General features: G+C 40.4%; 1 protein-coding gene across 1 annotated transcript; it reads left to right on the plus strand.

The window, feature by feature from the left end:
• Nucleotides 1-8,959: 8,959 nt before the first annotated feature.
• On the plus strand, nt 8,960-50,464 carry ADAMTS5 (ADAM metallopeptidase with thrombospondin type 1 motif 5). The gene is made up of 8 exons (XM_025995694.2): nt 8,960-10,169; nt 21,102-21,234; nt 32,338-32,505; nt 41,143-41,426; nt 42,580-42,763; nt 43,104-43,279; nt 45,322-45,497; nt 49,527-50,464. The coding sequence occupies exons 1-8, from the start codon at nt 9,084-9,086 to the stop codon at nt 50,092-50,094; spliced, it is 2,775 nt and encodes a 924-aa protein (XP_025851479.1). The 5' UTR covers nt 8,960-9,083; the 3' UTR covers nt 50,095-50,464.
• Nucleotides 50,465-72,089: the final 21,625 nt, after the last annotated feature.

Consider the following 72,089-nt stretch of genomic DNA (forward strand, 5'->3'; position numbering starts at 1 on the left):
TGGAAAGAAGGAAGGGGGGATCCCTGGGTGGCTCAGCAGTTTGGCACCTGTCTTTGGCCCAGGGCGTGATCCTGGAGTCCCCGGATCGAGTCCCGCATCAGGCTTCCTGCATGGAGCTTGCTTCTCTCTCTGCCTGTGTCTCTACCTTTCTCTCTCTCTCTGGGTCTCTCATAAATAAATAAATAAATAAATAAATAAATAATCTTAAAAAGAAAAGAAAGAAGGAAGGGAGGAAGCCAAGAATAATTCTGAGATCTGAGCTACCTTCAGCATGCCAAAAGTTTACTTGTGCAGGAGGGACCCAACCATGAGACTTGTCAGTGATCAAAGGCAAAACAAACTTTATAATTGAATGGGGAGAGGGAAAGACAGAACCAAAAACTCCCTGTAGTCTCAAGACATTGTTGTGCATTTCTTGGAGGGTAAACTGGCTAGAAGCTAACAGAGCGGCTAGAGAGATCCTCTCCTATTTAATCTGCTAGCAATTTTTTTAAGTTATTTGTAAATTTTCTGAAAGTTCTATAGGATGTACCTGTGGAATATATGTGAGAGGCTTCCTCTGTGCCATATCTGACAGTTTCCTTCTGTGAATACCTCCACCTTATTTAGTTTTAATCTGCACTATTTTCCTCCTTCAACTTTTCTCAAAGAAAGCCACTTTACATGCTAAAATGAAATAATGACAATACGATTAATACTTTGGCAGAAATAAGTGACAATCTAAAATGCAGAAAACCATGCTAGAAATTATTTAATTACTTGTAAATATGTGTTTAGTGCTCCACATCCAACTACTGGTAATTAATTCTAAAGTTGTGAGGCAAAAGAACGCTTTCAGGTACCCTTCAACAGAGTCACCTAAAACACCTGGCCTTAACTGTCATGGGCCATGGAAGAGCTGATAACTTTTGTGGACAAATCTGTTGAATGATGTGGGAAACAAAGGAGAAAGAAAAATTGAATTTCCTTACCATTCACAGCCCATTGACAAATCCTTGAAACAGGCAGAGTGACCTTCCTCTAGGGACTCAACTGCCTCCATGTTGATACTTTGCTAAGGGCAAAAGGCAATCTTAGCCAACCCCTAGGAACCTGTAAGTCTATTTTAATATATAAAAATTCCTTTGGAAACCTCCTTTATCTTTACCCACCCGAGATATATGTTGGCAATCATCCCTCAAGCATATGACCCACCAATATACATCTGGAAGGCTTCATAACTAAGGTTTTATTAGACAGTAATAATGACCTTTCCCCCAACAATAGCTAGGCCCCTCCAAGTCCTAGAAACATTGCTTCCAAAATTTCTCAGAGACTTACCCTATCCTTAACCCCCTCCCAACTTGAAAGTATATAATGGGCCATGAGCCCAGTGAAACTCTTGCTGCCCATGGGTCCTGTCCCCGTGCTTTAATAAAACCACCTTTTGGCACCAAAAAATTCTCAAGAATTCTTTCTTGGCTGTCGGCTTTGAATCCAAGTATCTTTCCTACATCAGTGATGACTCCTTCTATGGGATGACTTTGAATACAGATAGAAGTCTTTTTTTTTTTTAAGATTTTATTTATGAGAGAGAGAGAGAGAGAGAGAGAGAGGCAGAGACACAGGCAGAGAGAGAAGCAGGCTTCATACAGGGAGCCCAACGCGGAACCTGATCCCAGGTCTCCAGAATCAGGCCCCGGACCAAAGATGGCGCTAAACCACTGAGCCACCTGGGCTGCCCATAGATATGAGTCTTATGAGTGACAACTTGATCCTTTCCTACCCAGATCTGTTCTCCAAAAATTTGATGTCCCAGTTGCCTGAAGGAAAAGGGGAATCTTGGTTTTACCATATACCTGGACTGGAAAGGGTGTTGAGGAATCGAGAGAGGATCCTGAAATGAAAAAAAAAAAAAAAAAAAAAAAAGAAGCAAAAGCAAGAGTCTGGCTTTTGGGAAGAATGCAGGAAAATGTGGTCAAAGATTAGTTCCCTGAACTATAAATCAATCAAACTCTACTTCTCTGTCTCTTCCTGCTGGCTTCCTGATTCTTTTAAAGATCAGATGTAGCAATCATGTTGGGACTCTGGTTTGTTCCAGCTACTAGTAAAAGGAAGTTTCCCACAGTCTCAAGTCTGGCTGGCTGCAAAGAGAAAAGGAGGAGGATTTTTTTTTTTTTTTTTTTTTTTTTTTTTTGAAAAGGAGGAGGATTGATGGTGATGGACATGGAAGAAGAGTCCTCCCTGGAACTTAGGATCACATCTCCATTCAGGCAGTAAGTAATGGTGGCACTCTTGCTTAGTGCTTCCAAAATGATTCTGGGGACAGGAAGAGGGGTATAGGAGGAGCAGCACCTCCAAAGTAAAAGAAGGTAAGTAAAAACTTCAATGCCTTTATCTGAACTCCTATCTTCATGGAGGATCATCTGCTCTTCCATCTGTTAGTGCCTTACTAGGAAAGGTATGTGTTAGAGATATTAATATTAGTCCAGAGACAGTCATGACAAAATGATACTGGGTATCTTTCTTAAACCACCAAGGCAACTAGCAGTGACCCCAGCATCATAGGTGGGAGGTGAGCTTATGATTACTCAGTTCCTGTTTCTATTTCCTGCCTGCCCCAAGGAAGGGGGTGGGGGAAGTTAGGCAGTAACCAATTGGTATTTATTTATCAACTTTGTTTAGCCTAAGGTCAGTGTCTTACTTTACTGACCAGAATAAGGCAAATGCATTTAACATGGAGAGACTGAATGGTGTCCAGGAAGACTGATATTCCAGAGCTTGAGGAAGGTGTTGTTACCATGAAACCTTAACTTAAGAAAGCAAACAATTAACTGTTGCTATGAAACAACAGGTCCTACCTACTGCAATTACTACTCATTAAGGAATTTGAAATCTTTGCTTAACTTTGCCATCATGAAGAAAAAATAAAAACCTCAAGTGTTTCAAATTACTTTAGGCTGGAAATTCCTGATTTTCCATGTGTTTCCAGTAAGGTTTGATTTTGAGATGATTTCCGGAAAATAAAGAGAAAAAAAAAAAAGAACTTGGGTAACTCATAAAAGCCAAGTAATATGCGCATAATTGTGTGAGAAAAGCTAAAACAACATTTCACAGCTGGTCAGCATAAAAACTGACTTGTCGGTTTTACTTTACAGATAGCACCTGTATGTCTTAAATAATACACATATACATTATTCATTTGAAGACTTTTATACAGTATAAAATTTCTGTGTATAAGAAAAATAAAAATCTATCTTTCCAAAAATTTCTTTTTCATAAAACTGCCTCTGCAGTGTATGCTATCCATCACAAGAGAGAGTGTTCTATAATACAATATCCTTGGCAGATAGCAGACGCAATAGTTTTATCAGGAATTGCAGTAAATTTCGCAAAAGAAACAGAAAACAAAACAAAACGAAAAACTCTATTATGCCTGTCTCCAGAAAGTTTTCTTTGCAAAGGGCAAAGAGAAGTTGGTATAATCTCCTCTCTTATTCCTGCTCTGCTCAGGACTTCCCATGCACAGGTTAGTGCAGCCTAGAGGGGAAACTGAGTTAGGGGTGAGTGTGCGTGCATGCACACACATGCTGATGTGTGTTGTATGACCAATGTGTGTGAGATTGCACATGTGTATTAGCGTGTCCAGATGCCTGATAAGCCACTGTGGGATAGAAGGGGATTTGGAGAAGGAAGTAAAAGGCTGGAACAGGAGAAGAGGTCTAATCAGGTAGTTTCTCCTCTAAAAATTGAGGATTCATATCAAAGCTAGCATAGTAAATACACTCCTTTCCATATTCCCAAAGTGCGCTCTTTGGCTTTGTTTTGTGGTAAGAACATTTAACATGGAGTGTACCCTCAATACATTTTTAAGTGTACAATCGAGTATTGTTAACTGCATATAGAAGCTCTCTAGAACTTATTTGTCTGGGAGAACTAAAACTCTGTACTCTTTGAATAGCAACTCCCCATTTCCCCCTCTCCCCGGGCCCTGGCAACCATCACTCTACTCTCCGCTTCTAGGAGTTTGACTATTTTATAGACGACAACATGGATGAACCTGGAGAACATTCGACTAGGAGAAATAAACCCATCACCAAAGGACAAGAGCTGCATAATTGTACCGTATGAGGTGACTAAAATAACCTCTAGTTGTTTGTTTGAGATTTTATTTCTTTATTGGAGAGAGGGCTCTAGTGAGCACAGGTGGGGAAAGGTAAAAGGTAGAGCGAAGGGAAGAAGCAGACCCCCTACTGATCAGGGAGTTCCAGAGAGGGGCTCAATCCCAGGACCCTGGGGTCATGATCCAAGCCAAAGGCATACACTTAACCACCTGAACGACCCAGGTGCCCCTATCCTCATTTTGAAGCAAATATTCTGAGAACTAGAACTTGCAAAGCTGAGTGGCACCTGAGGAAAGGACTGGCCCAGAGTCTTTAAGGCATTCAGAAAGGGCCTTATGCAGCCTCGGGGACAGGAGGGGGGGGGGAGGGAGGAGGTTTCTGCTCCCCGCATCTGCCATCAGGCCACAGGGGAAATGGTACTAAGGAAGCTCAAAATTCAGCAATGCCAGGGGTAGGGATCTTGATGCAGGAAAGGAAAATTAGTGCACAGAGTTGAGAGGCTGTGATTCCCCTCCATGGGAGGTAAGGAGCAGGTGTTTGGCTAGAGGGGAATATTTTATTATCAGTTATTTCCTCACCCTTACCAGTAAAATCATGGATGGGGGAGGGGGAGGAAATGACACTTTAGCGAATGGAAATTTGAGAAAATACTACTTAAGGGGATACACAAATCCTATAGAGTGAAGCCGTCCTGGAAATACATAGCTCAGAGCACCTGGAGGAGTTCCTTGCTTTTTTCTCCTTCCTATTTGAATTTTCCAGCTTGGACTCCAAGTTATCTTCTGGTATGATTGATTCCATCTCTGAACTGTGAGCTTCTCTGAACATTAATCATGAGTTATCCAGGTTTATACACCTCCAGAGAACTTCACGCAGCACTTGGCAGCCAGCCCTCAACGGATATTTGTTAAACTGGATAGATTTTAAGAGGTATTATAGATTGAACACCAATCATTGGGGGAGTAAAGTCTTTAGGATTTAGGAGAGTTGGCCACTAGTGGACTTTTTATCCACGGGTAATCACTTTGGTCTCTATTCCCATCTTCTCATTAGTAGATGGAGGAAGTTGCCTTACATGATCTCCAAGGTAACTTCCCACTGTCACAGTCTGGCATAGGAAGTCTCGCTTCCTTTTGGAAAATGTAAAATTGTATATCAGGTGTGATCACATCCTCCATAAATGCAGTAAAAAGTTCTCATGAAAAATGCACAAATAAAGGTGATTTTTTTTTTTTTTAGAATAGTGAAAGGCTGAAGTAGCAATGAGTCCACCTAACAGGATTGCTAATATATTTTAGCTTTCTACTGTAAAAAGAAAATAAAACCTTGGACTACTCTCATCCAGTGCAAATTACTTCCTTGGACTGACAAGACATTCATTGTTCTGGAACATAGCACTTCATCTTAATCCACTAGGGTAATATTTGAAAAGTATTACCAAATGAACTTCCTAAAGTAGCCAAGTTACTTTCACAGAAAAACAAAAATTATACCCAAGAAGAAATTTTCTCAATATGTAAGAATTTACTCGTTATATTTATATGCTGTATTAGCACTTTTCTTTGCGAATATGTGTTCTAATAAATATTTAGTACTTGATACTCATGTTTGGAACTTTATCTGCTTCTGTCCTGGTCTCCAACATATTTCTAAACATTTGAATAATCTGAGTACAAATGTCACTATGTAATTACATTTAAAGGCATAAAACTCAGGGGTGTGATTTACTGAGAAATACAGTTTTTTTGAAAGAGAAAAACTTTCACAAAGAAGAAAATTCAGCTGGAATTCCCATAAATGCTAAATAAGACCGCTCCTGTCTGTGAATGGAGGTAAAGATAGTTAATAAGTGTAAGCAACTGACATCCAAAATGCTTATCTCTCGAAATGATCCATTGAGATTAACGATGATGACATGGTTAAAATTACTAAATCAAAGTTGTTTTAGAGATGATGTTTAGTGCCAAAAGTTGGACTACTTTTCAGTGAAGTTGGTGTGAAGAAGAAAAAGAAGAAAAAGAAGAAGAAGAAGAAGAAGAAGAAGAAGAAGAAGAAGAAGAAGGAGGAGGAGGAGGAGGAGGAGAAAGGAAGAGGAAGAAGAAGAAAGAAGAAAAAGAAGAAAAAGAAGAAGAAGAAGAAGAAGAAGAAGAAGGAGGAGGAGGAGGAGGAGGAGGAGGAGGAGGAGGAGAAAGGAAGAGGAAGAAGAAGAAGAAAGAAGAAGAAGAAGAAGAAAGAAGAAGAAGAAGAAGTTGTTTGCTCTCCATAGACATCAGGACCTCAAGGCTTGAAGGCTGTTGGAGGGACAGAGAAGACTGCTGGAATCTGGGTTCCCCTTTACATCCTGATCCTGAATATGTCTGGTTCCTCACAACATCCAGCTGGTAGGATTGGCTTTGGGCAATTGACCACAGAGAGACTGAAGGGTTGTGGGGAAAAAAGGCGGGGGGGTGGTGGGGTGGGGTGATGATGGCCTTAAGCAATAGCAATTTCCTACCAAGTCTGGACATAGGTTGGTTGGCCAGCGATCCCCAACAATTATTTCATTTATACACACACGGGGGGGGGGGGGGGGGGACTAATCCTCAGGATATGCTTCACTCTGCCTCCCAGATGCCTGACTCCAGAGGGTCCTCTAGGCACTGGCCAAGGCGCATCACTGTGGCAGGCCTGAGACTCCCACCTGCCCTTCACCACCACTCCCACTCCCAGAACCTCCAGTCACCCCCAGGACTCTCTGGTCTTCTCCCTGAAAAAGTGATCAGATCTGGGGGAACCACCTGCAGCCTGGGTTCCACAGAAGCACCCCTGCTCTCCTCCTCATCTCTGTAAATTAAAGGTAAGAAAGACAAGACTGTGCTAATCATACTGAATATTCACTAATTAGGGGGAAGAATGAAGGAGGGTGGCAGGTGCTGCTGCTCTTCAGTAGTAGACCTTCTAACCATTAGCAGATCGCTGCCTAGGACGTCCTGGGATTTTCCTTCCTTCCTTTCTGTTAGAGTTGATAATTAGAGGAAACAAAGAAGGACAAATCTAGTCTCAGTGACAATGCCACTCACCTACTAATAAGCACCGACCTGCACCCCGCTCTGCCCCAGTCTTTTCTTTTTTTTCTCCTAATAAGGATTTCTGAGAATATTGATGGTAGGTCAGGGCCTGGAGCGACGAGCGGTTTTAGGACAGATCAATACACATCTGGGTATCTAATTCTCATTTAAGCAGGAGGAAGAAGAGAAAGTGTGGGCACAAATTTTTTTTTTTTAATTTTATGACCAAAAAAAAAAAAAAAAAAAAAGCTCAATTTTCTGCCACAGTTATTAACTCTTCCTCGCCCTGCCTTCTTAAAGCAAAGCGGAGGGAGTTCCAATGACCCAGGAGGAAAGGGCGCCTCGCGGGCCCCGGTGAACGGCGCGCGGGGCAGGGGGAGCCCAGGGCTCGCGCACAAAGGCGCGGAGGGCCCGGGGCGGGGGCGGCCCTGCGGGGGGCACCGCGAGCTCTCCCCGCCCGGCCCGGCCCCCCTGCTGGTGGCTGGGGGAAGTCGGTCCCCGGAGCCCGAACCCAAAGAGCGTCCCGACGCGAAGGCCAGGGCATGAGCACCCCGGCACCCCGGCACCCCGGCACCCCGGCGGCGAGAGGAGCGCGGGGCGAGGGGGGCGCACGGGAAGCCCGAAGCCTGGGCCGGTGCGCAGGGTGCCAAGGTCCGCGCGCCCCGGGAGCGCACGGGCGCGCCGGGACCGGAGAACTTGGGGCAGGAACTTCCTACCGAGGGACAGGAAAGCGGGAGAGAAGGAGGCAAGGAGAGGCTCGAAATGTCTCAGCAACTTTAAAAAAAAAAAGAAAAAAAAAAAAAAACACCAAAACACCCCCTTTCGGGAGATGAGGTAAGCCGGGGTTAGCCAACCCCGATTGGTTGTGAAATAATCAGACAACCCCGGAGCCACTGTGGCTTTAAATGAGGCCAAGGAAATCTGTTTTTCTTACCCCAATACTCCTCCACACCCCCCCCCCTCCAGTCGCCCTTGCTCCCTCCCCTCGTCCCTCCTTCCACCTCGCCGGGTCCTTCCCGGTCTCCCTTTCCTCGATCACCCCCCTCGCCCGCCCTCCCCCGTCTGATTAGGCGCGGACCGGGAAGGGTGGGAGGGGTGGGGGAAGCTCTCCCTTTAAGAGGCAGCTTGCAGTGACGAATTGTCGAGATTGCCATTGCAGGATGGCACGCCGCTATAAATTCATTGTTCCACCTCCTCGCATCTTCACTGCGCTCGCGCTGCTCTCGGCGCTCGCGGCGGCCGACTGGGGATGAGGCGGGCAGGAAGACGCTGCACCCGAAGGGACCCGGACGCGCCGCTCCACTGGCTCCCCGCAGGCCGCCTCTTGCGTTTCTTCCTTTAATTTTTATGGCTTTCCCCCCTCTCTTTCCTTTCCTCCCGCTGGTGCTCGCAGAGTCCAGGACACCCACAAAATAAGAAAGGGAGCGGGCTCCGGAGCTTGGACCCCCGCTGCCGGCGGGTGCAGAGCCGCAGGGGGCCGGGAGGCAGCGCGCACCAGTTGCCCGCCGGGTGCGCGGCTCCAGCCTTACTTTTTCCTTCGTGCGGCGCTAGTGGCTGCATTTGGGGTTGGACTGGTTGTTGTTCTTGTCCCCCCACCCCCGACCCGCACCACCACCACCACCACCTTCCCTATACTTGCGGAACCCCCAGAGCCCGGCTTTCCTTGCCTTAATTTTTTTTTTTTTTCCGCCTTTTCTCGGAGCACCAATCCCAACATTTTGCAAAGCAACAAAGAAAAGTTCGCACGCTGGCACTGAGGCCCGGGACAGGCTCCCCGTCCTTCCGACACTTGACTCGACCTTGCAAGCCAGTGCGTGTGTGCGTGTGTGTGTGTGTGTGCGCGCCCCCACCTCCCGCCCCGGTGACTTCCACAGCGAGTAACAGACACCCACCAGGTCCCCGTGGCGCGGCCCCTCCCCGCGGGCAGCGCACTATGCTGCTCGGGTGGGCGTCCCTGCTGCTGGGCGCGCTCCGCCTGCCCCCGGTCGCGGCCGGCCCCGCCGCGGCACCTGCCCAGGATAAAGCCGGGCAGCCTTGGGCTGCAGCAGCGGCCGCCCAGCCCCGCCGGCGGCAGGGGGAGGAGGCGCAGGAGCCGGCCGAGCCTCCGGGCCACCCGCACCCCCTGGCGCCGCAGCGCAGGAGCAGCGGGCTGGTGCAGAACGTCGACCAGATCTACGCGGGCGGCGGCAAGGTGGGCTACCTCGTCTACGCGGGCGGCCGGAGGTTCCTCCTGGACCTGGAGCGGGATGGCTCGGTGGGCGCCGCTGGCTTCGCGCCCCGGCGCCACCGCGACCGCTGCTCCTACCGCGGCACGGTGGACGGCAGCCCCCGCTCCCTGGCCGCCTTCGACCTCTGCGGCGGGCTCGACGGCTTCTTCGCCGTGAGGCACGCGCGCTACACCCTAAAGCCGCTGCTGCGCGGGCCGTGGGCCGAGGCCGGGGCCGAGGCCGAGCGAGTGTACGGGGACGGGTCCCCGCGCATCCTGCACGTCTACACCCGCGAGGGCTTCAGCTTCGAGGCCCTGCCGCCGCGCGCCAGCTGCGAGACTCCCGCGTCCCCGCCGGGGCCTCCCGAGCGCCCCCCCGCGCGCAGCAGCCCAGACCCGCGCTGGGCGCTGGCCCCGCGGCTCCCGGACGCGCCCGCGGCCTCCCGGGATGGGGACCCGGGACCCCAGACGTGGTGGCGGCGGCGGCGCCGCTCCATCTCCCGGGCCCGCCAGGTGGAGCTTCTCCTGGTGGCGGACGCGTCCATGGCGCGGATGTACGGCCGCGGCCTGCAGCATTACCTGCTGACCCTGGCCTCCATCGCCAACAGGCTGTACAGCCACGCCAGCATCGAGAACCACATCCGCCTGGCCGTGGTGAAGGTGGTGGTGCTGGGTGACAAGGACAAGAGCCTGGAGGTGAGCAAGAACGCGGCCACCACTCTCAAGAACTTTTGCAAGTGGCAGCATCAGCACAACCAGCTGGGGGATGACCACGAGGAGCACTACGACGCGGCCATCCTGTTTACGAGAGAGGTAGGTGCAGCCTGCGGGGCGGCCCGAGCGCGCGCTGGTGGAAGGAGGCAGGTAGGTGGAGGTTCGGGCCCCCTGAAGGCCTTGCTGCTCCCACACACCTGCTGTCACCGGGGAAATAACTGCTCCTCGCAGGGAAACCCAGCCAGCCCTCAGCGCAGCTCCTGTAGTCAGTTCCTGCCCCCAAATGACTAGACAGACCTTCCTTGAGTTTCTATCCATCAGGCAGGATGCCTCTACTCTGAGACCTGGTGTCCTGGATGCATAAATAGGATAAGAAGGGGGCTAGACTGCTTGGGGGAAATGTGCATAGCTAAGTGGGAAGAGGGGGAAAGCAAGAGTGTCTTGGGAATGGGGAAACTTTCTTCTTGACATTTGAGACCAATGTCACTTTTTATCCACGCCCTTCCTTTGTGAAGGATCCATACCTTCTTACTTGAGCCAATTCTGTGACAGGAGTCGAGGAAGGACTTTCCAAAGGGAAAAAATCCAAAGATTTTTCCCATCTGGCTCCTTAATGGAGTTCTTACATGTTCACCTTGTGGAATCAGTCTCGGTTTCCAGAGGCGGCCGGAGTTCAGGAGGGCAGGGAGGATACAGAAACCTAACCCTGTCAGGTGCCTTAGCAACTCCTTTGCCTAGTCTTCCAGTCACCCAAGCAGCGCCTGTCCCTCCGGAACTGCCAGCGAAGGGTCACAACCAGATTGCGTGTTTGGGTTTCAGAGGAGTATGTTTCTGAAGCCCCAGTGTGGAAAGATCTGGGCAAAGAGTCAAGACATGAGGAAGGAATGTTTGCCCAGGATTTCCCTCTTTTAAGAAAGACGGTTACAGGGAGGGAAAGAAGCTGATCTTCACAGGCCCAGAGGTTCTGGGAAGAACACAGTGTCTGTCTGCCCAGTCATTCCCTCACCACGTTGAGCGTACATGCAGACCCAGAGTCTGCGCTGGTTTGTTAGTCTGGCTTGTTCAGAGCTCTGAACCCCACCTCGTGACTCGCCTCTGATTGGCAGCTTTAAGTCATGCCTCTCAGATGCCTGGTAAGAACTCCCTTCTAAACCTCATTCTTTAAATGTTTGGGATCCATCCAGGGTAGCTGAAGGATTTGAGATTTTGAAATATCATGCAAGAGCATGGTACGAATCGGAGCGACCAGAGCTAGGATAGCAAATGCACTGATGGCTTGCAGAAAGCTTCAGAATCCTGCAGCCCTACTACCTAATTCCCTGTTTTTACTAAGGCACCCCTGGTGTAAAGGAAGAGTGTTGATAAATTTGGAATGGAGAAACACTTGTGGTCCGTGGGGTAGACATAAATGAAAACCACATGTAAACAAAGGTGCCAGAGGGCAACCGTTTAGGAAGAACCTGGCAGCACATGATGCTATGCACAATGGAAAAATCTTTCTTCTCATTAAGTGATCTAAAAACCATCCTTTAATTTCTGCGCGCTACATTAATCTTTGAAACGGAAGGACATTCATTTTGTAGCCTTCCATATGAAGTGAAGTTCTCCTGTAAAACTAGCCCTGTCTTATTTGGTTTCCAAGTCTTTTTTTTTTTTTTTTTTTTTTTTTTTGGTAAGCAGTTTTCCACGTCTGGATTTCTTGCTTTGCTGCATCACAAGAAGCTGCCAAGAAGAAGGCTTCAGAGAGTTTGTGGAAGGAAGTTCTCTAAAGACAGAGGAAAAAAATACTTTTGTAGGCACACTACTCCAAAGAGTAGGTCATTTTAATAGTTCACTTTCATTTTTGAATGCAAATGCACATTTTTGAATACAAATGCACATTCTATAACTTTTAAGACCAATAAAAATTAATAGAAGACCCCATTCCTCCCTACCTCCTGCCCCATCATTTTCCTAACTGCTTCCCAGAAAAAAAAGGAAAAGCTAGTCAGTGGTTCTGAATGATCTACTGCTTTTTCTGGGTTTTTGTTTTATCTGGGTAGCTAACAATTCCTATTTTCCAAGCTCTGAAACATATCAGTACGTTTTAAGTAGATAAAAGCAAGGAAGAAAGAAATTAATGGTCTATCTTAATGTTAATAAGTATTATAATAACATACATTTTCCAAACTAGTCTGCACATGGAAAATATTTTACACGGGCCCTCCCTGGCCTCCCTGCCAAGCAGAAGCATACTTTTGGTAAAGCAAATCTCATTTAGCTTGCGGTTGGTCCTCTGGTATATACATCTAACTTGAGGGGAACCAAATATTTGAAAAAAGCATGTGTATTGTGAATACATATACTCAATGTAGAAGAATGTTGTTGATTAGGGGGCTGAGAAAAATATTACAAAACCCTTAGTGGCATCCATTAAGAGTACTTCAAAATGTCAAGTTAAGCTCCATCTAATACTTCAGAATGTGGAAAATAAGAGGACTAGAGCAGAAATCATCTGAGCTCTTCTACCATAGAAATCAGATATCTTAAGACCTAAGAAAAACGTTCATGGCTTTTTTTTTTTTTTTTTTTTTTCAATGAGAAATACCCTGAGTTGGCACCAGGGCCCTACTTTTACAACTCTGTTTTGAATGTAAGAAGTAACGTTGCTTAGCAGCCAGACGCCAAGCCATCAAATCCATGTTTTGATGGGCTCTGAGCACTGTTCAAATTTTGTGTCCAGATGTCTTCTCTTAAATTGCTTGTTTTTCGGGCATGAAGCAAATGTGTGAGGATATGTTTTCCACCCCTGTTTACTAGCCTAGGCCACCTTGAACGTTGCGTCTGGGAGTGCTAGTAATTCTTTTATCAAACTGACACACTTTACAGTACCCCGGTACTCTAATTAGAGAAACTTAGCACCAGTCAATTTTCTGGCCTAGGAGCCGTTTTCATTCTGGAATAGCACTCATGCTGGAATTCACACCACTTCTGCCATCAAACAGTAGAAATCTGATCTCCCCAGGATTTAATTTTGCTTTCCAGAATCCTTTCCTTGTCCCTGGCTTCCTCTTTTATTTTAAAATAGGTTCTTTAAAGACAAACTCTTAAACCCCCTTTGGAGACCACGGAGCCTTTTTTTAGAAACCATATCCTTACCTGCCGGATGACAAAATCGGAGGTTGTTTAACCTCCCCTCATCCCAAACTTCACATGGATCAAAAGTACTGGATTAAAAATGAACCAGCTACAGACTCTGTAACATACAAGGCCCATTCACCTACATTAACTATGATTGTGCCAGTTAATTGGCAACCGTCTCTCAGCTAACACCTCTCTTTTATGTTTTGCCTTGCAGTGCTGGGGAAGGACCCCACAGAGAGCATTCCTCCTCTACCAGCCAGTCCCTTGTTAGGTTGTGACAATAGGGAGCCCTGAGGGGAAACCAGAAGCTAGGAGGAGTACTGTCTCTTATTTGCTTGCTGACTGGATTGACTAATCCCATTGCATATTTGAGTTCAAATCCCTTTTAAAGTCCGAAGTGAACTCTTAGCCAGGATTCCTAGCCTATAGATTAATCCCAGTCAATAAAAATCTAAATAACTCAGAAATGGGAAGACTGGGAACAGATTAAACAGCTCTAGTTGACATTTTAAAAACAATGTAAATTGCAAATTGCTAAGAGAATAGACCTTAAAAGGTTCTCATCACAAGAAAAGAAATTGTAACTATGCATAGTGATGGATATTAACTAGACTTATTGTGGTGATCATTTCACAACATAGACATATATCAAATCGTGTTGTACACCTAAAACTAATATAACAAGTCAATTATATCTCAATGGATAAATAAATAAAGTGAAGGATATTCTGAAAAAATCTAATGTCTATTAGAGACAACACAGCACAACACTCAGGACTATGTCACTCTCTCTCTCATTCTGAACACCTTCTATGTGGGAGGCACTCATTTGTGCAGCTGAAGGCAGCAAGATGGAATATACCTTCTCCCTGCCCACCTGGGTTTATCACCAGGAGAAAGAAAGCAGATGCAGACATAAATACCTCTACCGTTAGGAAAACTTGAGTAAATGTTGTGACCGAGTTAGAAACAAAGTCTCTGAAAAGAGAGGGGAAGAGTAATCAATTCTGCCTATGGAACTTTATATAGGTTTCACTACAGATCTACAATTGAATCAGCACTCAAAGCATGGATAGATTTATTTGGATTCCGGCAGGTCTTACTGAGCATTTCTTATGTACAAGCCATAATCATAAACCATTTTACAATTAATCCTTTCGATAATATGCAACCATACTATCATTGTAATTGGACAAAGACATTCATGAAAAGAGGTAGTTTCCTAAGAGTAATAACTGACAAATGGCAGAGACAGATAGTCCTGTCTAGTACTCTCTTAACAAAATACTGTAACTAATTTATTCAATCACTATGTTTCTAATAAGCAGAGAGGGATTCAGAAATTTGAGATGTGACCCCTTTCCTAAGAATCTGTTCCAGGAAACAGGTAAGGAAATGGATAATTATTGTATAGCAGGATGATTTTTATGATACATGTGATCATTGGATATCATGCAAGGATATTAGAAGGTTGCCTAAACCATCTGAGCTCAATTTGAAAGAAAGTCTAGAAGTTAGCCACGTCCATGAGGAGGAGATAGGCATTGCAGGCATGCCCAGCTATCCTGTGCAGTGGCCCAGGAGCACCATGTGAAATGTAGGTGGTTAGAAGTGATATTATTGACAATATGAGGGCAGAAAGGTAACAGAGTATAGTCTAGAGAAGATGTTAACAACTAGCTTAGAGAAGAAACTGTCTGTCATGTGAGAGAAAGAGAGAGAGAGATCTCAAGTTCTTTTCTTCTAAGGAGGCTAATCCTATTGGATCAGGACCCCACCCTTATGATCTCATTTAACCTTAATTACCTTCTTAAGGGCCCTGCCTCTAAATATAGTCACATTGGGAATTAAGCCTTCAGCATATGAATTTGAGTTTTGGGAGGAAGACACAGGTTAGGCCAAAGCACCTCACTTAAGAGTTTAAACTATAAATCCAGCAGGAATCTATGGAAAGAAAACAGTAGTGACCAGAAGCGTATTCTGGAATGAGCCTTCCAACATGAGTAATTGAACTCAACCCGGGGGGATAGCCTTTGCAGGCTATTTCAGTAACCTGGAGGAGACTTGAGATGTTCAAAATTTAAACACTGGAACTAGAAATTGAGGAGCAGGGATGAAATCAAGAAATTTTAAAATGAAGTGGATGTGAATTAATTAAGCCTTTCCAGCAGAAGGAATTTTTGGGCTAAGGTTTGGTAACAAAGTATTGATAAGATACACAAATAGTGGACAAGAGGGGACATAACAGTGCAGAGGAGGCTGACAGGAAGCCTGGTTTGCATTGGGCAAGATTGAGTGCATTGTGCAGGCTAATCAGGTCTGGGCTCTAGAAGGTAATTGACTACAGCATACAGGCAGGAGAGTTACGGGAGACAAGGGACTGGTTAGAGCCTTGGATGATGATGCAGGCAGGAAGGAATAATGGAAGGAAATGAGGAGTAGCCCGTTACCTGAGACATCTGGCTGATGGAATCCATGACTTACAGTGGCCAGTCAGATGCATCAGGAGAGAGAGAGAGAGAGAGAGGTGCAAGAAAAAGATGTCCAGGTTTCTTATCCAGCACTTCCATTTCCTTCTTTTCTGGAATATATTTCTCAGGGCATTTTGTAAATTCAGTATGCTTCTAAATTACTGAGTTTTACCAAACACACTGCAAAGATAAAGATCATGCCATAGTGTTTGTCTCAGGAAAGGAATTTACTTGACCAGGCACAGATTATAAATATAAAAGACAACAGTGGTGTCCAGAAAAACACATGTGATGATTTACCAGTACCATGGTGAAGGTGATTCAGGAATTGGGGTGTTTAGATATAGGTTTGAATTTTGACTTCACCAGTCTCAAGGATGCAACTTTGGATACTTACCACCCCTGAGCTTTAGTTTTTCCACCTATAAATTGGAGTGTTTTCATTTAATACCAACACAGGTATAGTTGGGAAGATGTAGAGATCACTTGGTCCAAATTCCTTATGTTAATGATGAGGCAACTTTGTCTCAAAGCATATAAACAACTTATGTAATGACTCTCACTAATAGCATTAGAATTAAAAAGTGATCTGCTTTGTATTTACTGTGTCTGATTAGCTTCCATTCCTGATCACCAAAATGACTCTTTCAAGCATCTCCTCCCCACTCAATCCTTAACTTGCTGCCTCCCTCTTCCCCTTTTTTATGTTTACAGACAAAATGTCCCATCTTGGAACTCGTGGCCCAGATGGTCTTTCCAGCTTCCCCTGATTGCCTTCCACACAACAAATCCTATATTCTCCAGTCATGGCAAATTTCCTGTCTTTCCCCAAAATAGAACTTGCCTTTTACCATTCCTTGATATATTGGCCAGTCTTTCCTAGTTAGGACACCATTCCTGTAAGACCATCAGACTTCTATTCATCCCTCAATATCTAGTTACCTCCTTGGAGACCCTTTTATTGATTCACTCAAGGAGACTTCGCCCATTCTCTTCTGCATTCCCTCAAAAATCTGTGCAAAATAGCATGTCATAATCTGCTTCCCTCTTGGCATATCTGTTTTGCTCACTAGATCATGATGTTTCTTAAGGTCAAGGTCAGATCTTATTTATTTTTCACAGTGTCAGCATTTAGTATAGCATCAGCAGATTGTGGGCGCACAGTCATTGTTTTAGGAATAAACGAACCTGGATCCCTTGGTCCCTAAATCAGCTGGACTCTGTATGCTTGATATTACCTAGTTTTATCCAGAAGCACAGATAGAGATTGTATAACATGGGTAATTATAATGGTCAGACTAACAGGCATGATTAATATAGTTTCTCTTGGGATCTAAATCAAGAGCTCTATTATTGGGGATTGCTATAAAGGTAGCCAGAAAGGCAGATGACACCTCAAGAATTGAATGCATAGGATAAATATGAAGTATGGTAATGTAAGTGCATGTTTGTGTAATACATATGATTAAAATATGTACCACAACAAAATAATTCTTCTATCGCTAATCCCTCTTCATAAAAATTGGGAAGAGAGACAGACATCGAAGGCTAGTTTAACCTTCTGTGCCCTTCTCTTGAGCTCCATGCTTGCCCTTATGAGGTGGTGATGCCAATAGAAACAGAAGTTGCTGTTATTTAATTTCACATTCCACCATACAAGGTATTCTTGGTTAATTTGAACTGCCATTGCTGCAACTGTGATGATTTTCGCTCTTCTCACCTTGTGTTTCTTTTGGCTCCTTCCCTCAGCATATTTATGCTGCTTGAAAGACCAACCTCCCAGTCAAAGCGAGAAATCCTACAGCTCCCATTACTCATTCCACTTTGCGTATTCTTATGTCTGCTTGGTTCATTTTCCCCACCCAGTGCTCACCACTGGGATTTGCTAAATTGTACTATCTTCTGGACATCTACTTCTCAAGTAGATGTTGTTGTTCCCTGCCTCCTACTCCATCCACACGAATAGATGTGGGTGCTACTACTCCTTCTAAATTCCATGACAAATCAGATATTGACATATTCGTAATCCTGTAAATGGCCACACTTGATGAATGGTCTCATGTCAGTGACCTCCTTGTCAAGTCTTGCTGACCATCTCAGCTCTATTTCTGAGTTAGGTACAATGTCCCAGTCATATCTCCTGGCCAACACCACAAGCCCACCTGTTAAGTCTCTGCATACTTTTGCAATCCTCCCATTACTAAATCTTCCTTTACATTGCTATCTACACCATAGTGATAAGATTTTGATCTTGCATGAAAAGAACCATCTTTGACATAACGAAGATATAACTTACTTTCAGATTTTAAATTGACCAAGCAGAAGAAGTTTTGTCAGCACTTGTAATTTATTTTATTTTATTTTATTTTAGCACTTGTAATTTAATTACCTTTTATGTAGGTAGCATATGTAATGCACACTTTTTTAGTCTCCCTGCCTCCAAATCCATAAGATGGTTGGATGGTTGGATGGATAGATGGATGGATGGATGGATGGATAATAGATAGATTAGATAGACAGATGCCATTGCCCCTATAGTATTCTTACTCCTGTTCTGAATTAAAAACAAAACAAAACAAAACAAAAAAACCCTACAAACTTCAAATAAGGCTCGCACCTGTAACTGTTGTTATAAATCTCCACTAGCAAATAGATATGAGTGTGATAGCCTGTATTCTTAATAATTTGATGCACAAGTTAAGACTTAATACATTGGAATGAACATTGGATCACAAAGAAATACAGACATGCATTGTAAATCTTGAGGATTCAACAATAACAGTGTTGCTAAGGTTTGAAATTGTGTGAATGGAATTGAGAGGTTGCCAGTTTACATAATTACAGTTACAAAAATATATAGAGTATGGCCATGTCATCAAGGGGTTTAATCAGTGTGGTTAAAAAAATAACAACTGCTTCTGTTCATAATTTTGTCACATGCACACATTTCTATGGCAAAGGGCCAAATGCATTTAATGCAATTCAAGGATAACAAGGAGAATTGATAGCCTCTAATGAGCAATTGCTACCAGCAAACAGAGAGATATTAAGTAAGAATCCAGTTTAAACGCTATTCAGAACAGGAGGGTCATTTCCATTCACTGTGGCTCTTCATCTGAGCTTATTAATGACATATGGATTAAGAAGGGAAACAATTCTTGCATTTTATTATTTGAGGATAACAAACCCCAAATTGTGAAAATAAACATAAATCTTCTTTTTAAAAAATGTGTGCAGAAATAACCTGTAGTGTCTAGCAATGACAACTGAGTCTTTCGTCTTAACGTTACTGAAATGATTGCAGAAAAGCTGGATTAAAAACGTATTGTACTATATTATTATCTCAAAGACTGATTATTATGCAAAAGTGTGTTCCAATTTCAATTTTAAAAACTACTAATTTGTTCTCAACAGCTGTAATTTGAGATCCCACGGGATGACATATGAGGATACATAGGAAACTTGGGGAGGTTATTGCTGGTTTGGTGACTTGATTCACCAAGGCTACTTGGCCGAGATTTCCACTGTCTGAAGCTGTAATAACATGGTGGCAGCAATGTAATTCATCACAGCTGGGATCTCATAATATATGGAATACAATAAGGACCTGAAAATGTACTAGAGAGAAGATCATAGGGTTATCTCTTTTAAATTTTTTTTTTTTGCGTTGGATGGATTTTTTTGCAGCAGCACAGGGAAGAATTAGAAGAGTAAGTTAACATTGACTAGGTGACATTGGTTATGCAGTAATAACACCTTGTGCTGACTTCCAGGAATCTGGCGAGATCTTGCTAGCATTTGGCATATTGAAGATGCGCGAGGTCTGCATTGCATCTAACTGTGTTACAATTTACCTCGATTAAGTAAATCAATTAAGCACAATTTACCTCAATTCTTTGAGTTTGTAGCCTAAGCCAGACATTGTGGTCATTGGGGACACAAAGATGGTAGCTATCATCACAACCGGTAAATCGTCATCTTTCATAATAATTGATTTTTTTAAAGATTTTATTTATTTATTTGAGAGAGCGAGAACAAGCGAGGAGAGAGACAGAGAGAGAGAGGAGAGAGGTAGGGGCCGACACCCCTCTGAGCAGGGAGCTTGACATGGGGTTCAATCTCAGGACCTTGGGATCATGACCTGAGCTGAAGGCAGATGCTTAACTGACTGAGCCACCCAGGTATCCAATAATCGATGTTTTTTAAAAAATCCTTTCCTTCTATAATTATTTACTTATGGCTTACTAAGATACTGTCTTGCTTTTTTGGATGTAAATGAACACAATGATAATTAATTGTCATTGAAAACAGTAGTCAAGTGCAAGAAGTTTTAGTGTCTTTTAATACCCAAGTAGCATATACGGGAAAGCTTATCATCGCAAATCTATCATGCCAGATAATTTGGGTTATATCTTCTCTTTATAATTCATAACTTAAAATTGTCTTGTGATCTCTCCTTCATCCAAATCAATCATTTTTTAATGATCATTTTAAGAATGTGTGATCAGGGATCCCTGGGTGGCGCAGCGGTTTAGCGCCTGCCTTTGGCCCAGGGCACGATCCTGGAGACCCGGGATCGAATCCCACGTCGGGCTCCCGGTGCATGGAGCCTGCTTCTCCCTCTGCCTGTGTCTCTGCCTCTCTCTCTCTCTGTGACTATCATAAATAAAAAAAAAAAAAAGATTTAAAAAAAAAAAAAAAAAGAATGTGTGATCATGTTTTTCGTTGAGAATCTCTTAAGAGCCATACAACTTCTCACCAGAAAAAAAAATGCATACACTCACTTACATAAACACAACATATTACATATATTTTCTGCGGGTTGATCAGATGAAGAAATCTGCATGAAGTCTACATCCTCAATCTACATAAAATGCTAGGAGTTAAAGTGCATACATTTTTGAAGACACAACCTATGAAATTACAGCTCTATTTGGAAATGAAGAGAAGATCTTTCAAGGAATTACGCTTTTGGATTACAATGGAGTTTCCCATTCCAATTACTGATACACTAATATTTTGTCACTAATAAGTGGTTGCAGTTTGCTCCTGTGATGGAAAATAAATTATTAGGCCAGGCTTCTGATAAATTTAGCATGAATTTAGGCCAGCATATTAGGGCTTCAGTAGGCCTGACTAGATGTGAAAGTGATCCCTGACATATGTGCCTGCACATATGCGGTACCGCTTTCGGAAAGCTGTGGCTGCTGTTTTAAGGGACAAGCCACAATCATAGGACATCTTCTGTGCCTCCGGGGCCCAGAGATGTGTAGAAGAACCGATGCCATTAGTTTGTCTTTGGTGCATTTCAAGAGCTGAGCAGGTGCTACCATAGACATATCCCACCCTTGCTGTTTGGAGTGAGCAAGTGGCTCTACAAGGTGGCTCCTTCTGGATGTGAATTGATTTTAACGATTTCTTTCTTTCTCCTGGGCAGGATTTATGTGGGCATCATTCATGTGACACCCTGGGAATGGCAGACGTCGGGACCATATGTTCTCCGGAGCGCAGCTGTGCTGTGATTGAAGATGATGGCCTCCATGCAGCTTTCACCGTGGCTCACGAAATTGGTATGCAGCGCCTTTTCCCTTCCCTCGCCAAATCAAACACTCGTAACAGCTGCAACAGGAACCCAAATACTTGGCAATTAATTCCAGATTTCTCCAGGTTCAGATGGACTGTTGGGGATTAAATTTGTTTATATTTGCACTTTTAGGGTTAACTAGTTGGGGGGGAGGAAGGCAAAGTCAGGCACACAGTAGATGTTTCCTTTCTGACAGTGTCATTTAGAAGTTTAAAAGAAAATTGCTACTGCTCCTGTCTTTTTAAGCATCCAGCAATGACTCTTAGATGGAATTTGTCACAGTTGATTATGGAATGCAGGGATGTCCCTCTTAAAAGTTACTCGGGGCTCTACTGACTCATCCAAAGCGAATCAGTTTGCACAGAAATTTGTCCTGTTTATTCCATTGTGAGTGATACGAGCTCCTGTCACAGGTAAACAATAGCTTATGGCAAATAATCCTTTCTCCTTTTTTAATAGCAAAGATAGCAAAACCGAGACCTGCAGTCAACAGGGTTCAAATGTCACCTGATTTGTGAGCCGTAAGAAACACACCTAAATCTTAAAATTAGAGATTTCGCACTGAATTCCTTGTTGAAAAATATCCCACCGGTTAATAAATGTACTTCTCAAGCGATGAGCCAGGCTCCTAGGCATATGCACACTTTAGTACTTAGAATTAGACGTTAGAATCAGACACATCTGGGCTCACTGCTTGCTAGAGTACTTTCTACTGTGTCACGTGGGTCTTATTATTTAAATTCTCAAAGCTTGTTTTCATATCTGAAATATAGGAGTAATGGTGCTGATTTCATGGAGTTATTTCAGGGACAAATTAGGTAGGTCATAGATACCAGCTGTTATTTACACTCACACTTCTGTTTTTGCTTTTTAGTTAACTAGCTTATTTCATTTTAAATGTATGTATCACCTTTTAGCATCATCCTTTTTGGAGCAAAATATGGTTTGATACTTTTTTGCTGCATTTTTATTAAGTGGATTCAGTTTTTAACCTAAAATCATAACTTTTAAATAGAAACGAAAGCTGCTTTTTTCACATTCCTAGTAGTAGGCAGAGACCGTTTCACAAGGGGTAGATTTCTAGCTGCTGTATTTTCTTTGGAAAGTTAAAATAACTTCAAAGATGTAATTGTGTAAGGCAGTATATTGCAGCAGTGAAATAGCAATCGGTAGTTAAATTTCAATTCTTAAGTATTAATCACAACCTTAATTTTCTTAACTGACACTCTTCTTACCATCTAAAGAAAAAAAAACCCACACAAACATAAAGCCTTATCATGAATAACCATCCAACTGATATAATTTAACTTAACACGTTATTAGTTGGACTTTTTTAGCTTGAAGATGGAGTCTCATTCCTGCTTCCATGGTCTCTGCTTTGTCTCATGCAAGAGATTCAGACATCGAATCTCTGTCTCTTGACTAGAAGGGGACCAATAATGACGCATGACTCTTCTGCTGCTCTAAAAAACTTAGCATACCTGAAAAGCTTTTTAAAACACATATGCCAGGGCAGCCGCCGTGGCACAGCAGTTTAGCGCCGCCTGCAGCCCAGGCTGTGATCCTGGAGACCCAGGATCAAGTCCCGCGTCGGGCTCCCCGCATGGAACCTGCTTCTCCCTCTGCCTGTGTCTCTGCCTCTCTCTCTCTCTCTCTCTTTCTGTGTCTGTGTCTCTATGAATAAGTAAATAAAAAAAAAAATCTGAGAACACATATGCCATCTGAACTCCTGGCCTGCGAATATGTTTTCAGCTATCTCTCATTCATACCTATTAGCTGATAAAAATACAGCTCAGTATAGGTCCTTAGTCACTATTTATTACATATCTATGTAAGTACATGAGTGAGTAAGTGGGAGAAACACAAGAGCTGCCCAAGGCAACATTCAGAATATGCAGTGGAAGCTAAGAAGAATTAGCCCAAATATCAGGAAGATTGTAATTAAGCAGAGATGGTTTCAAAAGTACACCAGCAATTATTCAGAGTCATGAAAGTTCCAAAAGAAAGGTTCTAAATCCCTGGGTAGGCAGAGGCTAGAATGTTTCAGACTGGGTAAACAACATAGTTGAATTGTGGCATCAAGCATCCGTAAGATTACAAACCCTAAATCCTGACCTTCTGCAGAAGGGATTATAGATTTCTTGAGGGAAGGGCTACTTCTTCCTTTAACCTGCAGTGACCCGTGCTCACACATTGATAGCATTTGGGAAGTTTCTCTGTAAGAATACCATCGTGGCAGTAAATCCACCTTCTTTGCACTCACTCTCAAGGCAACTGGGCTGCCATGAAGTACCTTCCACTATCACCTTTCCCAGCCCTCCGGAATTCCTAAACCAAGGATTGACGTAGGCAGACCTAACAGTCTGAGAGGTAGGAAGACAGGTGCTGGTGAGAACGAATGTCTTATTAAAGCCATATATGTACAGTAAGAACTTTTCTTAACAGTATTGGACAGTTTTACAAGGGAACAGTGCAGGAGAAAATGTAGGCTTCTCTGTGAAAAATCCAGCCTGAATCTTTGATCCATGACTATGCCCTGGGTTCCCTTTAATTTCTTGGTTGGGCCAGCTCTTATTTCCTTCTTTAGAATTCTCTAGGATCCATTCTTCAGTCAATCACTGCCTACTTAATTTGTCTTTCTGCATTACCTATAGCCAAATCAGAGATATTTAAGATTTGGGGATTTAAGATTATGATCCGTCATAAGCGGATCTGGCTTTCATTTGCTTTATTTTCTAATTGCTTTATAATTCTTTAATTTCACTTTTTGCCTAAATATTGTGAGCATGTGTTACAAACTATGAGCTTTAAAGAAATTAGAGACAATAACCTCCCAAAATATTTCCTAATCATCTGTCTGTGATTACAGACACTGTGCCTCTGTAGCCAGTGTGATCTTTGGTAATAATACTGCTCACTGATCTGCTTCCAGTGTTTTATTTTTAGATTGTTGCATGAAACCATGGGTCTGAGCTAACCATGCTCTGGATTCTAATTCCACTCCTTTCTTCTCACGTAATTTCCTCCTGCCCCTTTTATTAGGCACTTACCACTTTCCAGGTTGGGAAGTGACCTCAGTTTTGCTAGAGTACTTTGAATCTGCTTGAGCCCATTCCCAAACAGGCAGTCTGCTTCATGTACATGGTGTAAATATGTGACTGTGCTCAAATGGAAAGCATGGAGAAAATTCCCAGGCTGTTCCATAATTTTTCTACTTTATTTCTTCTATCCAGAATAAGAGGATATATTTGATGAAGAGTAATGCTTTCACTAATGACTTAAAGTCTCTCATGCAGGGCCCTGCCACTGCTTCTCTCAGCACATAGTGGTTTAAAATTCAAAGTTGTATTTGTTGGGTTTTTTTTTTTTTTAGATTTTATTTATTTATTCATGAGAGACACAGAAAGAGAGACAGAGACCCAGGCAAAGGGAGGAGAAGCAGGCTTCATGCAAGGAGCCTGATGTGGGACTCGATCCCAGGAATCCAGGATCAGGCCCTGAGCCAAAGGCAGATGCTCAACTGCTAAGCCACCCAGGCATCCCTCAAAGTTGTATTTGAATCAAAATTTCCTTTGATCTTTACTCCCCCGTCTAAAAAAATTTTCCTAACTTGAAAATTAACACGTAAGATAGAGGCAAGTCTGAAGTACCTATGTTACACCTTCTCTGTCCATCATGAAAAAAACCAGAATGTCAGTGAACGTTTCTGAATGGTGACTCTTTTCCTGGACCACATGTCTATGAACACTTCTCTTTTCCTGCTAAATTGTTTCTTTAAAAAAATATAAAAATAAAAAGAGCTAGACTTGGGAGGTCTCTAGTCAACTGATGCCAATATTGGCTTTTGGACAATGGATTTGGTAAGTATTGACTGTACACAGGCAGTAATAATTTGTCTTCCCCCTTGCTGTTCTGTATGTGTAAACATTAACCAAATCATTAGGACATTCTAAAAAGTTGCTTTACACTATCGAGAACACAGTCCCCATCCCTATGCCTTGAGTGGAGGCAAAAATCTGGTTATGGCCATTTTACAATCCAAGTGTGAACTGTAGAAAGCTTTCAAATGAATGTAAGTTTGCATTTTGAGTTTATATTTTTTAACTTGTCAAACTTTTATGATTGGCTTGTAATAATAAAAGATTTCACCTGCTGCACACATGGCTCTTCAAAATAATAATTTTATTGATGTTGGGCCAGCTTCTAATATGCTAGGGGGAACAATCTGATTTTATTTAGACTAATGAAAGCCATAATTTGCAAACTTGCTGAAGCTCGGCTTTATAGTAGTTAATCGTAAAATGTGCTAAGTGAATCTCTCCACCATGAAAGGCTCCAAACGGCTTCCTAAGCTAAAGTCAGGCGATTTACAAAGCCAAAGCCAGGAGCACCTGGGTGGCTCAGTCGGTTAAGCGTCTGCCTTCGGCTGGGGTCAGAATCTCAGGGTCCTGGGATCGAGCCCTGCAGGGGGCTCCCCGCTCAGTGGGGAGTCTGCGTGTCCCTCTCCCTCTGCCCCCAACCCCACCCTCTCGCTTGTGCATGAGAGTGCTCTCTCTCAAATAAATAAATAACATCTTCAAAAAAAAAAAAAATCAAAGCCAAGTATTCAGCTAGAGGCTAAGGAAGTGGCTGAGAGGCAACAGCATGGCAGCCTGTGTTTTGCTGTGGTTAGAGGAGGTCTCTGGTTGTGCTGATCTGTGTGGGACTGGGCTCCCATGGATGATTAGATTAAACACGGCTGTGTTTTGAAAAGCTGCGGAGGCCCGAGAAACACCATGGACCGAAGCCGATGCCCAGAGTCAGATGTCAGGACTGACTTTGAGATGTGAAGTGAAAGGAAGCGAGGATTAAACTTGGTATTTACCCCCAAACCTATAGCTTTAATCAACATGAACTGGGCTTTTTTTTTTTCCCCTCTATCTAGCCTGGAGCAGTGCCACACTATGTCTTTCTTGGCCCCCAGATGAAAGGTGGGAATGGGCCTTTACTATACGTCCAGCAGCGCTGAGAGATTTAGTGTTTAGTATCACTTCTGTATTTTTTTTCATCCTATCCGAATTTCCATTTCTCTCCAGAAGGCCTAGAGATTGCCTGCCACATGTGTGGAAATTCAAGTTGAAGGTCGTATAAAAAAGAAATATATCATGAATGTCATGCATGGTTTCTTTCCTTCTAACGATTAGCAAATTTCCCCCCTTCTCTCCCAAATCGAGGGGGTCCAGTAGTATCAAAATTTAATAAAGCTACTTGAGATTAGAGTACCTGTAAGTAAAAGCGTAACAAAGCCAGGATAATGGTGAGAAGAGTGAAGTTAGCTCACAGTCCCTGGGCCTTTGATATTGTCCAACAGATTTTCTAAGCACTTTGCATCTCTTATATCATTTAATCCTCACAAAATGCCAGGGGTCAGTACTCTGAGTGAGTCACCCAAGAGAGGAGGAAACTGACACGCAGAAGTATAAATGTTTTTAAGAAATTTCTAAACCTGTCTGAGGTCAACAACTAGTAAACTGCTAGAGTAAGATTTGAACCCAGTTCCCTTGGCTCTAAAGCCCAAGATTGTATTGCTATCCTTTTTTTTTTTTTAAGACTTTATGGATTTATTCATGAGAGACTTACAGAGAGAGGCAGAGACATAGCAGAGGTAGAAACAGGCTTCCTGCAGGAAGCCTGAGGCAGGACTCGATTCCAGGACCCTGGGATCACACCCTGAGCGGAACTAAGACAGACACTCAACCACTGAGCATGCATCAACCCTGGCGTCCCTGTTGCTATCCTGTAATGGTTTGTTCGTGTTCATTTTCCCGGAGATAATCCTGAAAATCTGATTCAAAAGGATATGGATGTGTAGCTAGTTATAAGGTGAAAACATTCAGTTTTCTTCCTCCCAAATTGTAGAATGGATACAACATTTACCATTTATGTTTAATGTTTCAAAGTGGGAGTTTAGGAACTTTATGCCTTCTACATAAGGATGTGCATTTGAATAGACATTATGATCCAATTGTTGGAGCTCCTGGTTCTCTTCAAGGATTCTGGATTCTGATCCCATGTGAGCTATTGGCTCACTCTTCAACCCCTGGCAAGACCTTCTTACACCTCAATAATCCCAGCTGGAAAATTAGGTAAAATAAAAACATGACCTCATTAAGAAACAGATGCTTCATCTGAGCAGGGTTTTCTTAAATAAACACATTACAGAGCTTCTTGTGACATTTTTTTAGGATGTGGTGCTGTGTCCCCTTGTCCATTGGTCAATCTGGGGTCAAGAGACAAGAGTTTGAAATTCTGTTTAATTTTCAGACCAAAGTTTAGAAAAACAAGCAAATTTTCTTCCTGAGGTTAATGTGATAAGTCAGCCTTAGTTGTACAGTGATACCTGAGCTGAATAAGAAGTTGGGCCAACATTTTCCTTTATAATAACCTGTCTTCACCCGATGTACAGGATCTCAGATTTTCTAACATCAGATTCATCTGTGAATTTCAGGAGACAAGATACTTTTTAAGTCTATATTGTGAATATCAGAGATAAAATTTACCTAATTAAATGTCACCCATTTACCTTTAAAAAGACAAACTTCTCGATCATACTTGAGAAATTGCTGAGTGACTAATGATTTGCTAATTCTGACATAACAGTGTAATTCAGACTCTTACCCTATAGACTTTGCTTCAACATAATCTACTGTGAAATTCACTTCCTTACGGGAATCCAAATAAACCCCTTCCTGATGTCACACTGTGTCGTGGGCACCCATTAGCAAGACTGTTGTATTTGTGATAGGGTTTAGTATCTATTAAGAATAGATTAGTATTTTCTCCAAAAGCATTTGCAGTTTACATCTTGAATTTTAATAATGATTCCAAAACGCAAAGATACAGTTCTGAGGTCTGCATCACATGGGGAAACATTGGATTACACAGTTGCATTATTCTCTGGGCTTCCCTCTCACTCCTATAATACCTTTTATTTTCCTATTTCGTATATAAATACCAATGCCATTAACAAGTGCACCCACTACTCAAGTGTGTTTGTTCCTTAATTGCCTCAGGATTTGAGGGGAGGGGTTTCCAATTCCATCAATCAAGAATTAAAGATTGACTAAGAAAGATAGCATCGTCAATAAGATTACTTGGCAAAAGCAAACAAACTGTTCTTCAATTGTTTGCTTGTCTACTAATACCTCCAAATACAAATACTAATTCTTCCTTAAAGTGAGACTTTGTGGCCTCTACTTGAAACTCTTGACAGTGAATTGTCGCCTTAAATCTGGTATCTGCATTGTCCCTTCTCAGTAGGGGTTTCCCTGCCAGAGCTTGGTTGAGCTTCTTCAAAACTCTTACCTTTGGGGATCCCTGGGTGGCTTAGCGTTTTGGCACCTGCCTTCGGCCCAGGGCATGATCCTGGAGTCCTGGGATCGAGTCCCGCATCAGGCTCCCTGCATGGAGCCTGCTTCCCCCTCTGCCTGTGTCTCAGCCTCTAGCTCTTTCTGTGTCTCTCATAAATAGATAAATAAAATCTTAAAAAATTCTCACCTTCAAAACTGTCATGACTCCTCTTCACTCTGCATTTCTACATGGACTTGAGAAAGAAATATCTGAATTGCCTTTCTCTGTGGGTTTCTTGATTCTTTCACCCTGCCCCCCCTCCAAGGACTTCACCCCTCAATCAGTTCTGCTCTGTATTGCACTAAAAACTCATCATGAGATATATCTCAATAAAACAACAAATTAGTTTAGGGCTTGCAAGCATTTCTTCCAATGATTCTTTATTGTTCATGTGCTGTCTTATTCTCTGGGACATATTTGTGTAAATCCCAGCTGTGCTAATCCTGCCAGAGGCTGCTTATTGGAGAAATGCTTAGCCTCCAATCCACATCTGTAATTTTAAACTTCTCTGTGGGTGATTGATGAACAAACTCTCCCTGGAAAAGGCAGATGTTCTAGGAGATCGGTGACATCACGATAAATTCTGATTAAACCTTCCAAAACACCAACTCGAAATGAATTATATTGTCAGTTACAGCATATTTTAAATTTCCTAGATTCTGGATTCTTCTGGTAATGAGCTTTTAGTATCATGGTGTGTTTTCTCTGATGTGAGCATCCTTTTAAAAGAGCATGTGTTAAAAAAAAAAAAGCATGTGTTTTTATATGTATCTTGCCATTTCAGGGCTCAAAGATATGGGCTAGTGTCAGACTGACATTAGGTGTCTTAGCATAGTGGTTGGGGGATCACATTTGAAAATAACCACATCTTTTGCTGTTCACAGCCCTTAGTATGGCTGTCACGTCTCTCCTGAAGAGCATCCAAACATCTCTCACATTGATCTTCCATTTTAATTCCTGTCCAGCTCCTGAAGGGAAGTCACATGGGTCTCTCTTACTGTGCCCTGGTTCCAGCTACTGGAACCAGCTGCTGTTTCCGTGGGTGCTTAAATGTTCTTCACGTTGACCATGACTCCTGTTGTCCTTGAGAGAGCATGCCTCTCCCAGCCAGCTGACAGACTTTCTTCATGGAGGACAAAACATTCCTCCAAAGAATCTGTCTCTCAGTTGACCCTCAAGCAGTCCATTCCTGACTCACTTTTGCAGATCTTACAAAACTCGCATCTTCGTTTAGCTCCTACTGAAGTAGAACTAAGATTTGTTCATGCCCAGAATGGCAATCTTTTCTGGTTGCCATACGAAAATTCCTTATATGTATCTTTGGCAGCAATTAAGTAACATTGATAAATTAGTAAATTTAGGAAGCATGAAATTCACAATATTAAGCCAAGCCACATGCCAAAAGATTCATAAAACGATACTAAAATATTTTTAAATAAACGGCTTTGCTTATATAATTGAAATCTTTTTTAAAAAATTAGATGCCTCACCATTCTGTATGAAAGAAAAAAATGAGGTGCTCTTACGGGTTTCTCAAAGCCAATTTGGTGTTTGCTACACAGCCTGTATTTTAAATCAGAAATCTGAAATTTACCCTCCAAATGAAGTGAGAATCACTTGGATGCTATAAAAAAAATTCATCTGGAAAGTGCCATTTGTTTAGATACATTTGGAGGAAAAGACTGTTGCTTCATTAAATAAGTGTGGGTATCTTATGAAATAGAACGCAAAATCACATGCTTTTCTAAAACATAAAAACCTGGATTCAAATAAATGTTATGTGCCATAGAATGCAAAATCACATGTTTTTCTAAAACATAAAAACCTGGATTCAAATAAATGTTATGTGGCAGAGGTCACCTCAGGCCACTTCCCCTCTCTGTCTTCTATGCCAGGGGAAAAAAACTTTAGTGTGAAATTTCCACACAAATCCCACAATGTTAGCTGATAAAGATTCTATGATGGAAAAGTTCAAGAAGCGCAGAGTGCCCTCTCAACAAGTGTTAGAGGTGCTTGGTAACTTTAAGCCATTTTGACCGGGGCATGATGAAAGGTTCTGTTTTCTCTGAGTTGCAGGTGGCATGAAAAAAATCAACATACCACCCCAAAACTGGATGAACTCCTGCCAGTTTTTTGTATGTTATTTGGGACATACTTCACAGACTCTGATGCACATTCACGCTACTGAGCAAATAAAACGTGAGGGCAGGAGGGTTTCCCACAGAAAACTTGCTAGGCTGGCAAATGCTATGGAAGTAAATAACTGCATAAATACCATAAAAATGTGGAGCTTTGGAAGGTCACTGAGCCCTAGCCACTTAATTTCAGCCACAACAGCAAGCAGCTGCTCGGTGGACAATTTTGTTATGAGGTGTTGGTGATTTAACAAGTTGGCCAAAAGTAGTTGGAATGTGGCATGAAAGATTTCATCTCTGTTGGGTTTTACTGTTGCATACTGGACTTTTTTATTTTTTATTTTTTGGCAGAATGGCCAAAGTCCCTGCCTCTGGCATACAGGAACCCAAAGAAAATGCATTAATCACTTTTCTGTAGTATTTTATACACCCTTTTTAATACTTTGTGTATGACTCTATAAAGCTTTACTGAAAAAAAAAAAAAAAAAGAAAGAAAGAAAGGAAAAAAGACAGCAAGCAAGCCAGCCAGCGACTAGGGTCTATTTGTCTGCTGCTTCGAATCTCTACCAACTAACGTCCTATATATTTTTTTAAGCAGCATTTCATATTTACTGGCAAATGTCATTTTATCCTTAGACTATGTGAAAATTAATCTTATATAATAAAAAACACTTTTGATTATAAGAATATGGTTGGGATACCTAGCTTGGTAGACTAGCAATGCAATGCAATGTGGGATTGCAGAGACCATGGTGGGCTGAAGCATAAATACCCATCTCACTGAGCAGCTTGAACAATACTTCTCTTTCTAGAATTTGTTTTCTCTTCCAGCTCTAACACTCCATGATGGGCATCTTGGTATTTTAGACATTTCTTCAATATGCCATTTACTTATGGGAAGAGTAAACATGCAGAACTTTCTAAATAAATAATTGAAAGGGTGAAAGCAAGTGTACCTTTGCCTGAAATCTGCAAGTTCATAATTTCACTTCTCTTTCTTTTCTCCCCTAGTCATCTTTTGGATAGCTACCTATTAATTCGGCCAAGGAAATAGAAGGCACTGATATTCAAAAACCATCTATGAAGTGTTTGCAACTTGCAGAACATTTCGTTAAATGCAGACATTTCCACAGTGGATGGAGGAGATGCACTCTGATCTCATGGGGCTCATGGTTGATCAGAAAAGGCGAAAAATTAGACAAGTAATCAAAATAATATGCAGTGAGGGCTATGACATAATTCCACAGTTGCCTTGCAAATTCTGGATTCTAAACAAGGCCTGTTTCTCCATGTCATTGAGCATGTGTGATCCAGATGGATTATGGGAACGTCCACTCCTCAGTGTAATTTTTTCAGTTTTCCCCTAAATGTTCACCGAAAGTGACTGTTCTGACTACATACAGCTTTAATTTCCCTGGGGGTCCAGTCTGTGCATGAGAAGGCAGTTAAAATGAACTCATGTACATTTGGGAGGGAGGTGGGAAACCCAGTGCTAGTGTAATTGTCACAGAAATGTAGAAATGCAAAATCATTCATTATTGCACACCTTCTCTTCTCTGCCTTAGGACATCTACTTGGCCTCTCCCATGATGATTCCAAATTCTGTGAAGAGAACTTTGGTTCCACAGAAGATAAGCGCTTAATGTCTTCTATCCTGACCAGCATCGATGCGTCCAAGCCCTGGTCCAAGTGTACTTCAGCCACCATCACAGAATTCCTGGACGATGGCCATGGTATGTGTCATTTAAGACAACATGGGCTCAAGAACAAAACTTAGAGGGGATTCTTGCCAGTGTTACTTTATGACATCCTCATGAAACCCACCATGCCCTCTGAGACGATGGTTGTTTAGATAGGGTCAGAAAAGGAGCAGAGGGAGTGTCTGTTGGCGTATGATGCCAACGTCCTTGGTGGCATTATAGCTATGGTATTTTTTGCTTTGGAATTGAAAAGTTCAAAAGAGAAGCAGTGTGGGAGACCACACAGAATGCCTAGCCAGTGCCCTGAAAGCCTGGCTTTTATTCCGTCTTTCACCACTAGCTTCCTGTGAGAATGTTGGCAGACATCTTGTTTCCCTGCTATTAATATATGACTCTCAGAATTATTTGTTACATGCCTATTATAGGGGTGTGGTTAAAACGTAGGTGACAATTCTGTTGGATCCTCTTTACGGCAACGGAAAACAAGGAAAGGAAGCTCTTTAGATTTGCGTTCACTGGAAGGAGCTGGCTTCATCCGGACAGCAGATTCTCCAGGAAGTAGAGTGAAAACAGCAGAACAGAAAGAGAAAATCAATCTGAATAGTGGGGAAACACTTTAAGCACTTCAAGAAACAATCTTTGGCTTTATCCACTAGATACAGTTCAAGAGCATAACCTACTTTATTAAATTCTATAAATCTAGGATTGGTTTTGTAAATTATGTAAAGATACCAAAGAAGTCACAGTTTCTAGAAATAATAAATTCTGGCCCTTAAGTAATCTTCAAAACACGATGTTGCTAATTTCCTATCATCCCTATGACTTGAAACGACTCGAAGCATAGGAGGATAGATGCGTTAGAGTTGAAGTAGTTCAAATACAGAAACCATGTAGTTCAGGTTTCTCAAACTATAGAAATGGACATATTCTCGTTCATTTTTTTTTCTCTTAAAATGTGTCTCTCTTCCAAAACTGGTGGTTGAACTGAATATGACAGAAATTTTTTATCATACTAATTGTCCATAAAGTTATCTCATGACGTATAGTTTAGAGTTAGCCAAAAAGAGTGTGTGGTAGTAGTTTTTCCTAGTTCCACAAAGTTTATGGCCTAATATTTCATAATATCTTAGTGCGCTAGCCATCATGAACTTTGGCTATGTAATGTCAAAATAATTAATGCATTCAACTTTTTTCAGACAAAAAAAACAAATTCTGCCTCACAGATTTTGGTCTCTCACAAGCAAAATCTGTTCACTAACAGTTTTGCCACATTAGTGGTGGTGTTTTAGCTACTTTAAACTTTTTAAAATAAAACATCTTATTCCTGAGAACAATCCAAGCTTAGCCTGGTTTAAAATTTCCCTCAATACAAACTGTTCTCTGCTCATTGAAAGGACATCCCAGTAGCTCAAAGATTTAGAAAAAAAAATACTAAGAATCAGTGTATTAGGCTTTCCCTTTAGACTAATAATAAGTGGTGATTTTCTGCATAGCTAAGTTTACAGTGCTGATTTAATGCTGATAAAGTCCTGCAATGAATGTTTACCTAATTATCTGCCTATCCACATTGATCAAGGCAATATCTAACAAAGTCCCTCTTGGGTGGAACCCTAGTATCCACTCTTAATATTGCTTTTGCTGCGTTTTTGTCAGGTTTTCTGAAAATGAAATAACATTAATATTTTGTTTCAGAATCACACATTACACATTCCAAAAGTTTGAGCTAAACGTTGAATCCCTAAATGAATGGATTTAGTTGCTAAGGCAGCAAATACTTATGGCTAAAATGGGACCAATTTTTTTTTTTTCCTGTACAAGTATTAGGTCAGCTAATTACAATGCTGTGCAGAAGTTTGTTCCTACTGCCATAATTTTGGAGTGATTCATTTATTTCATGTTTGTGGAATTCATGATCTTACTTTTTGTGCAGTAAATATGCTTTCAGTATTGTCTTCATTTCTTAACATGACTTCAGTATTTAAAAGAGTCCACATTTAGATTTTTAACGCTTTTGCAACAAATCTACATATTTTATACGTCTCGCTGTGTCCATCCCAGTGATCCTGATGGCAGATAACAATCAAGAACATACAGTTAGTAGATGTAGATTTTATTCACTTTTATTCACTGGCGCTGGTAAAATCTTATCTGAATTTCCCATGGATGTGTTAAATAAATTGAGGAAATTAGCAAAATTCTTGGAACAGCACATTCTCATAGTCTACTCATTAATTAACTCATTTCATCAAGCTTAGACTCTCTCACTTTTGAATATGTTGGTTAGACAGTCTTGTATTATAACCAAAACACACACACACACACACACACACCAATTTTATCAGTGCCTATAATGAATAAAGTCATTTTAGAATATAGAGAGCCAAAGAAGGCAGTATTACAGTGGCAAAGCTCAGTTATGCTCATTTCAAAACAGCACACACAGATACTGAAGCAGGGGTATGCTCTAAGCACTGTCATTTAAATGTGAATTCAAACAATTTAGTAACTTTTACACTGCCACCAAAAAACTGACATAACTCAGTTTAAGTAAAAGTGTGATGGGAATTAGTAAGATGATTTTGAGATGGTCGAGGCTCTGACGTTTCAATTTCAGAGTTCAGGAGAGATCCGGAGAGAACATCAAAGTCCTAGAGGAAAGGAAAACAAACAAACAAACACATCTTTCTTAGAAGACTAGACTGATACCAAGAAACCATATGGTAAAGCCCTTTTACTTCGCTCACAGGATATCACTTGGATTTCCATCCAGAGCCTATTCATTCAGAGTTAATAGAAATAGTTCTACAGTTTTTCAGTACTAATTTTCGAGGCCATAGCAATTTTAAGCAATGAAATAGTCGTGGCAGAGGGTTGGGGTTGGGGTACTTAAGACAGGTAGACTGAGGGATCCCTGGGTGGCGCAGCGGTTTGGCACCTGCCTTTGGCCCAGGGCGCGATCCTGGAGACCCAGGATCGAATCCCACGTCGGGCTCCCGGTGCATGGAGCCTGCTTCTCCCTCTGCCTGTGTCTCTGCCTCTCTCTCTCTCTCTCACTGTGTGCCTATAATAAATAAATAAAAATTAAAAAAGGGATCCCTGGGTGGCGCAGCGGTTTGGCGCCTGCCTTTGGCCCAGGGCGTGATCCTGGAGACCCAGGATCGAATCCCACGTTGGGCTCCCGGTGCATGGAGCCTGCTTCTCCCTCTGCCTGTGTCTCTGCCTCTCTCTCTTTCTCTCTCTGTGACTATCATGGATAAATAAAATTTAAAAAAATAAATATTTAAAAAAAAAATTAAAAAAAAATAGTTAAAAAAAAAAAAGACAGGTAGACTGAGAACAAGAAGGGATATCATTTAACAATAAGGGAGAAACCAGAAAAGCTGTAAAATGTAGCCCTAAATCATTAAAAGCTCAGAGGCCTGGCACCTTTTTCCCAAAGGTCAAAAATCAGTATCACACCACCATAATCCCTGAAGGTACCTCTGTATTTCCGCATCAATACTCAGAAAGAAGTGATTTGCAATTATCAAGAAATTGTGATACTAATATAAGGGAGCAAAGCCATTGATATTTTTAGGGATATGCTCTCACAAAATGTATGCAATTCTTAGATGGGACCTAAAGAGTTCCTTATCTGGAAAATCCATTTATGGATAATAGCTCATCTGTCTCCCTCTCACCTCCGGCAGTGCTAGAAAAATGAGGTCTTAAAGCACAACTAAATTCAAATCATTTGATTTGTTTTTAAAATTATTAACCATAAGTAGCTGGACATTCGTAGCGCTCTCCCACTGCCAAATTTAAATTCGTTAATACTGAGTGTTTCCTGATGATTTAGTTCCAAGCACTATGTAGCAATTCAGTTATGGTTGAAAAGTCAACGTGCACACTCTAAAATAACTATGCCTGCAGATTTGTGATTCAGAAAAGGAGAAGCCATGTCTCAGGGGAACACCCCACCACCAGCCTTGCCAAGATACTTGTAGACATTCTGCAGTGTTTGTACAAGTTAGCTTTAGGCAAGCTGGCAAGGTCTGTGAGCCCCAGAATTGAAGATAAGCCCTGGCAGGGGAAATTGTGCAGTGAAAGCAGGTTATTGAATTTCCTTTCTCAAATGCTAATAACCTTGAAGCCAAGAAAGATAGCCGTGTCCACTGTATCCCTAAGTCCCCGGTGCCAGGTGATGAGAAAGGCCACCTCCCAAACAGGCACAGCTCAAGAACCCCTTTGGCACCGACTGCTAAGGCAAATCTAGAGACAATTTTGAAATATTAACATGCGGTATGTTTAAAGAGCTAAGTGTATAGCCATCTACTAAGCATAGGACTTTGGAGATGAAATGGTGTTTAGAAAACCAGTTCTCTGAATGCTTTGCCGGTGTAGACTATAGGCTGGTAATAAATAAGATCTTAACACTCAGTATGTAAGGTAGTACTCATAACATTCAAGGTCCATCATGATCATATCTTGATTTACACAATAAATATGTTCTCTGAAAGAATCTGCCAATAAGACATAGTTTAAGAACATGGTGACCTGTGTTTTTAAAAAGGAGACTTTTTCATCTAATTTCCTTGGCATTACCTTTGCTCAGCAGGGCACTTAGAGCTTGTGACAGTTTCACAAAGAGACCCTTGGGATTGCTTTTGGTCAGCAACCATGGTTTGTACACTTCCATGTCCTTAAGTTTTCTCTGTCAGCTGGTCCGTAATGCATCGGTTTCTCTTTTATGTTAGGCATTCAAATGAAGACCTTAAAGAACTTTGAGTTGCTATGCCAGAGAGATATGCCTGGAAGTAAAAGGGGAGAGTTTGCAATGGACGAGTTTCATTAAGAATATCAATTGATTTCTGATACACCATGGATATTTAGGCCAATGCCTAGTTTCATGCCTATGTATTGGAAAGGACTGAAATAATCATAGTGTTAGAAACAGATAAGACAATATGAAAAAGCATAGAGAAGGACTAACTTGGGTCTGATAATTTTCATTAATCATTAAAATAAAGGACAAACAGTGCTGGCATCAGATACAAAAAAAAGCCAACAATTTTTCTGCTCCGTTGCCCGGGGGCATGGCATAACTTCCATGACCGTTAGCATACTCTGCGGCCAGCAGAGATTACCACTTTCTTTCTTTTGTTTGTCACAAGTCACTGCCTTTTGCTTTTTTAATTTTTTTACCTTCAAGCATTTAACTGAACATGGATGGTAAGAACAAATATGCAATACGGACACATTTTTGTTGTCTTTCTTTTGGAAACTACCCATTTTTATACATAAGAAATGTTAAAACAAAAGAAAAGAAGGAAGCAGTGGGGGAAAGGAAAAACAGGTTGGCAGTGTGCGGAAAAGGACAAACAGGCAAAATATTGGCAGCGAAGCCCAGATAGGATCTCAGACTAGGATAAAGTGAAAAATATGTGGAGTAGATAGAAAGAAGTGGTTGAGAATAAAAGCCAAGCAGATTAGGAAAAGTCAGCAGTAGATTGGCTGCCTTTAGAGCTCAATACAAACGATACTGAAAGATTGACAGATTTCCTCTTTCAATCTTCCCCCAAACTGTAGCGTTAAAAAAAAAGGACAGTATAAATCCAGTTCTCTATTACTTAGATTTTGAATGTTTTATGCTGTGAGATTCAGAATCAAGATTCTAGATTGATTTTTTTTTTATTGTTCCGCAGCACAATGTTGGAAAGCATTCCATTTGGTAGAGGAGTCTGTACCTATTTTATTGCAAAAGGACATAATTTAACATATAGATAAAATTGATAGAGTGTATATCTCAGGGTAAACAGGAACTAATGCAGCAACAAATCTGGTAAGAACATTGGAAAAATAAATTAATGGCAATTCTGAAATAAATCATTTGATTATAAGTATGAAGTCATCCCCAGGTGATCTCTGAGGGAAAAATATAGAGCTGAGATCTGGCATTTTTAATAGCAAAGCAAATGTGTTACTCATTTTTAAAACTTACATTTTGGACCTGAAACTAATGTAACATCATGTGTCAACTATACTCAAATCAACGAAAAACAGAACAAAACTTACACTTTGGTATTAAGCTTTTTAAGAGAGATGTCACATCTTGGACATCTTGGAGTCTCCTTGTGTTAGGTTGATTTCAAATTGAATTATACGCTTCTTTCTGCTCATCATGTCCCAGTGAGGTAGAAAGATGTCAGTGACTCCAAGTCCACAAAGAGGTGGTGAGTTATTTTGGCTCAAGAGGAACGAGGTGGACTCATGCCACATGTGCCCACACGTGTTAAAGACTTCCCAGCTAATCCTGCGTTACGCAGTCTGATGGTTCTGTGCTTTTTAGTAAAATAAAAGTTTCTTAAAACAGCACTTTTGAAGAATTGGAAAGCATTCTTGCTGTCTCAGAGATTTGTTGACAGTCTTGTAACATCAGCAATGTGTCAGGCATTCCCTGGCTTATACAATCTTCTTTTTTATGTAGCAGTGAAGATAACGCTTCTCATGGAGTTATCGTTGCCTGACCTTACCATTTTCTAAACAAAGCTTAGTGAGGGTTTACTGTCATTCTTTCCTATTGACTTGACGCTGATGTTTTTCTTTTAACTCGATGTTTTTCTCCCAAAGTTCTCTTTGGCTGGATACTTATTTTTAATGCTTTCTCTGGCTTGCCTTCAGAAGCTTTACCTCTTCAAACGTTCTGGCTCAGAAATTAAATAGGAACTCTGCTCTGTATTCATTTTCATATAATGCGCCCATCACAGATTGACAAATTCCAAGGTATTCACTTTGAAGAAACTTGAATGTAGTTGTAAAAACATTTGTAGTATACTTAGAACATGCTGACTCTTCCATATCTGGGCGGAAAGGCAGATTGAAATGTGATTTTCTTTTATTAAGTAAAAAAGAACAACTCGAAAATATCTAAAATCCTTAAATATGTTGAGCATAGTATCACCTGTCATTGTTTTGTATTTTTCTAGTCACCCTTTATCTCTCAGTGATTTTTACCCCTAGAGTATGACAATGAGAAGAGAAACATTTCACAGAGCTTGGAAATCGGTTAGGGAGAGGTTAACTAATTTGGTCAAAAACACTCAGCCACTTAGTGTTTTGCCAGAATTAGACTTTGGACCAGGTGTTTCTACCATAAGGCATGATATCCACTATTTAAAATATCTCCCCACATGCTTGCCCAGTCAGCAATAAAACAAGGAATCTATCCACATGCTGAGCAGAGGCGAGATGGTGTATGATGTCTATGACGAGGAAGGCAGGCTCTGAGCATAAACCTCTATTAGCTATGTGACTTTGGCTCAGTGACCTATTTTTTCATTTCTCAATTTCCTTATGTGTAAAATAAGGAAAATATTAGAAGCTGCTTCGTAGGGTTCTTATGATGATTAAATAAGTGAATATATTTAATGAAGTAGAACGGTGTAAATGTGTAAGAAATATTTGTTATTTTTAGTACTATTAATAATTGTCTAGCAAATTCCAAAATCCCAAGTAAACCAAAATATGCAGAAGCTGGTGGGTGATGTGCATGCTCCCATGGGCCCAGAGAAATTCATGGTGTTAAACTGGGTGGGGATTAGGGAAGCTTTTGAGGGGAGGGAAGGCATATATCAGCTATTGAATTTGCGTTGTCCACGAGTGTACCCACTTCTATTGACGCCCCAACCTTTTCATCCCCCATTTTACTAGGTAAGGAGAGCACCAACGTATTTGTGCAGAACACTTTGAGCACCCAACAACTACTAGTTGCATTAAAGAATAGACCTAAACAAATAACAAAGAAGAATTAAAAAGATGAGCTTCATCCCAAATTATCAAAGATTGTCTTTTCTTTGCCCTCTGCTCTTTTATTCTGTTTGAAGAATAAAAGAAGTCTTTTAAGGACTTTATTAAAGTCTTTGTTAAAGAAATCTTGAAGTCTTTATTAAAATCCATGTAAGTCTAGAAGAAATACTTCTATTTTCTCTATTCTCTATTCTCTAATACTTCTTCTATTTCTCTTCTAATACTTCTCTATTTTCTCCCCGGGGAGACCCCGGGGGAGGGTGAATCTGAGTCATTGTTGTGTTTTCCCAATATCTAGTATGTTCCCAATAGCTAGAACATTATAAGTGCTGACCACATGCTTGTTGAGTGGAAGAATGAATGAGGTCTCGCCTTGTTATTATTTATGAAATTAATGGAGCAGGGACTTGGGTGGGCACATAAGGAAGAGAAAAGCTGAAAGGAGAAAAGAGTATAAATAGAGTACATATATAAACTCTGTTTCCTAGAGTTGTAATGCTTAGGTACTACTACAACTCTTGTTGTTGTTGTTGTTGTTATGTCTATTCTATTATTTCCTCTAGGCCCACCCCGATTTCTCCTAGACCCTCAGCATAATGGCTATTTTCACAAGTAGTTATTACAAAATAATCGTATTTGATCATGCACTGCCATCCTGACAGGTGCCCCAGAGCACACAGCCCATTGACAAGCCTGGAGAGGGGGTTGGTGAATGCAGAGGCACCCGTGTCTGTCCCTTGGGCTCCCCTCTCCAGGGCTTCGGCCTGCAGATCTGTGGGTGCACGATGCTCCCACGCCAGCTGGCGGGCTGCATCTTCAGATCCATGATTTTAGTTGTTTGACATCTCTACACAGAGCCGTGGCCCATCTCGGTTATTCTTTCAGGTAACTGTCTGCTGGACCTGCCACGCAAGCAGATTCTGGGACCCGAAGAGCTCCCGGGACAGACGTACGACGCCACCCAGCAGTGCAACCTGACATTTGGGCCCGAGTACTCCGTGTGCCCCGGGATGGACGTCTGCGCTCGCCTGTGGTGTGCCGTGGTGCGCCAGGGCCAGATGGTGTGTCTGACCAAGAAGCTGCCAGCCGTGGAAGGGACACCATGTGGGAAGGGGAGGATCTGCCTGCAGGGCAAGTGTGTGGACAAAACCAAGAAAAAATATTATTCAGTAAGTGATTTTCTTGTCACGCAATGCCTGGAGAGGCAGGATCTGAAGTACATTCCTGTGACATGTGTGGCTACTATCACCAGAAGCCTTGATTTCCTAGTTAAAATAGTTTTCCTTGAGAGGCCTAAGCAAAGCATTTGCTTGCTCTCCTCTGATTTTCCAAGGTCCGAGGAGAGCACTGACATATGCACGATGCCTCTGTCTTCCAAGACGCTCACACGACCATGCGTTCTCAAATTACCCTGACAGCAGCCAGGAGAAGTTCTTCACCTGGTCCTTCAGCCAAGGAGTTTATGATATTCTTCCTTTTGGGGCTGCTCAGCTTCCTGCTATAAGGTTTCCAGAGTGATAGACCTAGAGTGTCGTAATAGGGCTCCTTAGTCCCTGCCATGTGAATGCCCGTGGTGTGGGCACACGTGGTGTGCATGCCCATGGTGTGGGCACACGTAGTGTGAATGCCTGCAACGTGGGTGCACGTGGTATGGGCACACGTGGTGTGAATGCACGTGGTGTGAATGCCCGTGGTGTGAATGCCCATGGTGTGGGTGCATAGGGTGTGGGTGCACTTCAGTATCTGTCACATTCCCTCTCTACAGAGGACTCCAGTCTAATGAGACATTAAGCCAAATTCAGGTCAGGTACATTTATGCATGTGACAGAGGGTCTGGCTCAGGTGGGATGTGTGATGTCAACAAAAGGATGCAGAACTTCAGTGCTAACGAGGGAGAAAAGTGTAAATACAACCAACTATGCCAGGCATCGTGCAAAATCTTTAGCATCATATATTTTGTTAAAGATGCAGGATCAGAGCTGCCAAGAACTTAGCTATGGTTCAGGTGGTTATTAACAGAAATGTACGGGATCAGAAGGCCCAGAGAAACCAGGAGTGATGCTTGCTGTGCTCAGTACTGCTAGTGAGACATTCAGATCCTAGTGCCAGGGAGTGGCAGGGAGCAGAACAGGTGACTCGCTTAGGATTGGAATTGCACTGTAATTCCAGAATGTCCAAGATCTGTGGCCACGTTCAATTCAGCGAAAGTTTATACCTATGATGGGGTTTCCACCATGGCATTGAATGCAAGTGATTTCCAAATGTACGTTTTGAATATTTTTCTCCTTTCTGAGTTAAAATATCTTCCATTTTCCATTTCAGACATCAAGTCATGGCAACTGGGGATCCTGGGGGTCCTGGGGCCAGTGTTCCCGCTCATGTGGGGGAGGAGTACAGTTTGCCTATCGCCACTGCAATAACCCCGCACCCAGAAACAATGGTCGCTACTGCACAGGGAAGAGGGCCATCTACCGCTCCTGCAACGTCACGCCCTGCCCACCTAATGGTACGCTGCTCCCAAGTGTCAGCAACCACCGTGTGCCACATGTAATTTGTATTCTAGCAGTAATAAATGAAGGAGGCTGGAGGAAATAACCTATTAATCTTGTACTTCACAGTTCCACCAGTGTGCAAATCAATAACAAACACATGAGTGATTTTTTTTAAACTATTATTACAAACAACTGTTTAGAGAGTTAGGAAGAAAATAATCGTTGCTTTCAACTCCCGTGTATGGATAAAATCCAACGAGTTTGCATCTTTTCATTAAAATTATTTAAATGCACAAGGACTATATCTAAGTTTCAGAATAGACAAAGTGATAACGTGACATGTTTGTTTTTTAGGTAAATCTTTTCGTCACGAGCAGTGTGAGGCCAAAAATGGGTATCAGTCTGATGCAAAAGGAGTCAAGACATTTGTGGAATGGGTTCCCAAATATGCAGGCGTCCTGCTGGGAGATGTGTGCAAACTGACCTGCAGAGCTAAGGGCACTGGTTACTACGTGGTGTTTTCTCCAAAGGTAACTGCACACTAACTATCCAAAAACAGTAGACGTACCTGCTGGAAATTATTTGGTAGAATAAAGCCTAGAGATACCAAATACAAACAGTTGTTATTTGGGAGGTAACTAGATTTTGGAGGGATTTATTTTATTTCATTGTATTTTTAAGATTTTATTTATTCATTTGAGAGAGAGAAAGAAAGAGCACCAGCTAGGGGAGCAGCAGAGGGAGAGAGAGAGAGAGAGAGAGAAGCAGACTCCCCACTGAGCAGGGAGCCTGATGGGGGCTTGATCTCAGGACCCTGAGATCATAACCCGAGCCGAAGGCAGATGCTTAACTCACTGAGGCACCCAGACGCCCCTTTATTTTCATCTCTATATTTCCAAACCCTATACAAAGAACAAAAATTATTCTGTAAACAGAATAAGTAAAACGTGTGAAAAGGTATTTTTGAAAACTCTAACTCTGTCAAGGAAAGTGAGATGTGTTGGGCAGCCCGGTGGCTCAGCAGTTTAGCACCGCCTTTAGCCCAGGGTGTGATCCTGGAGTCCTGGGATCAAGTCCCACGTCGGGCTCCCAGCATGGAGCCTGCTTCTCCCTCTGCCTGTGTCTCTGCCTCTCTCTCTGTGTCTCTCATGAATGAATAAATAAAATATTTAAAAAACAAAAAAGGAAAGTGAGATGTGATCTTAACTTCCAAATAGTCTTGAAAACAACTAGAATGTCCTAGGTAAGTTTGTGCAGGGAACTGAAAGCAAGAAAGCTTTCTACTTTTCTATCATTTAATTAAGAATTCCTTTGGTGATTTATGAAGAGAGGTTTCAAGATCATCATCCCTGACCCAGACCTTTCAACGTCTTGCACTCTTAATATGAATCAATGTCCCTGTAGTTATACACGTTATAATATACGCAAGTAAAATTATCCCTTATTTGTCACAGGTGAACATTTTCTAAGTTACTAACAGTTACTTCTCACAATCAGTGTTCTGCAGCAACTTAAAATACTATTTATCTAATTTGTAAACAGGTGCTGCATTTAAAAAATCACCTCTGAAATTGGCCTTCAGGTTTGTATGAAAAATTACTGAAAATAAATTAGTGCCCAACTCAAGTAATTTAAAAAGTATTTTATCTTTTTATTGCAAGATAATACATTTTCCTTTAAAAGCATGACAAAGAATAAGAGGAAAAATGCCACCTGGAAATGCCACCCTCTGGGGAGCTGTGAGCCTTTTGCAGTATTCCCTACTTCAATTTACGCAGATACACACACTTGCATACTCACACACATGTGGAAAGAGTTGTATATACACAAATATGAAGTACTTCTGTTTATTTACATGAGACTACATATGTTCCTTATATATGCTCACATGCATATATAAAACCGCAAAGTCCATATTATGTACTATTTTATAACTAGCTTTTTAGATATATACTGATTCCTTTGCTCAAAATATATTCAGTGTCTCCCAGTACTTTCCCCTGACTTTCCCAGACTCTTCCTACACTACTGTGTCTCTATTTCAGCATTTGAGAGTTCAGCACGAGATAGGGAATGTTTTTCAACCGTAACAAGGTTTTGCACACCAGTTTAGATTTTCCAGCATATTACTATAATAACAAGTATGCCACAAGGAAGGATCTCGGCGATCTTGAGCTTGCTCATTTTCTGCTGTCCACACAAGTGACAAGTTGCACAGGCTAAGCGAAATGATTATCGCTGTCGACGTAGAAAGGCAAGACCATGTACCGTGGGATCGTGCTCTGCATGCAGAAAGGGAGATGAGTACCTTGGGTCTCCAAGCATATTTTAGAATTAAGCTCCAGAGAGAAAGGGCATAACCCAGATTTATTCCAGATCTTCTTTCTGCCGATACGTCAAGGATTTGTCAGTGAGGTACTCTGGGGCCCTGTGGCGTTTGGTTGGCTGGTTATTTTTTGATGCGCTATCCCAGTGAAACGCAAAACTCAAATCAGAACTTGCTATTTTGCCATGGGAACCAGGGACCTGTGCACAAGTATTTCCTGACGCTGACATGATCCTTGTTATTCAGGTGACGGATGGGACAGAGTGCAGGCCGTACAGTAACTCTGTCTGTGTCCGGGGGAAGTGTGTACGAACTGGCTGTGATGGCATCATTGGCTCGAAGCTGCAGTATGACAAGTGTGCAGTGTGTGGGGGAGACAACTCCAGCTGCACGAAGGTGGTTGGCACTTTCAATAAAAAAAGGTAAGGGGATTGAATAGTTGCCCTTACGTGCTTTAGACTCAAAAACCTGAAAAAGGGGGACCTGTGTTACCTCACAAGCTATTTGTGGCGGGAGGTCTAGCATGGCTCTGGTAATACATTATACATGTGAGAACCAAGGAGATGGAGGAGGAGATGAAAAAGTTCTGGTTGCAGAGTGCCAACTCCTGGGGCCTCTGGAAGCAGATAAATGGCAGTGGCTCTGAGGTCAAGATCTTGCAGAGTGCGAACCTGAAAAGAAAAACTCTGGGACATCCCCGCTAGCAGTCTCTTGCAGATCTCTTATTTCTGAACATAGTTTTAGGGAAGGATGGCCAGTTTCCATCATAATTATTTTGTTTTACAAACAAATTTTCATTAGGCTGTATGTTTTCTTGAGAAGACCTCTCTCATTGCAAAATGGAAGTTAATTGCAGTGATGCAGACAAGAATATCACTTTGTAGTGAACTCTCCTGGTTTAGATCTACTCTATAAAGAAACATATACGATAATGTCTGCTTCCTCTACGATCCTTGATTATGCTTTCATTTTAAATATGTAAGTTTAGAAAGTACCAATTTCTGGAATTAAAAATTTTTAAGATTTGTTTATTTATTTTAGGTAAAGCAAAAGCAGGCACACGTGTAAGAGCAGGAAGGGCAGAAGGAAAGAAGCTTCAAGCAGACTCCCCCCACTGGTCCAGGACTCTACATGGGGGTCAACCCCATGACCCATGAGATCATGACCTGAGCCAAAACCAAGACTGAGTCGCTTAACTGACTGAGCCGCCCAGGCGCTCCTGGCATTAAATATTATGTTATCAGCTAGGATGAGGGAGCAGGCTAAAAAGTCTGCTGGAATGCAGGATTGTTTTTCTTCTTCACCAAACCACTCTTGATGCTAAGTGGTATTGGTCCAGTGCACTTGTATTCCTGGTGTGTGTGGTGTATCGTCTGTATCTGGAGGGTAATATGCAAACCAAATTAACAATAAGGATTCATTAAAACAATCTCATGCCATGTTATTGTGGAAAACTGGAAATTATCTTTGATAAAATTTTAAAAATGGCATGGTGAAGAATTTATTCTGAGTTTATTTTTTTTATTCTTTTTTTTTATTCTGAGTTTAAATACGCATTACTAATCCTATTCGCTAGTGATTTAGCAATTATTCATCCAATTGTATTGAGCCATCTTTGTAAAATACCCTGCGTGTCAATCATACACTGCATTTTTATATTGCAAAGGTACAATACACCTTACACATGATGAAGTTTACCTTTTTGTTTTACAAACGAGGAACTGGGACTCTGAAAGTTTAAAGCTTATCTAATTTTGCATAGTTGATGAATTCCAAAGCAAGGGCTATACCTTAGGTCATAAGATAAAAAAAAAAAAAAAAAAAAAAGGAAAGAACGAAGGAAGAGGAAGAAATTCAGGAATCAAAAGGAAATATCTTATGTACCACATGCTATGTATTTTTCTTACATGAAATTAGCCACTTTTTTAAATACTAAACTTGGCATTTTGTTTTTTGGATTGGCAACCAACATCCACACATTTGTTGTCACATGGAAAGATGAAGAAATTCATGATAGCGACAAGTAGTGGGCAACCTGACAGCTTGCAAATCGATTTGGCCAAGATTACATTATGTGGTACAAATGATCTGTTTATTCCAAATAAATTACCTTGGCCTAGAGTGATGTATAAAAAAGGACATTGAACTTGGGACTGAAATCTTTGTAATCAAGCTCTGGCTCAGTAATTTACAAAGACTATGTGCTGTCCCAAGAGTCACTTCATTTTTCTCTTTTTCTTTATTTTTTTTCTATTAATTCTTGAGAGCAGAATGGAATTAAAAGCAATTATCTTGTTAGTTAATATTGCTGTGAGGATCCATTGAGATCATGCATACATGCATATTAAAATATTTCATCAAGCTCAAACCTCTTCACAAATATGACTCTAACCTTAATTCACCCCTCTCAATGTCTTTCATCTCAGTAAATAGCAACTCAGTCTTTCTATTGCTCAGTACCAGGAAAATAAGAGAATCATCTTTTACTGAGGCAATAAGAAATCAAGACACCAGTCCTCCTACTTACCATTGCCTTGTGAAGCTGAAAATACCAACCAATCCTCATAAATCTGAGACAGACTCTAAGGAATAAGGATTAAAAAAAAAGAAGAAGAAAAAAAAAAAACTCTCCTGCCTGATTCCCTTACCCTTCATTCTTTATTTTCTTTACACCCTGACAGGTATCATTTAAACTCTGAATATAACCAGAATGTATTTTCATGTAACTGGTAGAAAGTATGGCTGGCAGACGTAAGGACTTTCATGCATGATGATATTGTGAAAAGAGGAAACTAGGAGTAAGAAGCCATGGCTTTTGAGCCTAGCACTGCCACCAGCTCTGGAGTGCACTTGTTCAAATACTTTAAAACACCTCCACTTTATATGCTTTCTATATAAGATGAGATATTCTCTCCAACATCAACTGGTTTTGTTTGCATATGATCTCTTGGTATTAGATATTTAAAAAAAAAAGTTCTGTAACAAATTCTAATCTAAAATGTATTACAAAACTAAAAATAATGAGTCACGTTGGATGGATAAGCCATTAGCGGTATTGTGTTTTCTGTCTCCCAACACAATAGGAAACTCTGAAACCTTTGTGGCAGTCCCTGTCCGTCAGATGCCCAATGGAGAGCGGGCTTCCCTGGGAAGGAGCCTCTGCTCGAATTCAGAGGGAATGGCTGGGCAGGGAAAATACACTTAGATTTTCAGAGTATGAATCAGTTGCCCCATCATCTCTAAACCTGGATAAGAGTTTAGCAGTAGATGACTAAATTTCACACACATCAAACTTCACAGACAATATATTTAAAACAAAACATATAGAGGCCTTATTATAAAATTACTTATGGAGGCAAAGATTTTCTCAAATGACTCCTTCTTGGTAAGTCCCCTGGTGCTTAATTAATATATTTCTGTCCTAGTATTTTCAAAAGCTCTGCATACTGGAAATATTGATGCCTTTGCCCATTTTCCTGAGCAGATGATGAGTTATTGGAGACTGACTTTGTCACCCATTATATAGCCTCACTCAATCTATCATGTTTATGGACATGAAGTACCCAAGGAAATTTACTATGGCATTAAAGATTCCTATTTTTTTCTTTTGATGATACTGGTAGACTATGGTTACCTACTTACAGAATTTTCTATTTCATTTGTGTTCTGCTCAGGAAATCCAGAATTCTAGTGGAAATAGAAGCAGAGATTCTACTCTGTCTCTAGTTCAACAGTTAAATCTGTGGTTTCCCAACTACTCTGCACATTTGGAACAATTCCCAAAGTCCTGCTGCCACTGCCCCATCCTGACAGATGGGATTTAATTGATCTTGGGTCTGGGGATTTAGATTTTTGAAAGACCTCCATGTGATTTTAATATGCAAATAGTTTGGAGACACATGAATTTAAAGCTTTCTAATGAGATTGAGGGCAGATTTTAGTTTGTGTTTACATATATCTTCTTTTGTGCCAGAATGATAGGATTTGATAAGGATGTGTAATGTTTTTATAAATCTTTGAACAAAGTTGGCAGAAACAAAGGCGGATTTTAAAACAAAGGCGGATTGCTAACATCATCCTAATTTTGAACATCATGATAAAAATGCGTACATCATAGTCTGATTGCAATTTTATTTTGTTACAAGAAAACTAATTCTTGAAGCCAATTTTAGGATGATTTGAAAGTTATCTAGGTCAGTTGGTGGGGACAGGTGACTTGGGGACCCTACTCCTCTGCCATCTTGCTCCAAAATCTGAAGCCAATTTTAAACTAATCTCTTAACTACATTAAAACTGTATGAAGATAAGGGGGGACTTTTAGAGAACTTTTATTTGGTTCTCCATTTATTAAGAGTTTATTTATTCTTCTTTCTCTGTGTGTGTGTGTGTGTGTGTTTTTTTTTTCTTTCTTTCTCTCCTCCTCTCTCCTCTGTGGACTTTCTTGCTTCCAGTAAGGGTTACACTGACGTGGTGAGGATCCCCGAAGGGGCAACCCACATCAAAGTCCGGCAGTTCAAAGCCAAAGACCAGACTCGATTCACTGCCTACTTAGCCCTGAAGAAGAAAAACGGTGAGTACCTCATCAATGGGAAGTACATGATCTCCACCTCAGAAACCATCATCGACATCAACGGAACAGTCATGAACTACAGCGGCTGGAGCCACAGGGATGACTTCTTGCATGGCATGGGCTACTCAGCCACGAAGGAAATTCTAATAGTGCAGATTCTTGCAACAGATCCAACGAAAGCATTAGATGTCCGTTACAGTTTTTTTGTTCCCAAGAAGTCCACCCAAAAAGTCAACTCAGTCACCAGCCATGGCAGCAATAAAGTGGGCTCGCACACTCCACAGCTGCAGTGGGTAACAGGCCCATGGCTTGCATGTTCTAGGACCTGTGACACGGGCTGGCACACCAGGACGGTGCAGTGCCAGGACGCAAACCGCAAGTTAGCGAAGGGATGTCTTCTCTCTCAGAGGCCTTCCGCATTTAAGCAATGTTTGCTGAAGAAATGTTAGCCTGTGGTTGTGATCTTATGCAGAGATAACTAGATGCTTCATCACGGAGAAGTCATGGCCAATGGTGGTGATCAATCGTGGTGAACAAGAGGTCTCCCTAAAGCACAGAAAGTCACGCTTCAATGGCATTGTCAACAGGAGTCTAATTATGGGCAGAATCTGCTCTCGGTGACCAAATGAAGATGTGCACCATTTCATGTGACAGTGGTGACCTTGGAATATAGAAAAATTTGGGAGTTCTGAACATCCCCTGGGCTACAAGAATGAAAAAACACTGATGAATGTAGAATCAGGGGACTTTTGAAGATGGAAGAACGGTCTCCCCCTTGTCACCTACCTCTTATAGAATGTCTTCAAAGGCATCATAATCATTATCATCCACAATACACAGTAGCTTATTTTTACTGTTTGTAAATACGTTCTCCCTTGGTATGTCACTTTATATCACTTGGTTCTATTAAAAAATATGTATATATATATGCACATATATATACATATATATATTTCTATAAAAAAATGTTTGACCAAAGTAGGTCTGCAGCTATTTCAACTCCTTCTAGTTTCCAGAAAGAGCTGTGGATGTTTTACTGGAAATTAAGAACTTGCTGCTGTTTTAATAAGATTTTGCATACTTTCAGACTACAGGAGATCAAATTTTAGTCAAAAACCATTTTGACAGCAAGCATCTTCTGAGAAATTCTAAAAAGAAAAAGGATCTCAGTGTATCTAGTCATTTAAATACATGCACGGGTCCATTTCCTTAAACTTTTGACTGCCTGGAAGTTTCAGGCACCCAGCCAAATTGACGCATAATTAGGATGTAGAAGTAGTGTTCGCGTGTGTGTATGTTATGAGTATTCAAGAGTCTAGAAACTAGTTTCTACCCTAAAAACTAGTTTCCTTGTCTTAGAATTTAAAAGGAAAAAAAAGGCATACTTCACCATAGTCTTGATTTATACTTTCACACCACTTTCCCGTTCAGAAGCTTTCATCCGATATCTTACATAGTGTAATATTCATTCAAAACACACAGCAGAGAGTTTTCTGTTCACATCCAACACCTTCAACACTGGTATACCTCTTACCAGCAAGCCTTTAAAATGTGTTTGTTTTCGCTTGTATGTTTGTTCAAGGGTTCTGTAAGACCTGCAATGTTTTGTACTTCTTGTTGACTTAGTATAATAGGAGTATTAAAGATCACTCTGTAGTTAGCCACATCTAGAAGTGGTTATCATTAATGTGGCTCATGCAAAAAAAGAAAATAGTGGTTAATATTAATAAGACTGTTTCCACACCGTACAGGCAATAATTTCTTGCATTTTCTTTTTAAATCCAAGTATACTGATACTGTACTTAAGATTTTTCCCAATTGGAAAGCATTTGGTTGTACCAGCAAGTGTTTGGGTGATGAAATGTGATGATTTTTGAGAAGTTTGTTGCTTCTATTTCTGTAGTCTGTCTTGGTAGGTTATAAGTTTGGATGTTAGAGATGGAAAAGTTTTACAATCATATGCATAAAAGTCTTTTTTTTTTTAACAGTAAACTGCACCTCTCCACCCCATAGCTCAGAAAATCCAAGATGTTCAGTTTCATTGGGATTTCTTTTTCTTTATGAAATATTACAAAGACAATTGTTTGTTATAAAATTTTATAATAACCATACCAAATGTGCCTACTGTTAAAGATTTGCATATAAAGATGTTAAGGGACCATTGTTTGAGTTCCCTTAAGCTCACAAGAGTTTATTTTTATTAGAGGATATTTTTAATATAAAAGAATTATGTAATTGATCTAGCTATATCACATTCATTTCAGGGGGCGAAGATGTCTCACTGTTTTAAATATTTCCTTAAGAAATTATTTGGTAAAGCAAAATAATTGTTTTACAAAACTAATGATCATCCTTTGGCTTTTCATAGACTATCATTGCTTTAGACATGGTCATCTACTCTTAATAAATTATTGATTAGAGAAGTGAGGCCCAACATTTGGCCATATAGAACATTTGGCCTCCATACATTTGATGGAGGTCACCAGATACCAGGGAGAGGGAACAACGCTTTTCAAATCAGTCAGAAAAAAATCAAATCACACTATTTGACTATTCCAAGAGAACTAATAGCGAGGCTGACATTACATTTTCCCAATTTTTGAAATAATTTTAATCAACATAATTCTGACAAAGTTTGTTTTTATCTTTTATAGCTACAGTCACAGCAATATTAAGAAATAACTGAAGGGCACAAATGCTTGTCTCCTATTCTGCTTCTCTATACTGTATTCATAGATTTTTTTTAGTATGATTTATCATTTATTTTTCCCCAAAATAATGAAGTTTTATACTTCTCATTGAAACAATCCTAGAGAGCTTAAAAGGAATAAACCACTATTCCATGCTTTTAAGGAGTTTTCTTTAGTGTTTTCATACAAACATCAGTAGATTGACTGAGGAATGTATATCTATCTCAACTCTTGAGAAAAATAATAGAGACTGGAAACTGAAATTCAGAGAAATGGAGTGTTCAGTAGATGTAGGGAATGATAAAGGGAAAATCCTCCATAACAAAATCTAGTTTAGTCCAGTTGGATGTTGGACAATGCACGTCACCTTTCCAGACTTGCATCGTGAATAGAGTCTGGAATTCACGATGCTGAGGCTCCTTCCTTGGGGGAAAAAAAAAAGGTTTGTCTGTAAATGCTCAGGTTAGTAAGAATCTAATCCCACAGAACTAAACACTCCAGATTAAGTTTCACTGAATAAAGGGAGCCCAGAAGAAAATAGCATTTCTTTCTTCTGGAACAGGAAAGTCCAAATTAAGCCCTGCCTTGTTGTTTGAAGGTTTAAGGGCGTTGTTTTAATCTATTCAGTAAATTCAACTTCCTTTGCCTTCCTGTGGAAACAGTTTTATCCCATTAAACTAAAAATTAAGGGATTAATCACAAACAAAAATAAAGTTGCAGCACTGAAAAAAAAAGTAATTTATTGTTTTTGCGACTGGTATGTGAATTTGTGTGATAAAAGTATTTATTCTTATTTAACAAAAATATGTGCAAATTCTATATTTAAAATGTTTTGCTGTTGTCCTACTTTTAATTTATGCTTCATGTTTGTGTATAAAGTACACTTTGTGAGTTTACATAATTACAGCACTGGTTGCTTTTGTATTTTTTTACAGAAGGCTTTCTGCGTGAAACAGGCATATATGTATATATTCCTCACATATCCTTATTCTGATATTATAGTTTTCCTTTCTAAGAAAGTTTTCAATTTAATCTGTCTTGACCAGTAGTGTTCACTACTTGTAGTTACATTAATAGGTCTTTGGGTTTCATTAATACTAATTTTTTCAAGTCACAGATAAGAAAAACAATCAAGCAACTAAGGTCTAAGTTCTAAACTTGATATATAAATAGTATGGAATCTTCCCATAGAAGCTAAGAAATAGTTGAGAATCAGGTCTATTCACTTCACTGATAAACTCGGACAAGGAGCTGTTGATGTTTTATATGAAGTTTGTGTACACACAACTTACGATAGACATTGATGTTAATAAAACCAAATATTGTCCTTTGCTGCTTTAAAAACACTCCTTAAAAATTAATATCAGTTAGTCTCTAGTATTGGTAGGATTCTATAGTGAGAATAAACAAATTGCATTTAAGTGATTCAAATATTAATAGTCATGGGTGTTTCCACAAATATGGGGTCTCCATTGATTGAGTGTGACTGTACTACTATTAATGAATTTTATGGAGTGAAGATAGGACTTGGGACAAGCAGGGACACCTTTGATCACATCAGCTTGCCTCTAAGATTTCAGTCTGGTCACAGCAATAAGGCAAAGCACACTTGGATATACAATTGACCAGACCAATCTCTGGTTCTGATGTTTCCCCCATTGACTCCTTCCTTAGTAACAAGGTCATTTCAATGGTTTAGGTGAGCACAGCAAGCAAATTCAATGAAGTCTAGGACTTGTGTATGGCTTAGAGTTCACTTTTTTGTGAAATAAGATTGAATTTTAATAATGGCTAAATTTTGCTAATAGTTTATGACTGAGGATTGGTGAATATTATTAATCTATTTATAATTAAGCTTAAGGCAATAAAAATACCTTATATTTTTTAAGATTTCAAGCTTGATAAATGAATAACTATGAGTACGGAAATGGTCATCCAAAGCTATCATAGAATCAAGGTCAAGGTGATCTATCAGACACACAAAAAAAATGAACTCGTATATTTTCTCTATCATTTTTCTCACTTGCCAACAACCTGTAGTTTTAAACTGTCAAAAAATTAGAACAATTTAGCTAATTAATCCACTGGGGAAAAAAAAAAAAAAAAAACAATCTTCCCAATAGTCTCCCTGCTAAGAACTAGAGAAATACTTCTCAAGTTATATGATCACGAAACACATCAGTCTATAATGCATAATTATCTTCTAGTCCATCAACATATCAACATATGGGAACATGTTGAAATAAGAACCCATTCCATTAGTGAGACAAAAATGGAAATATACATGATGTTCAGATCACAAAAGTATTCAATCTGCCAAATGCCAGTGTGATGATACCATAATTCTCAATCCAGATTTTGTGGGGAAAAAAATAAAAGAATATGTTGTTAGAAGTTGTTGGTTTTAAAAGAGACTAAGATTGAAATGTACATATTAGTTAACCCAGTTAATTGCACCTTCCTAATATAGTAGCACTTTAGCAGTAAGTTGGCTACCTGTGGTTCTTATCCTGGAGCTCCACCAGCTGGCCCATGTGGACTGCCAGAGATCAATGAAAAACCAAACAGCCCATCCCATCTTAAGGCATGGCCACATCAGAGTGATCCAAAGTCTAACACTGTGAGGAAAACTGTGATTTGTAAATAAAGCAGCATTCTTTTTGTTTGTTTGTTTTCTTTTAGCACATCCAATGAACAATTGTCATTTTTAATCAAGGTGCTAACATCTTCAGTGAGAACTGTCAAATGTGGTATTTCTGAGTTGCTATTTTATTCTACATGAGTTTTCAATTTGCAAAAGAGAACTCTTAAGTTTTTGGTGAAGGCGGGACACAACTTGATACTCAGTGTTTGGGAAATTGCTCCTAGTGGTCAGTCTGATCAGGGCTCAGTGACATAAGCCACAGGTACATCAAGGATGTTTAAGGTGGCATCAAAACTTGAAGGGTATCAGGCTAGAAGAACAGACTTTCAGAGGAGTCATGTTTCATCACTTACTAAATCATCAATGTTCCTTTCAAACATGCCTTTCAAATGAACTTGTTTGTTTCCTTACACAAACTTGTATGTGTATTTAGCCTGTTTTTAGCATTACAATATTTTATGTCCATGGTGAACACTTGGCTACTACTTCTTGGTCTTTTCTTTGACAGTCCACAGCATATTAGAAGCACTTCAGCCCAGACTGCGAACATAATTAAAATAGGAGATCATGTTGTGTATGACTTTGTGAGACTAGACTTTTCATTAAGAAACATACATTGTCTCTGGATTGTGTTTGCATTACACGCTCAGGCATGACGTAAACGTAGGAGTTGACAAATACTGCTTACATTTTAGTTATGTTGTAGGAAAAGAAATCATGCACATGCTTTATAGATAGACTGCAGGTAACTGAACAGATTGCAGAAATGTGCTTAATTTTATGAACAGTGGCACAAATATTTGAGTCCTATATTAGAGTCTGTGAGCAAAGACATGATAAGTGTTAAGTGGGTATAACTGAGATTTTTAAATCTTGAGAGATGCTTTCAAGGTAGAGTGAAATATTGAGGGTGTTGTATATAAGCAGTCAAATGTAAGCTGCTTACTATCTTCAGTTTTTCAGAAGTGATAGCATTTTTCAGTAAATGTGATGCAGTTAAAAAACCAAAAATCTTGGAGAACTAAGACGGGTCTTGTTTAAAATGTCTCTTCAGCTTTGGCAAATTTTGAACCTGAATCAACTATTGAAAGCATTACTGTGTCTTGTAGCCTGCATTCCACGACAGCTCTGTTATTCAGGTAAACCACGTGAACTGACTCGTTTGGGACCTATACTGTAATATTTTTCATTGAGGAACAATATCCTATTTTGTAAAGCATTTCCCTGTGTGTGACTTTAAACTGTAAAATTAAACATTGGCTTTGTGGCTTCAGTGGGCATAATAAATGTTAATTGTAAACTAGGGTAAAGTATGTACTGCATATAATATGTTTTAGAGTTGGAAACTATTGTCCATTTATTTTTAGTTTTCTCATAACAACAGTAGGACCAAGCCAGGTCTTAAGAAAGCCTTAGGCTCTCTAATTTCTATCATTCTTCTTCCTCACCATAGATCATTCATACATCTTCTACGTTAGTTATGGGACTTTGGACTATTGCTTTAAGTTCTTCTTAACAGACTGTCATCCTCTAAAGTCTATGTAGTGTTGAAATTCTGGTGTTAAACTGGTAACAGCAGGCAGCATAATCTACCTGCTTCATTTGTACTTTTTTAAAGATAAACTTCTGCTATATAGAAAAATCAAAGAGTTAATACTAATGCACACATGGAAATTCAAAAAAATTGACATTCATTCACTAGCAAAATCCTATTCATTTGCTAACAAATGAATTAAGGCTTCTAAGGGCATTGATTCCTTCTTTTTTTATTTTTATTTTTTTATTTTTTATTTATTTATTTATTTTCACATTGATTCCTTCTAAGCCTGAAATCAGGGATCCCTGGGTGGCTCAGCAGTTTGGCGCCTGCCTTTGGCCCAGGGTGCGATCCTGGACTCCCAGGATCGAGTCCTGCGTCGGGCTCCCAGCATGGAGCCTGCTTCTCCCTCTGCCTGTGTCTTTGACTCTCTCTCTCTCTCTCCCTCTCTCTGTCTATCATGAATAAATAAATAAATAAATCTTTAAAAAAATAAACCTGAAATCATTACTATTTAGTGTACATTGCAAACATTGAATTTCTTCCTCATATCAAATAATATTTCAGAATTCTTGTGCTTGAAATTCCCTTCTTCGTAAGATATAGAGATTTTAAACAAGTAATTATAAACACCTAAACTTTTAAAAGATGGTATAGAAACTCAATCATAATATTGCTAAGATCGGTTGAACATGTCTTTGGGTCAGGCCCTATGCTAAACATCTCACAAACTTTCCCCTACATGTTTTCCCCATGACCCATGTAAGATTGGTCTTAAGATTCCAATATTACAGATGATGATCATGTTGTTGTAACTGTTAATGGTCACCTAGGTGTTGCCCAGTGTCAGGCACTGTGATAAGCACTTTAGGTATTTATTATCAATTTTCAGCTTATTTAAGCACTGAGAATTTTTTTTTTATTTTTAAAATTTTATTTAAATTCAATTTGCCAACATATAGTATGTATATAACACCCAGTGCTCATCTCATCTTGAAGCACTGAAAGTCTTAAACCTGCATCAACTGTGAGTCTGAGAGAGAGACTATGCGGTGATTTAGAGGATTTTGTGAGATTGGAGAAACGCAGGAAGTGTTTAGATGTACCAATGTGCCCCCTGGGTAAGTGCAAGAGCAGTCCTGAAATTCCAATGAAAACAGCAAGGAAGCTATGAGAATCAGACAAGCAGTGAGAACAGAAGCAAGTGCTCAGAGTATACAAAGAACTGTTGTTTAAGGAGAGAGGAGAGAGAATTTGATTTAGAAAACTAGTAAATTGCTGTGAAGAATTAAAAAAAAAAAATCAGTGTTTAACTTTGCAAACTCCTTCACGGCTAATAATGAGCTGGTTCAGACAAGGTCAAGGCATAAAAATGGTCCTGAGGGGAGCTTTGAGATTAGAAGTGGAGTGACCAAAGTGGTTAGAAATGGCACTACAGACACTGGAAAAGTTCAAATCATCTGTAATTCCTAGACTCCGTGGGTGTCTTTCTTGGTGTATCATTGGTTTAGCTGTTTGATTAAACTCGTGTTTTCCCACAGAATGAATGATTACATGTCCAAACGCAGACACAAGCAAAGAGGTGTAGCTTCTCTTTCTCTGCCCCCCACCATGTCCGTCATATAGGTGAAGAGAATCAAATCTCTGAATGATCAACCATCTGGGCTCTTCCTAGACATGAAGAGAGATACGAAGCAGCCCCAGGACCTCATCTAACATGAATTCATAAATTTTGCTGTAATACTGATATCTCTTTTCACTTCTAGATGTCCACAGCATTTTGTCTCCCTCTTTCAACATTCATCAGGGTTTGCCTTGAATGGGAGTTACAGACCTTTTGCTGTGGTTACTTGTCATTGAAAGCTTCTCAGTCTTGGGGACTCCAAAAACAGTGGCTGAGCTAGTTTTAGGTTAAACAAATTCTTCATCTACAAAAGCGTTGGGAGCTGCTAACCTACTCATCTTCCAGATAAGTCTGATACCCACCAGGCATTGCAAAGAATGTTCCTAGATGGTTTCTTTACTTTTGAGCCCCTTTACTGTCTCTTTGCCTCTTCAGAGGTGTTTGTTTTCTTTTGCTCCTTGGATCTTAGTTGTATTGTTTTAGGCAGTTTCAAGATGGGAGCTCCGACTTTAGAGCTGGGTAAAACTGGGCAGATGATTCAACACAAGCGTCTGTGCAGGTGGGATTCTGAGGAGGTTCCTGGAGCAGTGACCACTGTGGGCATGCCAGACGGGATATTAGGGTGCGGGAACAAGAAATGAAGGTGCCTTCCCTCCAGGTTATGCTAACAACAGCTCCTTCTCAGCTGATCCACTGCTATCACCCTAGTCCAAGCCACCAAACTTTTCTACCCTGAACAACAGCAAATGCCTCCTACCGGTGCTTCCTGCTTCCTGGGTAGCAGCCAAACTGATCACAGATAACATTAAGTCAGATCAGTTAGCTTCTTTGCTAAAAATTCTCCAACACCTTCTTATCTTATCCAAAGTAAAAAGCAGTATCCTGGGGATCCCTGGGTGGCTCAGCGGTTCAGCGCCTGCCTTTGACCCAGGGCCTGATCCTGGAGTCCAGGGATCGAGTCCTGCGTCGGGCTCCCAGCATGGAGCCTGCTTCTCCCTCTGCCTGTGTCTTTGACTCTCTCTCTCTCTCTCCCTCTCTCTGTCTATCATGAATAAATAAATAAATAAATCTTTAAAAAAATAAACCTGAAATCATTACTATTTAGTGTACATTGCAAACATTGAATTTCTTCCTCATATCAAATAATATTTCAGAATTCTTGTGCTTGAAATTCCCTTCTTCGTAAGATATAGAGATTTTAAACAAGTAATTATAAACACCTAAACTTTTAAAAGATGGTATAGAAACTCAATCATAATATTGCTAAGATCGGTTGAACATGTCTTTGGGTCAGGCCCTATGCTAAACATCTCACAAACTTTCCCCTACATGTTTTCCCCATGACCCATGTAAGATTGGTCTTAAGATTCCAATATTACAGATGATGATCATGTTGTTGTAACTGTTAATGGTCACCTAGGTGTTGCCCAGTGTCAGGCACTGTGATAAGCACTTTAGGTATTTATTATCAATTTTCAGCTTATTTAAGCACTGAGAATTTTTTTTTTATTTTTAAAATTTTATTTAAATTCAATTTGCCAACATATAGTATGTATATAACACCCAGTGCTCATCTCATCTTGAAGCACTGAAAGTCTTAAACCTGCATCAACTGTGAGTCTGAGAGAGAGACTATGCGGTGATTTAGAGGATTTTGTGAGATTGGAGAAACGCAGGAAGTGTTTAGATGTACCAATGTGCCCCCTGGGTAAGTGCAAGAGCAGTCCTGAAATTCCAATGAAAACAGCAAGGAAGCTATGAGAATCAGACAAGCAGTGAGAACAGAAGCAAGTGCTCAGAGTATACAAAGAACTGTTGTTTAAGGAGAGAGGAGAGAGAATTTGATTTAGAAAACTAGTAAATTGCTGTGAAGAATTAAAAAAAAAAAATCAGTGTTTAACTTTGCAAACTCCTTCACGGCTAATAATGAGCTGGTTCAGACAAGGTCAAGGCATAAAAATGGTCCTGAGGGGAGCTTTGAGATTAGAAGTGGAGTGACCAAAGTGGTTAGAAATGGCACTACAGACACTGGAAAAGTTCAAATCATCTGTAATTCCTAGACTCCGTGGGTGTCTTTCTTGGTGTATCATTGGTTTAGCTGTTTGATTAAACTCGTGTTTTCCCACAGAATGAATGATTACATGTCCAAACGCAGACACAAGCAAAGAGGTGTAGCTTCTCTTTCTCTGCCCCCCACCATGTCCGTCATATAGGTGAAGAGAATCAAATCTCTGAATGATCAACCATCTGGGCTCTTCCTAGACATGAAGAGAGATATGAAGCAGCCCCAGGACCTCATCTAACATGAATTCATAAATTTTGCTGTAATACTGATTTCTCTTTTCACTTCTAGATGTCCACAGCATTTTGTCTCCCTCTTTCAACATTCATCAGGGTTTGCCTTGAATGGGAGTTACAGACCTTTTGCTGTGGTTACTTGTCATTGAAAGCTTCTCAGTCTTGGGGACTCCAAAAACAGTGGCTGAGCTAGTTTTAGGTTAAACAAATTCTTCATCTACAAAAGCGTTGGGAGCTGCTAACGTACTCATCTTCCAGATAAGTCTGATACCCACCAGGCATTGCAAAGAATGTTCCTAGATGGTTTCTTTACCTTTGAGCCCCTTTACTGTCTCTTTGCCTCTTCAGAGGTGTTTGTTTTCTTTTGCTCCTTGGATCTTAGTTGTATTGTTTTAGGCAGTTTCAAGATGGGAGCTCCGACTTTAGAGCTGGGTAAAACTGGGCAGATGATTCAACACAAGCGTCTGTGCAGGTGGGATTCTGAGGAGGTTCCTGGAGCAGTGACCACTGTGGGCATGCCAGACGGGATATTAGTGTGCGGGAACAAGAAATGAAGGTGCCTTCCCTCCAGGTTATGCTAACAACAGCTCCTTCTCAGCTGATCCACTGCTATCACCCTAGTCCAAGCCACCAAACTTTTCTACCCTGAACAACAGCAAATGCCTCCTACCGGTGCTTCCTGCTTCCTGGGTAGCAGCCAAACTGATCACAGATAACATTAAGTCAGATCAGTTAGCTTCTTTGCTAAAAATTCTCCAACACCTTCTTATCTTATCCAAAGTAAAAAGCAGTATCCTGGGGATCCCTGGGTGGCTCAGCGGTTCAGCACCTGCCTTTGACCCAGGGCGTGATCCTGGAGTCCAGGGATCGAGTCCTGCATCAGGCTCCCTGGATGGAGCCTGCTTCTCTCTCTGCCTGTGTCTCTGCCTCTCTCTCTCTCTCTCTCTGTCTATTATGAATAAATAAACTCTTAAAAAAAAAAAAAGCAGTATCCTTTGCATGGCCTTCAAAGTCTCCAGGGATCCAGTTCCTACCTTCTACCTGACTTTCTCTCTCAGTTCCCTCAACGCTGGTGCACTACCCCAGCTGCCATTCCTCACTGTAGCAAGCATGACCCCCAACCAGAACCCTTTGCCTAGAACATTCTACCCCAGATAGATACTTGTTTCTTCTCTCCCTTCAAGTCTCTGCTTAAATGTTATCACTTAGAGAGGCCATCTCTGACCACCGTAAATCAAATAGGACCATTCCTCCTTCATTTCTTCTCATGGCATTTATCAACACTTGAAATTGCAATGTGTAATCATTGCATATGCCCAGTATTATTATACATACAAACTTATGAGTATATGTGTATGTACTTTGAGAGAAGTCTGTGATCTTTTCACTGCCAGATCACCAGATGCCTGGCATATAATAAGTACTCAATAAGTATTTGTTGAATGGATGAATGAAGAATGGATGAATGAATAGATGGCAATCCAGGCAAATTATCATCATTGGGGGATGCAGGAAACTTTCAGTGGAATCTAAGTCAGTGGGCAAAATATGGTAATGGAAATATTTTATTCAAGTGACACTGACCTGATAGACAATAGGCAAGCCAAGGTTAAGCTGGGGATACAGGGAAGCCAGGGTAGATGGGTGGTAGTAAGAACTAAGCTCCTTGATTCCGAGACAGATCTTTAATTCCTAATATGATAGGTTGTAGAAGGAAGAATACTAAAGATATTCCTCCATAATTCCCATCCCTTGTTTATTCAATCAAACACTAACCCAGATACTAATGTGAAAGCATTTTATAGATGGAATTTATGTTACCAACCCACAAACCTTAAAATAGGACTATTAATCTGGATTCACTGGGGGGCCTGAGATAATCACATGAATTCTTAAAAGCAGAAGAGAAAGGGAAAAGGGGAAGTCAGAGAAGTTTCAAGGATGCAAAAGATTCCATGTGCAATTGCTAGCTTTGAATATAGGGAAAGGTATCAACCAGTCAAGGAATTGCAGAGTCTAGAAGCTGAGAACAAACCCTACCTGACAGCCAGCAAGGACACAGGGACCTCAGTTCTACAATGGCAGGACACAGTATTTGAGCAACAACATGAAGAAGCTTGCAATCAGATTCATCTTCAGAGCCCCCAGAAAGGGGTACATCCTTGTGATGCCTCGATTACAACCTGGTAATCACCAGAACCATGCTGAGGCTTGACATCTATAAAACTGGGAGATGAGAAACTGGTGTTATTTTAAGCTGCTAAATGTGTGGCAATTTTTATGATACTTACAGAAAATGAAAATGTAGGTCAAAACAAGGAAGGATCCCAATCTAGAATGGAATATTATAAAGGCTATTAGGTTAGGCCCTTACGCAGAATGAGCAAGGGTAAGACCCAGTTATTGGGGCTATAGTACAAGAAGGCAACACAAGACAAACACTGAACCTGACTTACTAGAACTAGCACAAGGCATGGGATGAGACTCCACATTTAAGCTAATTTTGATATGGAGTCACTTGGCTGCTAGACAACAGATCCATATATATACACCTTGACTTGAGGACAGGATTAGTTAAAAGCTTGGTGTGAAATGAGAATCACAGTGATAAGAACAAGCAAAAAAAGTCTGAAAAGGAGTAGGAGTCAATGGATGGGGAAATCTATTGCCTGCAACAATGTTTTGCAAAATGCGGCTACCAAATCCTTTGTTGCAATAAATAAACGAAGAGAGGTCTTCATCAAGTAAGTTAAAAATTTAACAAGGATGTTTTGATTATATATTGCTATTCACACGCCATCCAAAACTTAGTGGCTTAGACAACGGTTTATTGAACTTCATAGTTCTGAGTCAGGGCCCAGTTGAACAAGGTGTCTGCCCCACAGATCAACTAGGGTCATTTGGTGAGATGCATGTGGTGGCTGGATTGGAGTGACCAAGGTAGGCTCACTCACATGCCTTGGGTCTTGGCAGGGATAGTCAGGTCCGTGTCAGCCCACCCTTCCTTTTTTACGTGATCTCAGGCCTTTTCCAAGAGTAGGTATTTCCGGAGAACCAAATGCAATCTACAGGGCCTTTCATGGCTGAGGCTTGGAAGTCGCAGAACATTCCGTTTTAACACAACTAATTGAAAATTTCACCATGTGTGAACTGGTGACCTTCAAAGATCTTTTCTTGATTCTTCCAAAAGTTGGTATTATGCAATATGCCATTTTTTGTAGTTTGGTTAATCAACCTTTTGAAGTTAATTTTTCTTGCTAACATGTCATTTCTGCACACATAAAAATGGATGTTTTCATTTCAGAAACAACACTGCTTAGAATTGTAAAGGCCTAATAGTTAACAATTAAGTGAAAATCATTACGCTTTATATTTATTTTTGAATAAAACAAGCAAACTACAGGCAATAAGTTGTGTAGTCTTTTTTTTAAGATTTTATTTATTTATTTGTTTGTTTGTTTGCTTGTTTGTTTATGAGAGACACAGAGAGAGGCAAAAATATAGGCAGAGGGAGAAGCAGGCTCCCTGCAGGGAGCCCCATGTGGAATTCAATCTCAGGACCCTAGGATCATGACCTGAGCCAAAGGCAGGCACTCAACCATTGAGCCACGCAGGCATCCCAGTTACACAGTCTTGTAATTAACTTGGTGTACCAGCCTTGACTCTAGGGAATTTCCCTGGTTGGGTGGGAAAGATTAGTTGATATTTATTGTTTTTTGTTTTGTTTGATTTTGTTTTCCCACTCTGCATGCCTCTCCCTAAAATAACATTTCAACATGTCTAAAAAGTTGTTGCCATTCTGTGGACCACAAGTGCTTAACTTAAGAAGGCCCCAAACTTAATGTTGTAAAGACAGGTTTGGGTATCGATCATCCACGTGGAGTTGAATACATAATAAATCCTTATTTTCCAAAACATATTAAGCCAGATGTATACAATAGCATAATAAGTTATTCAATCACCTGCAAGTCATTTCATGAACAAGTAAAACCACTCTACCTTAAAAGGATGAGGGCTCAGATAATGTATCATTTAAGAGATACAAAACCTAATAAAACTCTATTTAATGTAATGGTCAAGTTCCAATTCCTTTAAAGTGATGGGCCTTGCTACTAATCCTACAAGTTCTTCTGCCATTGGTCCTACTGGGGGCCAGTCTGAGTATGCATGAATCGATATATAAATCCATCAACACAGATTTGAAAAGGTGTGTACTGTTGACAATGGGCCAGCAGCTTTTAGAAAGGACTCTTGTATATTGCATCGTTCTCCCACCGAAAGAACAAAACCATTTTAATATTAGAGTAGAGTGTTTCTGGAACCCATTATTTTGTTCCTATAATCCAATAAAGATAGATATCCAAAACATTTTTTTAAAATTTTAGCATTGATTAGTCTCCAATATGTGAACCCAGTGACATAATCTGACATGAAATCCAGACCTGTTACTGAAAGTGTCTTTGTTTACTTGTTTTTTAACTATAGGATTATAGAAAGAAACGAAATCTTCAACAAAGGCTCCATTCTGGTTGTCCTATTTTCCTGAAAATAATCCTCCTCTCAAAGTACTTTTCCTTTGATCTTCCATTTATCCTCTTTTTGGACAAATCTGTATTGTATAAGAAGTTTAAATTTCTTGAACCAAATAGCACTTTAAGAACCTGATTAAATCTGTGGTTCACTTAATAAATGCACATGCACACAAAATATTATGTATAATTTCTAGAAAATTCGTGGACTTTCAAGAGCTAAACAAACAATTCCAATGTAACAGAAAGAAAAATAAATATGTTCTAAATGACGATTTTCTTTTTAAAAAAATTGTATTTATTTATTTATTTATCTGACAGAGAGAGAGCAGAAGCAGGGGGAACAGCAGAGGGAGACAGAGAAGCAGGCTTCCCACTAAGCAGGGAGGGTTTGATCCTTGGACCCTGGGATCATTACCCGAGTTGAAGGCAGACACTTAACCAGCTGAGCCACCCAAGTGCCCTAAATGACAATTTTCTAACAAACAACTTGCCAGAGAAAAGTTTGCTCTTAGATTTAGAGCATATTTTGTACACATTGATAATTTTTAAAAACATATGTACTGATCACTTATGTAGTATGTCTGTAATAATATTGGAGTATGATAGCAACACACAGTTCCAGGATTCAAGGTCCTAAAGCCAGGGAGATGCATATGTAGGTGACAAAGGAATCATATTGCAGTAGAATCATTTCTATAATATAGTTAAAAACGGTGTCGTTCATGTAATATAGTCACCAAGGAAGGAGCCAAACTCTTGAAGCACATTGCCAGAATTCTATCAGTGATCCTCTTCCTCTTCTGCACGTTGAAGACATCGCTAATGCTAACATTCATTCCACCCTTCTTGCTGGGGCCATATTAAAGGGGTGAGGCAGATGGTCAGCTAGAGTCTGGGTCCTTGAGCAGCTCAACAAATGCCAACTAGTCAACCACCTGTGAAATTCGTGTTAAGTGGGAACTTTTTTTAAGTCATTACTTTATTTTCTCTTTCTTGAAGACAAAAACATTTCTACTTGATTCAGGTTCTCATTTTGATCCTGGGAATCCTAATTTAGGAGTTATAACAGCATCCTGAAACTCCATTAGGGAAAAAAAAAATTGGGAAAGATGGAGGAACTTAAAACTATGTTCTATTTTGTATGATGAAAAAAGTTGGAAAGGGACTTTAGTACAACATAGCACATATTTTCAAATAGTTGACAGGCTAACCATGGGGAGGAAATATTACAATAAATTTATATAACCAGGAGGTTAGATTTAAAACCAATGACGTGGGCAAAATAAGCACCGGTGTAGAAAAAAATCTCTACACTCTAACTTTTCTTCCAAACACAGTTGCTTCAGAAGTACCATAACTGTGAAGGTTTATTTTTGCCTCTCCCCACCCCCAATGAAAAGCTTTCTAAAAGGGTCAATGTATGCTGTGTGTGCGTATTATTTTTAAGTATGTTTAATAAGTATTTGTCTTAATCTCTTTCATCCTATAGATTACGCCATGAATCCAGATTAATAGTCCTATTTTAAGGTTTGTGGGTTGGTAACGTTAATTCCATCTTAATCTCTTTCATCCTATAGATTTCAAGAATACACTTCTTGCATTCAGTATGCAATGCTGCCAATTGTGAAAGCTTAATTTTACTTTTTCCTGAGTACAGTGATTCTCATATGGGGGAAATTTTGCTCCCTGTAGGATATTTGGCAATGGTGGGAGATATCTTTGATTGTCAATCTAGGGAGGGGAGATGCTACTGGCTTCTAGTAGATAGAATCAAGGGATGCTGCAATGCACAGGATAGCTGCCCCCCTAATGACAGAGTTACCCCATCTAAAATGTCAGTAGTGTTGAGGTTGAAAAACACTGCTTTAGTGGATCCCTCCTGTCTCATGCTGCCTGTGTGATACACATTCTCAGGGGAGTACTTCTTACCTTCCAATGAGATATGAGTCAACATGTCTGTGACTCTTTCTACCTCGGTGCTATAGAAGTTGGAGCATCAGGGGCTGGGGCCAGTGCTTCATTCTTGGAACATTAGCACTTGGTATGCATTTCCTCACATGAGAATCAAATAATCTCAGGTAGGTTAGGAGCCTGGGCATTGTCAGGACAAGCGATGGATTATGCAGGTGAAAATGGCATAGACTGATGACAAACAATTTCTATAAATCCCTGTTAGTTTTACTTCCAGCCACATGCAACTGATTGCAAGAAATATATGGAAAGCAGCCCTGGCCCATTCATTTTAGAAAATTAGTCTTGTGCCCAAAGCCAAGTTTGCACATTTTCTGAATGAGCTAAGTGGAATATTTTCCATATAGCTAAATGAAAAGAATTGAGAAGAATGAAAGTTTTGTTCCTTCAAGGGTATTTATACACAATCTTTTATTTTAGGTGTAAATGGTATTTATTTTTAAATAGTAAGAGCTGTAAATGAGCATGGTTTAGTTTCTAGAGAATGTTGGAAGGATGAAAACTTTAGGAAATACAAAAACATGAAAATACAACAGACAATCCCAATACAGTTTTCCATGTGAGCCACTAACTATGGATATTGAGATCCTTTAAGAGTCTTTTTTAAGAATAAAAGTTGCATAAAGGCTTATATGTGCAGATTTATGCCGAAATATATACTCTCAAACTTGACTGTTTAGAATAGCCCTTCTAATGCTATTATAATTGACTAAAGAGAGAGAGAAATGGGGTTTTGTTTTCTTTTTCTTTCTTTAAAAAAAAAACCCACAATTTCCTAATTTAGAAAGGAAATCACCAGCAATACAAAAGCTGGAAATCTGGTCAAAACCAAAAAGAAACCACAGTACACAGTATCTTAAGGATTAAGAACAATATAAGACAGAGTGAAGGTGGGGTAGAGAGAAGGTCACAGGCATTGTGGTTAAGAGCAGGTAAAATCAGGGGATCAGGAGAGGACACACTATGAAATTCTGCTTACATTTTCATGAGGCTATTATTCATTTTCAGATATATACAGTGTACTTGCCACTGGATTCCATCAGCCAAACCAGAAGGATTCCTGAGGTTCTCGTTTATTTCTGCTGTCTACAGCCATTACCTTCCACCTCCTAAAAGACTCAACACCACAGCTTTCAAGTCAAGGCCAAAGACGCTACATCTCTAGAAGTGAGTGTACAATTTGAAAAATGATTGCGCTTTGATGTGCTTTGTTTTTCTCTAACAGAAATGATTTTCAATCATAAAGGTCAATCTTGGCTGCATTCAAAACCTGATACACAGTGACTGGCGTGTTCGCCTAAGTCATCAAAACCGAGAACCATCTCTAAAAACATGTTACCTTGGTTCTGAGTCACTCTGCATGTGATATAGATGGGGAGTAACTAATTCCTTTTGTCAGTTCAAAGCTAAATGCTGGAAGCAGCATGTTTTCCTGGATGTTTAACTAAATCTTCTTGGCGAAGTTTACTAGGCCAGAGCTATAAACTTCCAAAGCGCTGTTGCATTTAGAAACACAGTGGGTTCTCATTTGTGGGGATTCCACTCTTTGGAGAGTATTTACAGGTCCACTCTTCACCCTAGAGGGCCTGGCTCTGGAATCTAATGGATGGTGGGTATTCATAGCATTTAAATTCCAACCAACTTTTCCACCCACACGTCCTACTATCATATCCGATCATGCTACTGTCTGTGTATCATTATGTGTATTTGAAGGGAAGCTAAAAAGAGGTATAATATTAAGCATGTCTACTGTGCTGATCCAGAAATCTTACTAACTTCAATAATTAGAAAAAAATAATAAAGCTAGAATTCTGGTGTTTGTCCTACATACCAGTTTAGAAGCTCAGCCTGGGTCCCTTCTAGGACCTCTGACCCTGTGTCTATGCTTTATGCCAGATCTCTGACATTCTTCCACCTTGTCCCTACTGAAGCTTAGGTTTTGTTCACTCAACAAGCCTGATTCTGAATGTTCAATCTATAGCTCTTGGCACATTTTCAACCTCTTGGTCCTACTTGCCCTATCTATGTAGTGGGGAGGTTGGCATACTTACGTAATGTGAAGCACAGAAGAATAACTCCATTAGCATTGGTCATTCTTCATTTCTCCTTCCTAGTATACTCACTTTCCCTTCATGGAGGTCTCCTTAAAATTGTCCATGTCTACCAAGTGCCAATTATTCAAACAAAACTCCTAGTGTTGGCATTCCAGGGCATAAAAGCCTAATTTTCCCATTTTTTTCTCCCCCTTTGCCTTTGTCCTGCATCATAATGTCACTCTCACTCATCTAATATGAGTTAGCCCTCCACCTGTGTCCTTGCATTTAAGGATCCCATCCCTTTGATATGGGAGGACTCTACTCCATAATTTTGTTGCTGAAATGATGTTCTTTTTCTAAGGGCCAGTTTAACTGCCACCTCCTCCAGGAAGCTAGGAGAACCTAACTCCAAATGCATTCTTCCAAATTTAGAGACTGAAACCCATCCTTTGCCTTTGAAAATCGAAAGTCAAATAAACCAAGAACACACCAAGACCTTATTTAAATTCTCGATAGAGTCAACAAGTGGAATAGAAAACAAATTTGCCTGAAAAAAAGAGACACCATTTGTTTCATTTCAGTTTAACCTTTTGTCACTCCAAAAGAAGAGACTGTTTACCTTAATTCACTGTGTAGATGAAATTCTTAGATCATTGAGGAGTCTGGTATACATCCTGTTTGCAAACTAAGATGTCTTCATGAATGAAGAATAAAATGTGCATACGCAGGCCTGAAACAGAAACCTTGCTTTGGAGCACTGCTATTAGTTCCAATCTTTATAATCGGCATCTCTGAAACGTTCCACTTTTCCAAAGTACAAAGCCGGTTTTCATAGTTCTCTCCTAACTTGTTTTCCTAACACACTCCAATCAGTTTGATGCCAGTGAATTTCTGTTGTGTTTATTATATTTTGTCTTCTCTCCACCCAGGCCCCCCACCCTCAAATCCCACATTGTGAGCAAGCCTTTGAGTAACCAAAAGCTTATTAGCAAATTTTCCAGCAAATAGAATTTTTTGGAATTTTTTCCACCTTTGGTTGATGGGCTTACACCGAAATAAACCAGTCATGTTTGTGCTAGACTTCTATTGGAACTTCGCTTCCAGTCACATTTAATGAATGAATGACAGACTGAATATACCAACAAAATCAAGCCACGAGTAAAAATAGAGAAAGTCAGAGAGACACTGAGTAAAACAGAAAGAATGTGAGAAGGAAACATTGGGAGAGAGAATGAATGTTCACTCTGGACTCCTGGAACAAAAACTTTAAAAATATAGTGTTCCCTACATTTAATGTGAATATATGTGAATGCCCAAGAGAACTAATTTAAGTAGTGAAATTTAAACAGTTCGTGTAGATCTATTCCATAACTATGACATCAAAATATTGATAAATCTACTGATAAGGTAAATATTAAAAATCACACAAAATGAACATGAAATCACAATTAACTGAATTTAAATACTAACTAGATATATCCAGGTAAGTGGAGAGCCACGTGATAACGAAGCCTTATCCAGAACATCAAACAAAATGGGGGGTATCTAAACTTCTTTACTTCTGAAAAGTTTCTACCTCTCAATTACATTCACTCCCTTAGTTTGGGGTCACAAGTTAAACCACTTCATTTAATTTTTTTCGTTTAATTCCTCTGCATTTTTCTTATTACCCTTCAAAATGCACTGAAATGTTAGCTTCAAACTAAGATGAATAATGTAGTACCAATAGGAAAAATGAGAAGAAGAGAAAAAGCCACCAAAGAAATACCATCTTGTAAGTAGAAACACCTTGAAAATGGTCACATTTCCATCCTCTAAATCACAGTTTCACATCTTGGCTCAACCCACAACCATGTATTGTTTATTTCACTGAATCTTGTCTCAAAGACCTAAGAAGAACTTGAGGACATGATCAGCACGTACATCCTGATCCTAAATCATGCTAACACCTAACACTTTCTAAATACCTCAAAATCCTTCTAAAACCTCAAGTTACTAGATAAATGATAATAATTCCTCATACATAAAACAGTACTGTGTATTGTTTTATAATTGCTTTCAAACACTGCATTCAAATATTTTTACTGATTCCAGATGGGGGCTGACTCAATACCTGCTTCATCGGATTAAAATATATAGAAATCATGTGAGAAACTCTTATGAGTATTATGGACCTGGGAAATGAGAAGTCAAAGTAAATGTTAGTCTGGAGACAGAACTAAGCTTGTAGGTAGCCAAATCAGAGCTAGGGGCCAAGCTTGTTGGAAGAGTTAACACACCAGCGCAGCTGGAGTTAGTTTATTTACCTGTGAAAGGAAACACGTACACAGAGAAATGACCAGAAGCTGATGATGCCAAAACTAATTAGGAAATGTGTGATCACCTACCCTTTTGCATTTGTATGGAAGAAATCAATAATTCATGACTAGAAGTCAAATTACTGGCTAGCACTGTTAACAACATCCTTTCATCTATTGACGCAAAAGGATTAAGTCTGCATCCATGTCCTCAGACACTTCACATTTCCATGTCACTTCAGGATGCTCTTCCGTGGCAACCATGGTACCATGTCCAACTTCTCTCATTGTTCCCTGTTCCACCACAAACACTGACCCAAACCAACACTTCTTTGAGCTTCAGGGATTCAAGAAGTACACAGGATTTCTGGTCCTCACTAGGAAACCTGGAATTGTCCCACTTAAAAAGCCCTGATGTGTCAGTCTGGTGTAGAGCAAGAGCAGACAGGACTTAATAAAGGAGAATAGATAAGGAGATCAAAGTGAGATTGTAACCAGACTTGGAAACATTGGGTAGACATGACTGTGAACAGAAAAAAAATCTCTTTAAAGTCCTGTTTGGGAAGAGTAAACTATGTAAAACTTCCAAAGAGAAACACTGAAGCTCATCTTTATATATTATATGCCAGGGGGCGCTAAAGTTTACTTGTCCCTTTTATGAGTGTTTATTTGCACGGCAAAATAATCCAAGAAAAGAGAGCAAAGTAGTTTGCATTCAATACCTGATTTTATGTGTGCATATGCTGATATTCTCATTTTTTCCTTGTCTTTTTGCTTCTTGGCTTTGGAACTTAATGCAAGAATATGACTCTAAT

Source organism: Vulpes vulpes, chromosome 15 (genome assembly GCF_048418805.1).
Source record: "Vulpes vulpes isolate BD-2025 chromosome 15, VulVul3, whole genome shotgun sequence".
Classification (NCBI taxonomy): domain Eukaryota; kingdom Metazoa; phylum Chordata; class Mammalia; order Carnivora; family Canidae; genus Vulpes; species Vulpes vulpes.

Excerpts from the sequence above, each read along its gene's own strand:
- ADAMTS5 (XM_025995694.2), top strand. The coding sequence starts at position 9,084 with ATGCTGCTCGGGTGGGCGTCCCTGCTGCTGGGCGCGCTCCGCCTGCCC. Across the intron at positions 32,506-41,142 it reads ATTCCTGGACGATGGCCATG|GTAACTGTCTGCTGGACCTG; the intron begins GTATGTGTCATT and ends TTATTCTTTCAG. Across the intron at positions 43,280-45,321 it reads ACGTGGTGTTTTCTCCAAAG|GTGACGGATGGGACAGAGTG; the intron begins GTAACTGCACAC and ends CTTGTTATTCAG.